This window comes from Vicia villosa, linkage group LG4 (assembly GCF_029867415.1).
Source record: "Vicia villosa cultivar HV-30 ecotype Madison, WI linkage group LG4, Vvil1.0, whole genome shotgun sequence".
NCBI classification, from domain to species: domain Eukaryota; kingdom Viridiplantae; phylum Streptophyta; class Magnoliopsida; order Fabales; family Fabaceae; genus Vicia; species Vicia villosa.
The window spans coordinates 128165741-128237829 of record NC_081183.1 but is presented as its reverse complement, the minus strand read 5'-3'; the positions used below and the strand labels follow the sequence as shown (position 1 = coordinate 128237829).

General features: G+C 33.2%; 5 protein-coding genes across 38 annotated transcripts; 3 read left to right on the top strand and 2 right to left on the bottom strand.

The window, feature by feature from the left end:
* The first annotated feature begins 22125 nt into the window (after nucleotides 1-22125).
* LOC131595194 (mitochondrial thiamine diphosphate carrier 2-like) lies at nucleotides 22126-28779 on the top strand. The gene is made up of 8 exons (XM_058867488.1): nucleotides 22126-22459; nucleotides 22560-22710; nucleotides 24091-24207; nucleotides 24439-24550; nucleotides 26172-26299; nucleotides 27258-27410; nucleotides 28297-28437; nucleotides 28513-28779. The coding sequence occupies exons 2-8, from the start codon at nucleotides 22585-22587 to the stop codon at nucleotides 28729-28731; spliced, it is 996 nt and encodes a 331-aa protein (XP_058723471.1). The 5' UTR covers nucleotides 22126-22459; nucleotides 22560-22584; the 3' UTR covers nucleotides 28732-28779.
* A 465-nt stretch (nucleotides 28780-29244) lies between these two features.
* On the bottom strand, nucleotides 29245-33455 carry LOC131595195 (uncharacterized). The gene is made up of 3 exons (XM_058867489.1): nucleotides 33110-33455; nucleotides 30721-30845; nucleotides 29245-29869 (listed from the first exon to the last, which is right to left on the bottom strand). Exons 1-3 carry the CDS (start codon nucleotides 33279-33281, stop codon nucleotides 29579-29581), a joined length of 588 nt encoding a protein of 195 aa, XP_058723472.1. The 5' UTR covers nucleotides 33282-33455; the 3' UTR covers nucleotides 29245-29578.
* Nucleotides 33456-38722: 5267 nt separating this feature from the next.
* LOC131595192 (uncharacterized) lies at nucleotides 38723-47675 on the top strand. 29 transcript variants are annotated; one of them, XR_009281752.1, is made up of 17 exons: nucleotides 38724-39002; nucleotides 39106-39158; nucleotides 39408-39960; nucleotides 40512-40779; nucleotides 40940-41011; nucleotides 41111-41142; nucleotides 41222-41279; nucleotides 41347-41725; nucleotides 41980-42035; nucleotides 42803-42945; nucleotides 43243-43317; nucleotides 43514-43566; nucleotides 43673-43897; nucleotides 45614-45671; nucleotides 46086-46145; nucleotides 46351-46421; nucleotides 47661-47675. XR_009281752.1 is itself a non-coding variant. In XM_058867486.1 (5 exons), exons 3-5 carry the CDS (start codon nucleotides 39430-39432, stop codon nucleotides 39949-39951), a joined length of 330 nt encoding a protein of 109 aa, XP_058723469.1. In that variant the 5' UTR covers nucleotides 38727-39002; nucleotides 39106-39158; nucleotides 39408-39429; the 3' UTR covers nucleotides 39952-40505. The 29 variants fall into 29 exon arrangements, 1 of the variants encoding a protein (XP_058723469.1); XR_009281751.1 differs by having other exon boundaries at nucleotides 46086-46150; XR_009281750.1 differs by having other exon boundaries at nucleotides 38723-39002; nucleotides 46086-46421.
* A 10394-nt stretch (nucleotides 47676-58069) lies between these two features.
* LOC131599650 (pectin acetylesterase 3-like) lies at nucleotides 58070-61150 on the bottom strand. 6 transcript variants are annotated; one of them, XM_058871936.1, is made up of 8 exons: nucleotides 60948-61150; nucleotides 60798-60869; nucleotides 60116-60189; nucleotides 59891-59977; nucleotides 59641-59765; nucleotides 59282-59335; nucleotides 59114-59191; nucleotides 58070-58231 (listed from the first exon to the last, which is right to left on the bottom strand). In XM_058871936.1, exons 1-8 carry the CDS (start codon nucleotides 60952-60954, stop codon nucleotides 58171-58173), a joined length of 558 nt encoding a protein of 185 aa, XP_058727919.1. In that variant the 5' UTR covers nucleotides 60955-61150; the 3' UTR covers nucleotides 58070-58170. The 6 variants fall into 6 exon arrangements, 2 of the variants coding, with proteins under 2 accessions (XP_058727919.1, XP_058727920.1); XM_058871937.1 differs by lacking the exon at nucleotides 58070-58231 and adding an exon at nucleotides 58248-58620; XR_009282875.1 differs by lacking the exon at nucleotides 58070-58231 and adding an exon at nucleotides 59432-59551 and having other exon boundaries at nucleotides 59109-59191.
* A 5603-nt stretch (nucleotides 61151-66753) lies between these two features.
* On the top strand, nucleotides 66754-69980 carry LOC131595191 (uncharacterized). Its single transcript, XM_058867485.1, has one exon. The coding sequence runs from the start codon at nucleotides 66864-66866 to the stop codon at nucleotides 68010-68012; it is 1149 nt and encodes a 382-aa protein (XP_058723468.1). The 5' UTR covers nucleotides 66754-66863; the 3' UTR covers nucleotides 68013-69980.
* The last annotated feature ends 2109 nt before the right edge of the window (nucleotides 69981-72089 follow it).

Below are 72089 nucleotides of genomic sequence, written 5' to 3'. Positions count from 1 at the left end.
CTCGAGTCATATTCTTTCAGAATATGATTCATGCTAGGAATGGATTTTTCTGTTTCAGAAGGAGATCCACTATCTTTGGATAGATTTAAAACTTTTTCCTTCAGTTCAAAATTTTCCACTTCCAGCTTCTTAGTTTCAAATTCAAACTGCTTTTTCAGCTTTTTGTATTTGATACTAAGATGAGCCTTGAGTTCTAGAAGTTCTGTTAAACTGGAAACTAACTCTTCTCTAGATAGTTCAGAAAATACCTCTTCAGAATCTGATTCTGATGTAGATTCTGATCCATCATCTTCTGTAGCCATCAGCGCAAAGTTGGCTTGCTCTCCTTCAGAGTCTGATTCTGATTCTGATTCAGAATCATCCCATGTTGCCATAAGACCTTTCTTCTTATGAAACTTCTTCTTGGGATTCTCCTTCTGAAGTTTTGGACACTCGTTCTTGTAATGTCCAGGCTCATTCCACTCATAACAGACAGCCTTCTTCTTGTCAGATCTTCTGTCACCAGAAGATTCTCCTCGTTCAAATCTCTTTGAACTTCTGAAGCCTCTGAACTTCCTTTGCTTGCTCTTCCAGAGTTGGTTTACCCTTCTGAAGATCATGGACAGTTCATCTTCTTCTTCAGATTCTGATTCTTCAGGATCTTCTTCTCTAGCCTGAAAAGCGTTAGTACATTTTTTAACATTTGATTTTAACGCAATAGACTTACCTTTCTTCTGAGGCTCGTTTGCATCCAGCTCTATTTCATGGCTTCTCAAGGCACTGATAAGCTCTTCCAAAGAAACTTCATTCAGATTCTTGGCAATCTTGAATGCAGTCACCATTGGACCCCATCTTCTGGGTAAGCTTCTGATAATCTTCTTTACATGATCAGCCTTGGTGTAGCCTTTATCCAGAACTCTCAATCCAGCAATTAGAGTTTGAAATCTTGAGAACATCTTCTCAATATCTTCATCATCCTCCATCTTGAAGGCTTCATATTTCTGGATTAGAGCAAGAGCTTTAGTCTCCTTGACTTGAGCATTTCCCTCATGGGTCATTTTCAATGACTCATATATATCATGGGCCGTTTCCCTGTTAGATATCTTCTCATACTCAGCATGAGAGATAGCATTCAGCAAAATAGTCCTGCATTTGTGATGATTTTTGAATTCTTTCTTTTGATCATCAGTCATTTCGCTTCTTGTGAGCCTTACACCAGTAGCTTTAACAGGATGTTTGTAACCATCCAACAGAAGATCCCATAGATCAGCATCCAGACCAAGAAAGTAACTTTCCAGTTTATCTTTCCAATATTCAAAGTTTTCACCATCGAATACTGGTGGTCTAGTGTAACATTTGTTACCATTGTATTGCTCAGCAGAGCCAGATGTAGATGCAGTTGGATTTGTTTGAACTTCACCAGCCATCTTTTACTGAAGCGTTTTTCTCTTCCTGAATCTTTTCTAAACACGGTTAAGTGCTTGCACCTTAGAACCGGCGCTCTGATGCCAATTGAAGGATAGAAAAACACTTAGAAAGGGGGGGTTTGAATAAGTGTAGTCTAAAAACTTGAACGATAAAAACAATTTGCACAGTTATTTTTATCCTGGTTCGTTGTTAACTAAACTACTCCAGTCCACCCCCACGGAGTGATTTACCTCACCTGAGGATTTAATCCACTAATCGCAACAGATTACAATGGTTTTCCACTTAGTCCGCGACTAAGTCTTCTAGAGTATCCTGATCACAACCTGATCACTCCGGGAACAAATGCTTAGACACAAGCTAAGACTTTCTTAGAGTATTCTGACCACCACGTGATCACTCTAAATTACAACTGCTTAGACACAAGCTAAGACTTCCTAGAGTATCCTGATCAACACTTGATCACTCTAGTTACTTACAAATTAATGTAATCAATTCTAAGAGTATTACAATGCTTCTGAAAAGCTATAATCACAACAGTGATATTTCTCTTAACGTTTAAGCTTAATCTCACTAATATATTACAACAGCAATGTAGTGAGCTTTGATGAAGATGAAGTTTCTGAGCTTTGAATTTGAACAGCGTTTCAGCAAGTTTTTCAGAATAAGTTTATTCAGGATTCGTCAAGAATTTTTTTTTAACCTTGCTTCTCATCAGAACTTCATTTATATAGGCATTTGAGAAGATGACCGTTGGGAGCATTTAATGCTTTGCGTATTCCGTACAGCATTGCATTTAATGTTTCACGCTTTTGTCAACTACCTCGAGCCTTGTTCACGCTGTGTCTACTGACGTTGCCTTTAATAGCTTCCAACGTTCCTTTTGTCAGTCAGCGTAGCCTGCCACCTGTACTTTCTTCTGATCTGATGTTTGTATATATAATATTTGAATATCATCAGAGTCAAACAGCTTGGTGCATAGCATCTTCTTGTCTTCTGACCTTGAAGTGCTTCTGAGCGTGATACCATGAGAACTTCAGTGCTTCTGCTTCTGATCTCAAGTTCTTCTGATGCTTCCATAGACCCATGTTCTGATTCTGCCTTGACCATCTTCTGATGTCTTGCCAGACCATGTTCTGATGTTGCATGCTGAACCTTCTGAGACAAAGCTTCTGAGCGCTGATTTGTGCATACTCTTTATATATTTCCTGAAAGAGAAATTGCAATTTATTAGAGTACCACATTATCTCACACAAAATTCATATCCTTGTTATCATCAAAACTAAGAATATTGATCAGAACAAATCTTGTTCTAACAGATTGAACTTTATTTTTCACGAAGCCAAACGAGATGAGAAATTAGGTTTCAATAGCTCAAAGTGTGGTTGTACACTTAGGAAGACATATGGTCTCCCATGTGCTTGTTTAATTTTAAAGAAGGTGAAACTTGATAACGTAATACAAATGGATGAGGTTTGCACCCACTAGAAAAGGCTTTGATTTGATGTTGATGGTGTGATGAAGGATGATAAATTGAATATCTCTGTCTTGACCGAATGAAAAGTGATACAAGAGACATTTTTGAAAGCCGATGATAACATAAAACTCTACATCAAAGAGAAAATGAGGAGGACAAATAACTTATCAAATAGTTGAAGGCACATAAAGAATCACACACAATGCTACATAAAAAAAAGAATATTTTGATGCAATTCATGAATCTCTTATTCCATATGGTAGAGGTCCGACACCGGAGGAAAAATGGATGCACTTCCCTGAAATGGGTCATCTTATAGCAAGTGAATATAATAAGGAGTATTTTGATCTGACAAGACACGGACTCTTGAAAACATTTTTTCTATTGCAGAGTGCCTCGCCTTAAAATCCAATTGATTTAATTATTTGTATTAGGTGACTTTCTAAAGCACTACATTTTGATCATGTTTATTTGAAACTGGATGCCCTATACCAGTGATATCCCCAGAGTGGATAATTCATTCAACAAAAGAAGCTAAAACTTGTCTGGATCATTTAATGGATATGATGTCAAAATTCACCAAGTTGAGCGAGATTGAAAGAGAATCAAATAAACTAAATTCAAAGGAGAAACCACACATAGATATAGATTTAGGCGGTGACACAAGTTTTTATTCATTTTATTTTTTCTCTAATGATGTATTTAGGCGGTTAGACATGTTTTGTATGTAATGTTGGATTAATGTTAATGATGTCAAATGTATACATTTTCATATATTTAAATGTATTTTTCAGTTTTCCAAAATTTTTAACATTGTCGTGTGTTATAACAAGTTTTGTTTTTAAAACAAGTTTTGTATGAACAGTAATGAGTTAATCCAGAAATACATATCTGGATGCACTCCGATTTATAAAAAACAATAACATGAGTTTATTTGGAATTGTACATTCAGGCCCACCCCATATTGTTTAAAAAAGATAGCAGGGGTTTATTGGAAAATGTATTTTCGGAGTCACCCTAATTTCACTAAACGAAATAGGGTGTATCTGAAAGTACATATCAGGAATATCCTATGAGACATGGTTGGTTCATATTGATCTAAAACTTGTGTAAATATGGGTGCCACTAAACTTGTTAGCACAAACAACTCAAAGAACATACAAAGTGTCTCAGTATGCATATCTCGATTTTGTCCACTTCAACACTGAGAAGCCCCTTCTTTAATTTAGGTTCTCAAAGATCACCTGTCTTGTCGATCTAAAATCAAAACTAGAGAATTTGTATCCAAACGATACAGTTCGGAGAATTTGAGCTGAAGATAGATGAAGATTTAACTGTTATGTGAAGTACATTTCATTGTTACTAAACAAAAGGTTCGATCGAGTTGGGTGCGAAGATTACAAGATCGATCAAAGATATTTTAAAGATGTTGAAATGTCCTACTTGATGATGAAATGTATTGTTCAATTTACGTTAATGATTATCCATGTAATGTTTCATTTTTTATGTATGTCATAACAATTATTGATGTTAATTTATCTTTTTTTTCTGCATTTTTTGTTTCTGCATCTGTTTCTTATACAACTATATTTTCAGAAATACACATCCCAAATTTATACGGAAATGTATTTTTGTATCAATTTTTGGTATAAATTAGGGTCTGGCTCGCTTATGAATGGATTATGTGTGAACTGGGGTTCATCTGAAAGTGCATTTTTTTATTTCTAGGGTAGTTTTGGTTTTTCACTAAGGTAGGAGAATAACTCTTAGGGTGGGAAGAGAAATTCCCTTCATACAAAGACTTCTTCAATATATAAACTAGTCTGCCATGTCCAATGTCACAGATCCCTTCTAGATGTTCCATGTAAACTGGTTCATATATAGACTACAATGAAGAAACATTGTCTTCACATCTATCGGCTCTCAATGCATGTCTAGGCTGACTACCATAACACTACACTGATATAAGTATGTCCGACGACCAATGCACAAGAGCACACCATGGACAACAAGAAGCAAATTCTTAACAAGAAATATTTTTTAACAAACAATGTTACCATGATTTAGATTCCAAGGTCGACCTCACTCATTTCTACATCGAGCATCCTCGCTTCATAGTTGATATCAAGGACTTAAGGGGAGGGGCAACTATTCTATATTGGACAACGGTTTACAAAGACAAATCCAATCCATATAGGCCCAGTTCTCCTCAAAATCTCGTCCATGGTACTACAAAGGTAGATCCAACTCACATAATAATCCATAAGAAGATGCCCCTCCTTTCATCAAAGCCATTGATCTGTATCTAAAAACCACCCGTGCTTCACGTATGACAACCCAAATATGGTTATGTTAGTTCCATGATTTTGGGGTTGGCAACAATTTTGCTAAAACATGGTTCTTGATAGATGCTGAGCAAGATGTCGTAACATCTTGATTATACTTATACATCAGAGTTTGAGTTGATATTGAAGACAAATGTTCTAACAGATGTCGTGACATTTTAAACCAGAACATCAGTACAGGCTGTTTTAAATCTTAACAGATTTGTTTTGACAATGTGATATTTCTTTGAATGTATCACAATAATATTCGCAGGTCAAGAAGATTCAATTTGGAACTATATAATCAAATCAAGTCGGAATTAAAGTTTCCAAAATTGGTTGATTGGACAATTTAGGAAACTTGAAGATTTGTTCCAAGACTATAAGAGATTTCTCTACATACTTATTGTAGTTCTCAACGTGTGCATCAAGTAATATTTAGGCAAAGGTTTCGAATCCCATATACTACTGAAGGCTATTTAAAGAGAATCCTAACCTAATGCAAAACTAACTAACACAATTGTAAAATTAGGGGAAGTATTTGGTCTACAGTTTTGAGAGTCTCTTGTGTGTGTGGAAGTCACCCTTGTATCTTTTGATACTTGTGGTAGATGATATGTTCTCACTCAGAAGCCTTTAGGTAATGAGTTGAGTAGTGTTCTCACTCTTGAAGCTTTTAAGTAAGAGAGTTGAGTATTGTTCTCAATCGAAGCTTTTAAACAAAATCAAGTATTGTTCTTAGTTGAAGTTATGAAGCAAGACTAAGTATTTTGTTCTGAAGAATGATCTTCTTTTATCACTAGGTTATGATTGGTTTCGTCACTAGAATTGTGACCTGTTTTGAAACAGTAACTGTGATTGAGACTGTTTATCACTGCGGTGATTGGAGGTGAGATGTCGATTTCTCATATCTAGATACTGATTTCTAGGTAGAAGTTGCACTGGCTAGGGATTAGGCGAGAAGTTGTAAACTGGGACTGTTTAGGTTTTGAACTAATACTTTTAATAGTAGATTTCCTTCCTGGCTTGGTGCCCCCAGTTTAGGTGTTGTTGCACTGAATTGGGTTAACATGTAGTATTATGTCAGCAAATTACGTTAATCATATCTTTCTGTTTGGTAAATATGTATTATGTCAGCAGATGATGTCAAGGCATCTGTCCTGATATTAGTGTTTGAGTTAAGACATTGATCTTAACTTATGATTTGTGCTGGTTGCCATTCTGTGATTTATCTATTTGCAAAAGTTATAGGTGAATGCTATTATTCTGTATCAGGAGAAGATTCCATAATATCTATATTGATGTCATGTTCTTATGTTAAGATATCAGTAATAACATGAGTTGACCTTGTATCAGAGAATTTCATATTATAATTGTCTCTCCTATATAAGTGTGCCCTCACACCCGTGTATGATTTAACTCTGTTATACGGTGAACTGACTTTTTTATATCGAAATGTTGCGGATAGCAAGAGTCGCCACCGAATTTTATTTTATCCAAATTGGAAAGGCTAAAAGAACAGGAAAGACCTTTGAAAAAGATTTTGAGTTCGGGGGGTAAGTTATACAAAGGGAAGGTGTAAGGCACCCTTTGCATCCATGGTTATCCATGGGCTCTTAATTGCTTAGCTCACTTGTTTGTTTGAATTGTTTTAAAAAAACAGTGTATGAATAGAAATTTTGAATAAGAACTTTAGCTTGTAAATAAGCGTAGTCTTTTTGAATTTGATTTGAAAAAGAGTGAGAAAATAGTTTTTAAATTTAGAGCAAGCAATTAGTAGCAACTACCCTAAGTTTGAAAATTCGTTCTTTTAGCTTTTCGAGGCGAAATGATCTATCCATACCATGAGAGGGCAAGAAGTCTTTCAATTGGATGTGTAAGGGTCATCGAGTTATCATTCGCCATAAGACTGTCTCATGCCATAAAGAGGGCAGGTAGTCTAAGGGAAGGATATAATAGTCATTAATCTTTTTAGGCATCATGCGAGGATACCTTAGCAATAGGACAATCATCCTTATTTTTCCGAGGCAGCATCGAGGGACAACATTGATAATAATGAACTGAGGGCAACATTTGTTTTGCTTTAGGTATCCTCGGAATCGAGGGACTTTTGACTATTTAGTACACTTAAAGGCAACAAGGCAACAAAGGCAACAAAGGCAACCAGAGGGATTACCCTAAAGGTGTGTGGGTGCAACAATCACGTGGTTAACTTCGATTACATTTATCTTGTAGTTAGGTGATCTATGTTCAATTCATGGTTTGCACTCCCTAAATTACTAACCACGCAGTAAAAATAATATCACAATTTAAGTGCCTTCAAGGCCAATCAATACAACCAGTAAACAGTTACATAATAATGGGGAAGGGGACAATGAAACCAGCGGATCCCTTAATAGGGTTTGACATAAGTAATAAAAAGTAAGGTTTAGGGTTACCAACGTCTGTAGCTTTGGCAGTTTGACAAACCTTTGGCTTTGATTGATGAAGGTTGATGGGCAGAGGTTTGCCTTGAGCATGAAACATTGACCCTGACCATTAAGGAAAAAAGAAAACAGTGAGTGCATTGATTGTTCGAACCAAACCTTATTTTTGGGCAAAAAGGCAAAAAATAATGAAATAAAATAAAGGTCAAATTGAATAAGAAAAGACTAAAAACTTAGCTTTTGATCAGTGGAGCGCATGGGCGGAGGCTCCTGACGATAAACCTGAAAAGTTGGGCATAAAGAAAAAGGATGTAGTGAGTGTATGGCTAATTCATTAATTATAGAGGCAAATCTTATTTTAATTTGAAAAGGCAGAAATAAAAATAAATGACTTTAAATAAATGAAAATAAAGTAGTGTTAAATAAAAATAAAACAAGTTGGGAACTTAGCTTTTTGATTGGCATGGCGCGTGGCTGAAAAACCTTTGATTAACCTGAAAATATTAAGAATGAAAAAAGAAAAGGTTAGTGTATTAAAGTCCCCAACACCTACAAGGATACTAAGTTAATGGACAACATCTACCTAACAGTGATTAGTGATCATGAAGAAATCAGGGTTTAAGGCATAAAATAAAATCAGGGTTTAAGAAATTTATTATTGTAAAGGAAATTTGATATTATGAAAAAAACAAGTTTTCGATTAAATAATGGTTATAAAAATATTTTAATTACTGAACAACATATTAAAACTAAATTTATTAAAAAAAAGGGAAAAGAAAAGATAAAGAGAAGAAATATAAATAAGTAGAAAATTAAAAAAATAAATAAATAAAAAACTAAAACAAACTTAGCTGGGCGCGTGATCCAGTGTGAGAAGCATCTGAGGGTCTACCATGGACATCCTTTTCCGGACGCTTGGATTTAAGCTTGTTGAAGATCTGATGGTGACGAGAAGAGATGCACCGTAGGCATGATTTGAAGCGTTGCGCTGGATTGTCAAGGAATGATTTTGAAAAAAATACTTGTCACGCGAGGGATTCGAACCAGGGTTCCTCCAGTCACCATGTTCTCCACTTTACCATCCAGGCTATGCGTTTCAACTGTTAATAAAACAAACCAAACAAATAAAATATATATTAATTGGTGAATACCCAAAAGTCAAAGATCAGATGCGTGGGCCCCCTGTAGTTGCGTGTGACCAATCAGAGTTGGCAAGAGAATCTGGTTCGTTGACCAACCAATAAGGGCGCTCCGTGTATGGTCAAAGAGTCTCCCCTTTACTGTTCATCTCCTTCATCGTTTGAGCACTAGGATTTGCTACGCTTTTGTTGCGATTTAGCCATGGATTCTGCATCAAGTTTTCGTAGCCATTCCTGTAAAATTAAAAAGCTCAAAGAACAACGTTAAACACCAAACCTATGCGCCCAGATCTCATATTCAAGGTCCCACGAGTTCATTAGAGAGATCGTTTTGGATTGAATCCGCTCATAACCTTCAAAACGCGAGCTTGACATAGTCTTGCCCTAACAATGGTGTCTCACCATTCCTACATGAAAGCTTGCGCATAATATATCTAAATGCCTCCAAACATCATCACGAACACGTACAGATACATGAAATCAATTAAAATAGCGTCAGTTAAAAATTTGAATCTTAAAGAAACTTGCAAACCGTGAGTTTGTTGGAGAGGACGATCTGGAACGCTTTGGCTATGGAAATCGATCCAATCTCACTCTATATCAGATCAGGAATACAATGCAAGGCTTGAGATTTCTTGAGGCAGGCTGAAAAGTAAAATTGGAGAGTGCAACTTTGAATGGAATTCTTTAACTTCAAACCCTAATGTTATGGCCTCTTTTTTCCAATTTTCGTCCTCCTTCTGCATGAGAGTGTTTGTGAATATATATATGAATCAATTAGGGTTTTGTGTGGGCTTGGATATCATGCAACTTTGGAGAAAGAATTTTTTTATGAAAATTATGTAATTCTTTTCTATTTTTTGCACAAAATCTTGAATCACCTCTTCCAATCCTATTTATCACGTTTTTGTACTTAAATGGAGAATATTTTGATGATTGGTTTTGATTGGAAAATCAAATCCTTGATTTAAACTAATTTTTCATATTTATAATGATTTATTCTTATTTAAACGAATTAAAAATTCAAATAAATAAGATAATTATTATAACAATAAAATAATCAATTTAAATGTAATTATAAGGCCTATAGAGATGTTTGGAACTCAAAAGTTAGGCCCAATAGTCAAAACAAGCAATTTTGTTCAAGTTGACTTTTGTGCATTTCTCCAAAATTGTCCAACTTCGTCAATGCATAAATCTCTCAATTTTGATCGTGTGAAGGTGTTCTAGGACTGTTTGGAAAGCTTAAGATGTCCTCTAAAACCTCTTTTTGGTTTCATCTCAATTGAGTTTACCATTTGCAAGTTATGAGCTTTGACCCAAAAGATGTTTTTGTTGATCTTTTCGGAGGACTTCTGATCTTTTGACCCATATCTCTTATGTGGAAGCATTTCTTGACCTTGGGCCCAACATCAAAGTTGTAGAGAATTCAATTTCCTTCAAAATGAGCTTTGGATGGGAAATTTTTGATGTTCCATGTGGGAGTTATGGCTGGTCAAAGTTGGGTTGACTTTCTCCTAAGAAACCCTAATTTAGAAACTTCAGGTTTTGTTGATTTCTAAACTTTTCTTGATGAATCATGATCAATACTTGATCAAATGATGAATGGTACTTCATAATGAGGATGTTGACCAAAAATCAGAAGTTTTGACTGTGGTTTGATCATAGTTTGACTTTTAGGTCAAACTAGTCGACCATTGATTATCTGAGCAATCGAGTGAGCAATCTTTTGAATCGGGGTTTGAATCTTGGCATGAGGATCATTTGAATCATATGGGAGGCCATGGAGGTATCAAAACCTGACTTTTATTTGAGAAAGAGAAAACCCTAGTTTGAGGGTTGTTGTTTAGGAGAGTGTACAGTCAATCAAATGTTGAGCTTCTGAGCTTGAGTTTAAAAATGTGGTGGGCAAATTTTGGGGTATGACAAACTCATACTTTCAAATTTTCACCTTAATTTGATACTGACTAGAGCGCTAAAGTGGTGATTTTTTTGCAGATACCTTATCTGATCAGCGAAGAACCACCGCCACCGCACTAAAAGTATCCTCGTGATCTTTATCAATGTATCAACTATTATCTGTTCCTATACAAAATATGAAGAAAAACTCAAAATGGAGATGATAAATGGAGTTAATACATGGGATTTTCAGATTACTTATTTAGTCTTTTCACCTTCAAGATCATATGTGAACTTAACATTTCCTTTTAAAAAGATGGTTGCATATGAAGCTGCAAGAGTGGAGATTACTTAGCTTAAACACAAGATGAGATAAAGAAATTCGGAATGAGACCAAAGTAAAACAAATGCATAGAGAATAAGTTTGGAATTTTTGCAAAAGAAAAACAAATGAAATTATACTTCCCCCTTTTATAAGTAACCATATATTGTCATAAGCAAGACATGTTCAACACATTTAATATAAGAAGCTTGAGAAATTGTGCATTGAATTGTCAAATATGGATATTTGAAATATATCACCATCATTGTATTCCCTACTACAAGTGATTAATGATTAAATCCCTAAGAACGACTTTGAATTACCGATAAAAATATTAATAACACACTTGCATTTGTTGGTTAATATTTTATGACCCCTATTATATTTAAAATTCAAAAAACATCAAAATTAAAAAATATTGTTGAGAATCATGGGATAAGAGGGCCAAAGGTCATACTCATATGAAAGATAGAGAGCATATGAATGCTCATATGATAACAAATTGAATAGATTGAAAATAATATAGTTAAAAGTGTACATGATATTCCTATTTATAGACTCGGTTGTGTAACTAATCAGGTAACTAAATATTAACTAACTAATAACTAATTAACTAATTTCAAGAACTAACTTATAACTAATTAGCCAATTTCAGCAGCCTCCCTCAAGCTGGTGGGGATGTGAATCACAACCAGCTTTAATTACATCAAGCACTCTCTAAAATATACAATAGACCTAAAAGTATTAAAAAAATCAGCACAAAAAATGTGACTTAAATCTTTTGCTTTTACTCTCACAACACTTCAAGACTCTGATGTAAAACACAACACACAACACCACCTAATAGTTAATACGTAATATAGACGTTGCAATAATACTCCTTATGTGAAATATTTATAAATTATGCTTCTCTCCATTAATGCTCTTGATGATCCTTTATGTACCAAGGAAGTCATTCCACGGGACGAATTCCGGGCAAACAACAATATTGTGTTGGCAATTATAAAGCACATATGACATTTGAATTTCTTTGAAGTTAAACTGCATATAGCCTTTGATGGGTAAAGGTCGCAAATTAATTTCTTGATGTACCGCACTCTTTCCATTATATGCATGAACATCAGAAAATCTCTAAACCAAATGCACCATTTGACTCGTCAATAGATCAGAGCCCTTATATAAATGTTACAACTTATAAGAGATGAAATGGTGGATGTATTGAACAAAAAACCAGTGACAAAAAGCCATAGAAAACAAGTAATACATGATGTGCATTATGTTTGTGACAATCGTAACTGATCTGTCGGGGTCAAAAATTAGGATCCAAACACTAGGATGATTGAAGAATCTGATTTGCCTTTTGATGAGGAATGCCAAAACACCACTGGGATCAAACACAATGATGAAGTCACTATGGAGATCCAAATACTCAACAATTTTCAATTGAGAGTGAAAGACTAAATAAATGAGATTTCATTACCTCCAAATCGATGACAAAACCATGACTCACCGATTTGAATGTTGAAGAAATCAAATCTTGTATGATGAAGACGCTTGTGAAACAATCAATAGTAGAAAGAAAATTCTTGAAATGTTGATTCAATGATTTTTCATCCATTTTATGCAATTTCTCTTCTACCTCTGCCTATTGATCCAGTCGATCAAGACTTTCCAACGAATCTGAAGGTTGAGATTCACCAACAACAACATCATAATTTATATTTTGTTTTTTTATTTTCTGCATGTGATTGAAGAAAAATGGTGTAGGATCGTTGTGATCGTTGTTCAGGGAGAAGATACTGTAGTCGTCAATCTTGAAAATCTTGAAAAATGAAGAAAGCTTATACATAGAAGATTTACGATGATAAACAAATCGTACGCTACGTTCTGTTTGGTGAATGTGTATCTAATAATTGTAGTTGAGGCGTCTAGATCTTTGTTTCACGGAGCTTGAATCCATGGCAACAAAAACTTCTTTTTCTTTATCATGAGAAAAATCTTCATCTTTATTTATGATAAAATTATATTCGGAAACAGAATTTTCATGCTCATCCACACGATATCACTCTAATATCATGTTGAAGTTTGGCCTAACTCATCCTTACAAAAGTGACTCGTATGGTGAGGAGTACACCACTTATAAAAACATGTTTAGGCCTTATATTGTCTGATGTGAGACTCTTAACATTAATAAAGTTTAACCTAACTCATCCTAACAAAATCGTTTGTAAGGTGAGGATTACCCTTAGTTATAAATACTGTTAGAACAAGAATTGTTCTGATCAATATTCTTAGTTTTGATGATAACAATGTATATGAATTTTGTATAATACAATGTGGTACTCTAATCCTATGCACTTTCCATTTCAGGAAATATATAAAGAGTATACACAATTCAGCTCAAGAAGCACTGACTCAGAAGGTTCAAGTATGCAACATCAGAACATGCTCTCGCAAGACATCAGAAGATGATCAAGCAGAATCAAAACATGGTCTATTGAAGCATCAGAAGAACTTGAGTTTATAAGCAGAAGCACTGAAGTTCTTATGGTATCACGCTAGAAGCACTTCAAAGTCAGAAGACAAAAAGATGCTCTGCACCAAGCTGTTTGACTCTGATTAATTCAAACGTTGTATCTACAAAGATCAGATCAGAAGCAAGTACAAGATGGCAGGCTACGCTGACTGACAAAAGGAACGTTAGAAGCTATTAAAGGCAAAGTCAGTTAAAGCAGGAAAAGCAAGGCTCGGGGTAGTTGACAAAAGAGTGAAACATTAAATGCAATGCTGTACGGATCACGCAACGCATTAAATGCTCCCAACGGTCATCTTCTCAAAACGCCTATAAATAGTGAAGTTCTGATCAAAAGCAAGGTTACAACACTTTATACGAACAACTCTTGCAAACTTGCTGAAATGCTGTTGAATCAAACTTCATCTTCAACCTCACTTCATTTGTAATATCTTAGTGAGATTTAAGCTTAGAACTTAAGAGAAATATCACAGTTGTGATTATAGCTTATTAAGAAGCATTGTAATACTCTTGTAAGAATTTGTTTACATTAATTTGTAAAAGGTTCCTAGAGTGATCAAGGTGTGACCAGAATACTCTAGAAGACTTAGAAGGTATCTAAGTGGAAAACCATTGTAATCAAGGTTGATTAGTGGATTAAATCCTCAGGTGAGGTAAATCACTCTAAGGGGGTGGACTGGAGTAGTTTCGTTAACAACGAAGCAGGATAAAAATCATTGTGCAATTGTTTTTTATCTTAAGAGTTTTTAAAGTCACACTTATTCAACCCCCCCCCCCCCCCTCCCCTTTCTAAGTGTTTTTCTATCCTTCAATTGGCATCAGAGCGCCGGTTCTAAGGTGCAAGCACTTAACCGTGTTTAGAAAATATTCAGGAAGAGAAAAACACATATCTTAGATGGCTGGTGATACTCCAACACCTACATCTACATCTGGCTCTGCTGAGCAATACAATGGAAATGGTAACAATGGCTACACTAGACCACCAATATTCGATGGTGAAAACTTTGAATATTGGAAAGATAACTCGAAAGTTACTTTCTTGGATTAGATGGTGACTTATGGGATCTTCTGGTGGATGGTTACAAACAACCGGTGAAAGCTAGTGGAGTAAAGCTGACAAGACAAGAAATGAGTGATGATCAAAAGAAGCAATTCAAAAATCATCACAAGTCAAGGACTATTTTGCTGAATGCTATCTCTCACGCTGAATATGAGAAGATATCTAACAGGGAAACTGCCCATGACATATATGAATCATTGAAAATGACTCGTGAAGGAAATGCCCAAGTCAAAGAGACCAAAGCTCTTGCGTTAATCCAGAAATATGAAGCCTTCAAGATGGAGGATGATGAAAACATTGAAACAATGTTCTCAAGATTTCAAACTCTAACTGCTGGATTAAGGGTTCTTGACAAGGGATACACAAAGGCTGATCACGTCAAGAAGATCATCAGAAGCTTGCCAAGAAGATGGGGTCCTATGGTGACTGCATTCAAAATTGCCAAGAACCTGAATGATGTCTCTCTTGAAGAGTTGATCAGTGCTCTGAGGAGTCATGAAATAGAGCTGGATGCTAATGAACCTCAGAAGAAAGGAAAGTCTATTGCGTTAAAATCTAATTATAAAAAATGTACTAACGCATTTCAGGCTGAAGAAGAAGATTCTGAAGAATTAGAATCAGAAGAAGAAGATGAACTGTCCATGATCTCTAGAAGGGTAAACCAACTCTGGAAAAGCAAGCATAGGAGGTTCAAGAATTTCAAAAGTTCTAAGAAGCTTGAAAAAGGAGAATCCTCTGGAAGCAGAAGATATGACAAGAAGAAGGTCACATGCTTTGAGTGCAATGAGCCAGGTCACTACAAGAGTGAGTGTCCAAAGCTTCAAAAGGAGAAGCCCAAGAAGAAGTTTCATAAGAAGAAAGGTCTTATGGCAACTTGGGATGATTCAGAAGAGGTATTTTCTAAACTATCTAGAGAAGAGTTAGTTTCCAGTTTAACAGAACTTCTGGAACTCAAGGCTCATCTTAGTATCAAATACAAAAAGCTGAAAAAGCTATTTGAATTTGAAACTAAGAAGCTGGAAGTAGAAAATTCTGAACTGAAGGAAAAAGTTTTAAAATTATCCAAAGATGTTGGATCTCCTTCTGACTCAGAAAAGTCTATTCCTAGTCTGAACCATATTCTTAAAGAATATGACTTGAGCTTTAGGAAGTTATTATCTAGAGGTATTGGAAGAAGTCAACTTGCCTCTATGATATATGCTGTTAGTGGAAACAAGAGAGTTGACATAGGCTATGAGGGTGACACCCCATAAAAACTTGAACATGTAGATGATATGAAAATCACATACAAGCCATTGTATGATCAGTTCAAGTATGGCCACTCCCATGATATTAGGCTCACATCACATGCTAAAAGCTTTCACATTACACACACTAAGAAGCATGTGACACAACCTAGAAAATATCATGTTGCTCAATCTAAGGAATATCATGATGTACCTCCTGTTAATTATAATGCTAAACCCAAGTTCAATCAGAACTTGAGGAGAACTAACAAGAAAGGACCCAAGAAAATGTGGGTACCTAAGGAGAAGATAATTTTTGTTGCAGATATCCTTGGCAGCAAAGAAGACAAAGCAAAACATGTCATGGTACCTGGACTCTGGGTGCTCGCGGCACATGACGGGAAAAAGGTCTATGTTCCAAGACCTGGTGTTTAAATCTGCTGGAGAAGTTAAGTTTGGAGGAGATCAGAAGGGCGAGATAATTGGCTCAGGAACCATAAGTACTGGTAACTCTCCTTCTATAACTAATGTTCTTCTAGTAGATGGATTAGCTCATAACTTATTGTCCATAAGTTAATTAAGTGACAATGGTTATGACATAATCTTTGATCAAAAGTCTTGTAAGCCTGTAAGTCAGAAGGATGGCTCAATCCTATTTACAGGCAAGAGAAAGAACAACATTTACAAGATTGATCTTCAAGATCTTAAGAATCAGAAGGTAACTTGTCTTATGTCTGTTAGCGAAGAGCAATGGGTTTGGCACAGAAGATTAGGCCATGCTAGTTTGAGAAAGATGTCTCAGATTAACAAACTAAATCTGGTCAGAGGACTCCCTAATCTGAAATACAAATCAGATGCTCTTTGCGAAGCATGTCAGAAAGGGAAGTTTTCCAAACCTGCATTCAAGTCTAAGAATGTTGTCTCTTCCTCTAGGCCGCTAGAACTTCTGCATATTGATCTGTTTGGCCCAATCAAAACAGCATCTGCCAGAGGGAAGAAATATGGATTAGTCATCGTAAATGATTATAGTCGCTGGACATGGGTAAAGTTCTTGAAACACAAGGATGAGTCTCATTTAGTGTTCTTTGAATTCTGCACTCAGATCCAATCTGAGAAAGAGTGTAAAATCATAAAGGTCAGAAGTGATCATGGTGGCGAATTTGAGAACAGATTCTTTGAGGTTTACTTCAAAGAAAATGGTATTGCCCATGATTTCTCTTGCCCTAGAACTCCACAGCAAAATGGAGTTGTAGAGCGAAAGAATAGGACTCTACAAGAAATGGCCAGAACCATGATCAATGAAACCAATATGGCTAAGCATTTATGGGCAAAAGCAATAAACACTGCATGTTATATTCAGAATAGAATCTCTATAAGACCTATTCTTAATAAGACTCCTTATGAATTGTGGAAGAACAAAAAGCCCAACATTTCATATTTTCATCCTTTTGGATGTGTTTGTTTTATTCTGAATACTAAAGATCATCTGAGTAAGTTTGATTCTAAGGCACAGAAGTGTTTCCTTCTTGGATATTCTGAACGCTCTAAAGGCTACAGAGTATACAATACTGAAACATTGATTGTTGAAGAATCAATCAATATCAAATTTGATGATAAGCTTGGTCTTGAAAAGCCAAAGCAGTTTGAGAATTTTGCAGATATAGATATCTCAATTTCAGAAGCTGAAGAACCAAGAAGCAAAGTATCAGAAGCTGAAGAATCCAGAAGCAAAGGATCAGAAGATCAAGTTGCTGCTTCTTTAGAGAATCTCAGAATTTCTGAAGAGCCAACTGTCAGAAGATCTTCTAGACTCAACTCTGCTCACTCAGAAGATGTCATTCTTGGAAAGAAGGATGATCCTATCAGAACAAGATCTTTTCTGAAGAAAATCAGTACGGACTTATGATCAGAATGAGAAGATGAGAAGTTCTAACTCCTTCAGAATCAAAGTTAAAGCAAAACAGCTGTCACCAACTTTTCCAGAAGTTGAACACGTGTTCACTCTATTTGGACAAGCATGCGTGCAACTGTTGAGACGTCGCCCTAGGTAACTGTGCAAATCATTTCAAATTTCACGTTATCCCACCTAACATCATTCATCATTAAATGCATTTGATTTTCTTGATTCTGTAACTGTTCATTCTCATAATTTCATTGCATTCTTTTTCAAATCCGTTTCTATATAAACTCCCCTCATCATATCATTTTCTCCTTTACGCATTCTTTCTCTCTCTCCTGTTTATGCACTTCTACAACCTTTTTGCCCTATTTTCTTACCCTAAAAGAAAGAAACCTAGAAATCTCAGTTGTGTGAAAATGGCTGCTTCTTCATCACATATTGCTGATTCTTCATCTCCTCCTCAACAATATCAACAAGAAGAAGAACAACTATTCTTTCCACCAGTCACTTGCTCGATTCCTCGGGAAGATTTAGAAGTAATTTGTGAGTTGATGGTTGACGTTGATAATCTTGAAGAACATGGGTTTCGTCTCAGAGATAATATGGTCTTTCAAGGATGGTCATCGTTGTTTCTTGAGTTCTGTGGACCAGTCTATCCTGACTTGGTAAAAGAGTTTTGGGTTAATGCTTTCGTCATTCCTAAAGCAATAGTTTCTTTTGTTCATGGAAGATTCTTCTCAATCACTGAAGACCTATTGAGAATGCTGTTTGATTTGAGAGATCTTGTTGGTGCTTTTGAACTATCTCAAAGAGAAAATTGGGATCATGTTCTTGCTGAACTATATCCAGATGTGATGAAAACCAAAAATGTCAAGGATTTGAAGGACATCTACAAAGTCTGGACAAAGATTCTTCTAGGCTGTTTCTATCACAGGAAAGCAACCTGTTCACTCAACTTCGTCAACAAAGACCAACAATACATCATGTATTGTATTGGTACTCAGAAGAAGGTTGATGCGACTTACATCATTTTCAATCATATGTGGACTGCTGTAAGAGATACTAGAGATAAGAACAGAACCAAGAAAGGAAATGTTATTCCTTTTGGAAGAATCATTACCAATCTTCTGGTTCAAACCAAGATGGTTGAAAAACTGGAATCTGCTGGAGTTATCAAGGATCCTGTTACTATCACTAGAAGTATCTTGAATGCCAATACCTTGAGGAAGATGAATCTTATTAAAGTTATTAGAAATTCTCCTCAACCTATTCCAGGAGTTAGAAACAGAAGAGGCCCTGTGCTAGTTGAGTTTGAAATGTTCTTCAGAAATGAACAACCTGATATTAAGGTTCATTATCTGGTTACTGGAAAGATTCAGATGAAAAACAATATGAGTGAAGAAGATAATATTTCATTGATTCAATAAAATATCAACTAGCACAGGGCCTCTTCTGATTGATTCAATAATATGAGTGAAGAAGATGATATTTTATTGAATCAATGAAATATTATCTTCTTCACTCATATTGTTTTTCATCTGAATCTTTTAAATGCTTTTTGATGTTATGACAAAAAGGGGGAGAAACATGATAATTGATTTGGTTTACTATATCAGTTGCTGGGATTAAGTCTCAACATTCCTAACATTATTTGCAAGTTCTATGTCTTTGAGATTTTTTGCAGGATTGAAGATATTCTGAAAAAGCTCAACATGAGAAGCAAATACATGGGGAAAAGCAATTCTATAAAGAAGCATGTTCTTGGAATTGAAGCAAGCTTAGTGCTGTGAAGCTTCAAGATCAGAAGCAAGAAGGAAGAATGTTCTGATATTCTCGTGGAAGAATATGCTCTAACACATTCTTATCCCTCATATGTTCTGATACATATTTCTTTTAAGAACTTATCAAAGTTTGCTCTGATAATTTTTTAGCATTGCTCTGATACATGTTCTTTCTTAAAAGAATGTTCTGATTCATTCATGCTCTGACCTTTGTCGTCTAGTTTGTTCTGAAACATTTCAGGATGTAAAGATGCTCTGATGATGCTCTAATACATTCAAGAATGTTCTGATACAATCAAGCATGCTATGATTCAAGAAAAAATTCAAAGCTCTGAAGCTGTCCTATGGAAGCAAGAAGCAGAAGCTCTGAATGTTCTGAAGTTCTAGGCAAATGTGAACGTCTCAACTAAAATGGAAAATACTCAGGGAAGTATTTTATTTATAAATTCTTCCAGTATTTATTTCAGGGGGAGACATATTCACACACTATGTTTATATGCTTATGCTATAACTGTGTAATTGTCTTTGGTCATCTGATATTCTGATTGCAAATTCATATCAATTATATATGTTTTTGTCATTATCAAAAAGAGGGAGATTGTTAGAACAAGAATTGTTCTGATCAATATTCTTAGTTTTGATGATAACAATGTATATTAATTTTGTATAAGACAATATGGTACTCTAGTCCTATGCACTTTCCATTTCAGGAAATATATAAAGAGTATGCACAATTCAGCGCAGGAAGCACTGACTCAAAAGGTTCAAGTATGCAACATCAGAACATGCTCTCGCAAGACATCAGAAGATGGTCAAGCAGAATCAGAACATGGTCTATTGAAGCATCAGAAGAACTTGAGTTCAGAAGCAGAAGCACTGAAGTTCTTATCGTATCACGCTAGAAGCACTTCAAAGTCAGAATACAAGAAGATGCTCTGCACAAAGCTGTTTGAATCTGATTAATTTAAACGTTGTATCTACAAAGATCAGATCAGAAGCAAGTACAAGATGGCAGGCTACGCTGACTGACAAAAGGAACGTTAGAAGCTATTAAAGGCAAAGTCAGTTAAAGCAGGAAAAGCAAGGCTCGAGGTAGTTGACAAAAGAGTGAAACATTAAATGCAATGTTGTACGGATCACGCAACGCATTAAATGCTCTCAACGGTCATCTTCTCAAAACGCCTATAAATAGTGAAGTTCTGATCAGAAGCAAGGTTACAACACTTTATACGAACAACTCTTGCAAACTTGCTGAAACGCTGTTGAATCAAACTTCATCTTCAACCTCACTTCATTTGTAATATCTTAGTGAGATTTAAGCTTAGAACTTAAGAGAAATATCACAGTTATGATTATAGCTTATTAAGAAGCATTGTAATACTCTTGTAAGAATTTGTTTACATTAATTTGTAAAAGGTTCCTAGAGTGATCAAGGTGTGATCAGAATACTCTAGAAGACTTAGAAGGTATCTAAGTGAAAAACCATTATAATCAAGGTTGATTAGTGGATTAAATCCTCAGGTGAGGTAAATCACTCTAAGGGGGTGGACTGGAGTAGTTTCGTTAACAACGAACCAGGATAAAAATCATTGTGCAATTGTTTTTATCTTAAGAGTTTTTTAAGTCACACTTATTCAAACCCCTCCTTTCTAAGTGTTTTTCTATCCTTCAAATACATGTTCATGTCTTATATTGTTTGGTGTGGAACTCTTAACACACTCCCTCACGCCTAGGAATGGTAATTAGTAGGATTTGGGTAGGGTACTACAGTACCCATCCTCATACCCGCAGTTTAAAAAACTCTCCGTACTCGAGACAATACCCGTGTGAGCACCAACATTTGCACCCGTACCATATGGGTATACCGATACCCGTTTATCCGCATTTCAAATAAAAAACTGTTGATCGATTATAATTTATCATGTTAATTTAAGTTTTAACAACATTTTAAAAATAATCCAATGATGTTATTGTTGAGTTAAGAAATAAACAAACACTTCTATTAAAATGCGTACAAGTGTAACCGTGATGTATTTAATAAAGTTAATAAGCATTCATTTGTATATAATAATAAAAATAAAATATATATAAATATATATTGTGTGGGTATGAGGCAGAGTGAGTACTAAGGTAACCCCCTTATTTTAGTGGGTAATTGTCCGTGTCCAAGCCCTACCCATTATGTGGGTGTTTACCTTACCCGTTGTGAATAATTTTTGCGGGTACCCACTGAAGTTGAGCCCAATTATTATTCCTACGCCTAAGACTGATCATCTGAAGCGTAAAAATAAAGTATGGATAGTTTCATAGCGAAAATCTGATAGTAAATACCCATGCTCAATTGTCTAACTAATTAAATAATTAAATCTTAAGTAACATATAATTAATTAACTAATTTCAACAATTAACTTCTAATTAATTAGCTAATTTCAACAAATATTTCAAAGAAAATATAACAAATTAGCTTTAAAAAAGAGCATAAATATGTATCTATTTATTTATATACTTTTTTAAAAATCTCAATTAATATTAGTCAACAATTAAAAACATGCTTTGGAAAGGCTTATCCAAATGATAAAATTTCCACGTCACTGAAACGACATCATCAACGGAAACCAACACGAAACACAGCAAAAAAGCATAACCTACCTTTCTTAATTCTTTCACCCCTTCGATCACTCTCTCAGACCAAACAACTGTGTCGCCAAAACTCGTATTTTCTTTGTTATATTCTAAAAACAACCACAATTTTTTCAACTTATATTAATTAATATTATTAAATAAATTTTCTTCGCCTGTATTGGACTCTGCTATATTTCCTGCGCCGCAGACGGAGGAGGAGAACTCGCCTCGCCGCCATTAAACCGTCGCAATCAAATAAAGGCGCCAATTGTTTGAACCGTTTCCCTCTCTCTTTATTCAATGTCTTCTCCCTTATCCATTGCCGGTTTCTCCATCTCAGTTTCTGGTACGTATTTCACAGATAACCCTAATTTCGCGTAAGCATTGGTGAATAATTCGTTTTGTGGTTTACGTTATTTGTGTGAATTGTGGATTGTGTGTTGTAGGGTGTAGTTAGAAAAGGGGGTGTCAATGGCAATGAAGGAGGAGACAAGTCAGTGGAAGCAGGCCATGATTAATTCCTCGGCTGGGGCGATTTCTGGTGCTATTTCACGGACAGTGACGTCACCTCTTGATGTTATTAAAATTAGATTCCAGGTCTGTTTCTCCTTTCAGCTTATCACAATTTCATTTTTCTTCTTCTTCATGTTTTTTCTTCTTAGGCTTTGTTTGGATAAGAAAGTTAATTAAGCCAGAAGAATAGCTTGTGCATTTACAGTATGATATAAGTTTTGTTTTATATACAAAAAGATAACATAAAATAAGTATTTAATTAAGGTTAGTTTTCATAAGCTATTTAGGAGATAGGAGAGCTTATGGGAATAAATAGGAGACAAATTATGGACTTATCTAAAGATGTTTCCATAAACTCTCTCAAACAGTCTAATACGTGGTTATGTCAATAGGTAATCTCAAATAGCTTAATCTAAACACATCTTTAATGAAACTGGTTTGAATTGGTGAGTTTGGCAGAATCATCACATTGTCATCAGACCATAGTGATTTTCGCAAAAACTACCCTTTGAAACTTCAGCAAAACTACCCTTGCTGTCAATCCATACATGCGCTCCGCCACTTACAACAACTTCCGGGTTATTTCTTTAAGGGGAAAAGTGGGTTTGTGTGGAATAAAAGACCTAAAAAGTAGACAAGTAGATAAGCAATGGCAGGGAGGTTCAACATATGGTATATGTATTTTTTTCTCATCCCTTTCTTTTTGAAAGGCTTCTTAGTTTGGAAAGCAGTATTGTAGTCATTTACTTAATGGATAACTTACACAAGAATCAACATATCTGGTGCGTAATATATCTTTCTTACTTCATGGATAACACACACAAAAGAATCAACATCATCTCTAGTGCGGCAATATGTCTTTCTCTGAATACTGGCATTTTTATGGTTAGAAGAGCCAATTTTACCTGACATACCGAGGCTGGCTTACAATTTAGTGCAATATGGTAAATTGGAGGGTGAATATCGAGCACTAGCATGGCTGGATTCTTAGATCTTGCAATTTACACAATCCGTTGTGAAATAAATGGATAATGTTGTGCTTTCTATGCCCAAAGTCTAAAAACTAGATGAGAGATTCTGACTTTCAAGCTAATTTTTTCCTTACATGATTCTTGTCAAACAAAAAAACTCCTTTCATTTCCCTGTATTAGAAAATTATATTAAAAAGGGTGTATTGACTAATAAAAATTTGATAGTTGTTCGTCGGTGATCAAAAGATTTTCAATTTGCTTTACATATCAGATATTCTTGTGGTTGACATTATTTTATAGAAAACCGTGGCCTCAGGATGATTGCATCGACATGGGGCTGCATGAAAAGATTTGTGTATGCATGTTATTGTCTGAAAGTTTTGCATGAGATTAAGGTTCTTTGATTCATAACTAATTGGTCATTGTTGCTTGGTCTATTGTCAATGTAAATAGTATTAAGATGTTATAAACTGTTATTCACTTTCATTCACAGGTTCAACTAGAGCCCACTTCCTCTTGGACGTCACTACGCAGGGATTTGTCCAAACCCTCAAAATATACAGGCATGTTTCAAGCAACCAAAGATATTTTTAGAGAAGAAGGCATACGGGTAGAATAATTGAACTTCTATAATTTTTGTTTAGTTTCTCCATATTCTACTTCTCTCCTTCAGTAACCTGCCTCTGTTCCCATATCCATATCCCTTGAAAAGGTTTTGGCTAATGGCAACATTGGCATATGTAGCAATGCTTGAATTGAGAAAAGGATCTCGTGGAAGATTCATATCAGCCTATTTTCTGTGGAAAAATGTGTATAATCCTTTTTATTTGACATATTACAGGGTTTTTGGCGGGGTAATGTACCAGCTTTGCTCATGGTTATGCCATATACAGCTATACAGTTTACTGTTTTGCATACATTGAAGACTTTGGCCTCTGGTTCATCCAAGACAGGTATCCTGTTTTGTATTTCAATTATCGTTCAGTAGTGTAACATGTTGAATTTGTGAGTCTGTAGGTGTAAATCAGACTACAATCACCTCTATCTATAATACAGCTCTATAAGCATATAGAATAAATACAAAAATATTTATTGATATGATTTTCTAAACATTGTCAGTGCCGGTGCGGTTACTGGACATTGATGAAAGTTTCACAATGGGACTCCCAAAAAATAACTAACTTAAGTGGGGCATGTCATTATCAATGATTGGTGCCAACGACTCAACCTTGACTTTGGTGAGGCAAAGTGACAACCCGACACTATTGACAATGATGAAACCAATCATCAACAAACAAACTTGAATAAAAAGACACGCACAACCGGACAACTAATGTGCACTCTCACAAGACATAAACAAATCACAAGAAATGTGCAGAACATTTGTTTAGTGTCTATAATGCCTAAAAACTAGTAACTAATAGTAAACAAGGTGTGAAACAGTAAGCAAGTTGTGAAACGCACCTCCAAAAGGAGATCCAAATGCCTAAACAGTGCTGACATTAAATCAAACTGAAAAATGACAAAGAAGCAATGATCAGTCAATGGATAGAGAAAATGTGTCAAAAAACCAAGAAACAAGAAATATTTGAACAAGAACCGATGAACTCGTGCCCAAATATTAAAAAACTGACGGCATTTTAGAAACCGGGACAGAAAACCGATGCAGAAGATCGAAAAACCTCTTCGTAAGGCCGCCGGAAGCACCTGCACGCACGGCTGTTGATGGAAGTGCGTAGGTGAAAACACAAAGGTTGTTGCGTATGGGATGGTGGTTGAAGGCGGCGCTTCACTGTATGGCCGATCTGACTCTGGAGAATCTAATAGTGGGGTAGCTGTGAAATGTGGGGTCGCGTACGTTGGACAGTTAACATGGCAGCTACGTGTGAGACTGTTATGACTATGGTTTTAAGACCAGATTGTGGTTTTGTTGGATACTCATCGGCCAAACTGAAATAAATTAGGATTAGCCTTGACGGTGGCTAAACTCAAAGACAAAGAGAACTATGATTTCAAACCTTGCTCGGAAAAGAGAACACCATTATTATATTACCAACCATTTTGAGAGTTCTACAGCGTAGTGCCGAGATGGTTCAAATGGTATCAAACCTTAGCCCTAGATACCAAGTTGAATTTGTGATTCTGTATGTCTAAATCAGACTACAATCACTTCTATTTATAGCAGCATAAAGAATAAATACAATAAAAATTTATTGATACAGTTTTCTAATTCTAATCCTACTAATGAATATTAAGATTTGATTCTAACATGACATATTAGCTTGATGAGCAAAGGAAACACCAGGTGTCTGTCTACTAAGTGTTTTTGGTGGTGAATTTGTTTGGATATGTCGAAATGTTATCGCTTTAAATAATTAGGTCCATAAGTTTTTCATGTTCTTTACGGTTTATTGCTAAATTAAAATTTTATTTCAATAATATTTATTTTTGGTACAGTTTATGAATATATTTTTGTGCCAATGTGCACTTTCGAGATATTAGTGATAATTAATTACTACTGGGTTACCTGTTCTAGATTTGTTTTGTTCATTGTTTTATTTTCTGTTGCTGCAGAGAATCACATTAATCTGAGCCCTTATCTATCCTATGTAAGTGGGGCATTAGCTGGGTGTGCAGCTACTGTGGGGTCATATCCATTTGATCTTCTTCGAACTATATTAGCTTCTCAGGGTGAACCAAAGGTACGGGCTCTATAAAATAGGCAAGGTTATTATTAGATGATTTTGCAATAAATTACTACCATACATTGGTGTCTTAAAGATCAGATAAGGAGAATGCCAGCAGCTATCATGATGATCCTACATTCTCAGTCCTACTTCTTTGCATTTCCATGCTTCAAGCCTAAAAATGTACCACAACATGCTTGTTTTAATGGCATTAAAGAATCTGTTTCCCTAGCTCTGATATTCAAATTGTTACATAGAATATGACCCCGCCCCCATATTTGTATGATATTATACTCAGTAATGAGAAGGGTCTTAGCGCAACAAGGAGATACTGATGCCATGCAACTAGGATATCATGGATTTGACTCATGGCATCAGCCATCAGTATCTCGCAATTACTATGTAGAATGCCTATAATAGATCCAAAGGAATTTGAATCTTTCCTAAACCACACAACCCTAGGAGCTTTATTGCACCAATGTACCATCATTATAATCAGTGATGAGCTAAGAGACATGGATACTGCATATTTTTATAATTGTGGGAGACATGACTGTCACATATAACACATGGAATTAGTATCAACTTTCAAATGCATATTTAACGATAAATCTGAAATTCAAAGAAGAAAAAGAAAGACTTATTATAGATATAATGAAATACTAGTTATCTTATTATTATGGTATTCTCATCTTATTTGGTATAGAAGTCAAAATGTAAAAATATGCAAAATATAAGTAGAGTGTCCATAAAGTGTACAGCACAAATATGTATTTGACACAGTTATGACACGACACAACTACTATTTTCTTCATTAGTTACGCGTTTTGTTTATGTTTCACCTTGCAAATTGGTAGGAGGGAAAATCATCTACCCCTGGACAATATAGCTTTGAGTGCATAGTCTGAAGATGTTATGGTTTGGTTGTGTATATTATTTGTTTACATATTATGCTAATATTTCCCTGGCATAGGTTTATTCAAACATGAGGTCAGCATCCATAGATATTCTCCGGACTCGTGGGTTTCGAGGCTTGTATTCCGGATTGTCACCGACACTAGTTGAGATTATACCTTATGCAGGCCTACAATTCGGCACTTATGATACATTCAAACGTTGGGCCATGGTAAAATTTCAGTCCTTACATTTGAGGTGTTATTTATATTTAGTTGTAATAAATATACCCTGCATGTATTGGATGTCATTTGGTTGTTGCGAAACACCGTTATGGTCTCCTTTTTTTTTGTACTATTATTCTAGCCAACTTTTCCTTGTCTTGTACCATCATATTACAATCTTCATTGATGTGAAATGATTCTAGAAGAGCTATAGTGTTACATAACATGTCAATTGGTTATTTGCAATCCCTTTTTGCAATGATAAGTTATTGTTTGTAAGGGTTACTTTATGTGTCATATTTTCGTCGCATGATTGAATCTTACTGCAACCAAAGTCTTTTCTACTTGGTGGGATCGATCACATGGATCAAACAATGGCATAATAGTGTGTCATTCTTTTTATGATAGTTTCCAACTTTTGGTCTTACTCTTCCTCTAACGCAGTTGAATCTTCATTTCAAATTTAGAAACTGCACCACTATGCTATTGAATTTTACCGTACATACTCTTCAGAACTATGTTCAGAAAATATTTCTCACCATTGAGATTCCATACAGTTTTTTTTTCAATTATAGAGGACTCTGATTCCTTCTACTAGCTATTAATTTTGCATTAGCAAAACCTATACAATATTTTGGATTAGTAAATCTGTGTCTGAAGCTCTAAGCCATTAGTCATGTTCATGCCTCAAACCTAGATTAGGACTGCATTTCTGCTTGAATTAAAATATAGCTGAAGAAAGCAAACATTGAACTGTCAACTTTTATTTAGTTTATTTATAAATTGCAACATCTATGCAGATAGAGTTGGATTCTATCACAGGGCTGATGAATGCTCTACTTTTACTTTCTAGCCATCAACTATCTGATCCCTGTTCTTTAATATTGTGAATAGGCGTGGAACCATGCTCAATATTCAAATACTGTTGCAGAAGAGAGCCTCTCTAGCTTTCAGCTTTTCCTGTGTGGGCTAGCAGCAGGAACATGTGCCAAGCTTGTCTGTCATCCACTTGATGTAGTCAAGAAAAGATTTCAGGTATGTTAGTTAACTTGTGTTGACCTTGTGCTTGTTAAATAATAGATATGGATCTTTATACTTTGTGTGACGCAGATTGAAGGTCTACAAAGGCATCCAAGATATGGAGCTCGGCTTGAACATCGCGCATATAAAAATATGTTTGACGGCTTGAAACAGATATTACAGATGGAGGGTTGGGCTGGTTTGTATAAGGGGATAGTTCCATCTACTGTTAAAGCTGCACCAGCTGGTGCTGTAACTTTTGTTGCTTATGAATTGACATCAGATTGGCTGGAGTCTATTTTGACTTGATTTTTTTTATACTTCAAGAGAAGGGAGAGGTTTTCATGATTGTTTCTTTATGTTTTCTCAATTATATCTTGATGGTTCAACTCAAATATACAGCATTATCCGATTGGATTCAATATATTTTAATGTGGAAAACAGGTAAAAATAAAAGTTAAAATGTTGCATAAGTGAGACATTTTTTTTTTACTAAATTGCGTGCCTCAGCTACTGAGATGGTTATTATTCTTTGTTAACATGATTTTGAATTCCAAAACTTATCCTAAATTTCCAAAGCATTCCTTATGAGATTTAGCATATATTGGGTTTTGCAATACTGAAGTCTAGCATGATTAATCTTCCTCTTTTCTAACTTCATAAACAAATGGATTTGGTTTTTGATATCGTGGCTTTCCCAGATGAAACTCAAGCTCAGTATGTCAGGGATATTATCATTACAAGGAAAGAACATGAACATATAGTGTACTATGTTACAAAACAAAATCTCAATTTGCTCCTTTCTAATTAGATATAAGAGACTTCAATAAAGCAGTTTTCTGTGAAACACATAAAAATGAAGACAATTTCAGCCGTTTGGTTACAAACCCTTATTACAACTCCCTCTCAAAAGTTAATTTCCATCACAAGAACAAATTTAATAGTTGATATTACAAAACTCGATCTGCACTAGCACTTCTTAATACAATGATAACAGTTCAATAAAGACCTGAGGCTAGAGTATTTGGCATTCACTTTTCTGTTGAAGACGACTGAGTATACTTTTCATTGGGCAAAACTCAGTGCAAACTACAATTCTATTTAGAGTATCCTTTAATCAGATAGGAAGGAATTATCAATGCTGTGGTAAAGCCATTTATCTTGGTGTTTTATTCTTATCTTCGGTTCTTCCCTCTGGAGGATGAGACAGGAATTGCAAGATTTTCTGAATCTGAACAACCTCAACCCGGAATTTTTCTGCAATCTGGTGAACGTCCATAGGCCCATTGTGATCATCGGCTTTTCCTTCATGTAAGAGCATGATATGGCGCAACTGTGCTACATTTAAAGTGCCTGTAGGAACCGGCCTTTCCTCATATTGACCAGAATTTGGTTTTGTATTTCGCAACTTTGGCATGGGCCTATTCTGCCTTTCAACCACAGATGCCTGTAACAATATCATCAAATAGTAAGACGAGTTTGTCTCAGTAAACTATGCACAAAATAAAAGCAAGCGTTGACATTTGGAACAGTAAGTCATTGGTAAGTGGTAGCCGAGTAATTTTGAAGATAATTTTTTCAATAAAAAGTTTTCAGGAAACTTTTGAAAGGGTCTATTTCGCTCTCTGTAAAATAAGCTTGATCCAAATAAATGCCAAGTGAGCAGCAAAGTGTAGTCTAGTCTGTTATGTTCCTACAGCATGTCCAAGTACCATGAATAAACAATGACAGAAACCATAAACCCATCATTTTCTATCATGAACAGTGGAAAGATTTCTCTAATTTCCAATTGGAATATAATAAACATAATGTATACAACAACAAAGTATTTCAAGCAAATATTAATTAATTCATAACATACAATCAGAGATATGATTACTTGGGCAGATTTCTTTTCATCAGAATTTATCTTTGAACTTGTACATGATAGAGAATTATGGCTTCATCCAATCTATGTAACCAACCCCACAAGGTTTGGTGGTTTATTGTTTTTGTTCCTTCTATCCAATAAAACAAGCCAGTATACAAAAATGGGATTTCCTCAGTCTTAAATACCGATAATACTATCTTCTAGGCTAGCATACAGAGATCAACATGAATACTATTCCATCACAAAAGGGTGAAGAGGAAATAAATTGTACGTATAAAAAACTATACAATGTACGGATAAAAGAAACTATAAAATGGCAGAGTTCAATGGTGTAAACATCAAAATTGGCAAGCATACATTACACACAACATATTTCTGCATCAATTTCAACTACACGAAAGGAGAAAGTGTAACTTTTACAAGCTCACCTCACCCATTTCAGGTTTTCCCCCAGGCTTTGATGTAATCCTACCAAGCATTTGACCAAGCATAGCATCAAATTTGGGATCTCTTTCTTCTAGGATGTTGTCCAAATTAGCTTTAGGACGATCATCTTAAGCCAACAGATGAAAACACAATCAACAACCATGAAATATGAAAGTAGTATTACAAAACCTCAATTAAATTGTAGCCAGGCATATTGCAAACACACAAATAATGATGGCGGCAAGGTGGAAATAGGAATGAAAATGCAATGGGATGGAAGGTTTTGATTTTCATCGGCTGTTGTAAAGACTATAAGTGCTTGATGAAAAGTTAATTCAAACTTGCCCAAAATATATGGTGTTTCGGTTATAACTATTCCACAATTTGATTGAAATTTGAAACAGTATAAATTATAGTTTCAGAAAAAATTTCATCTCCCCAATTTCAGCAAAACCAAGCATGTATCAGTATGGTGCTTCGGTTATAAATATTCCACAATTTGATTGAAATTTGAAACAGTGTAAATTATAGTTTCAGAAAAGATTTCATCTCCCCATTTTCTACTACCAATTTTCAGCATAACCAAGCATGTCCTAGGGCAAGGATATAAATCCTGTCTCTTTTTCTTTAAGCTGGAGAAAAAATGTAGAGCATGTTTGAATTGGCATATTTGAGCTTATCTAAATGTATAAACATTCGTAAGACTGTTAGGACTTTGGAAGAGCTTGTAAAAACAATTTAAGACAAAGTCCATAAGTAGTTTTTGGCTTATTTCTATAAGTTTTCCAAAATAACTTGTAAAAACAGCTATTAGTTTATATGAAAACAATTTGACTCTATTTTATTCTGTCATAGGCATAACATATACATAAACACTTATATGACAAGTTTGTAGGTTCTACAGACTACACTTCTATCTTGTGCTGCCGATTCCATTCCTTTTAAGTATCCCAGCTATCCCAGTTGGTTATAAATTCTACTACGAGATGTGCCACTGGGTTACCGATTGTTGAGAAAATGAAAAGAAAAAAAAAAGGTTATCAGGTATGAAAGGCCACAGTTTATCAATGGGTGGTCGGCGGTGACTTTGATAAATTTTGTGATGACTTTGTTTTTCTTGTCTTTCTTTAAAGCTCCAAAGAGAATTAAGCATACTTTAATCACAGCTTCAGATGTCTTTTCTGTTGAGTAGGAGTCACTAGAAAATTTGTTGGGTTAGTTGAGACAATGTTTGCAAATAAAAAGAGGATGGCGGGTATGGGTATGAGGAACTTAGAAATTTTTACCATAGCTCTTTTAAGCAAATGGAAGTGGCGATTTCTACAAAGGTACGAATATGATTTGGTAAGACCTCATGTCCCACATGTATGATTATCTCCCTTCTAACATTTTATACCATGTTACTGGTTCTTGCTCAAAGAATTCATTATGATGGAGAGATTTATTGTGTATTGGGAATAAATATGATGATGTTTCAGCTAGGTATCCTAAAAATATTTTCATCAAGCTTGGTAATAGGGAATGTGTTGATTTTTGGAGAGACAGGTGGTTTGGGATCAGCTCCAATAAAGATGTTTCCGCTGCTGTTTGATGCTTCTAGTGTTCAAGAAGGTTTGGTTGCTGAAGCAGGGTTGTGGTTGTAGTGTGTGGCATTGGAATTTTGGGTTGGATGGTCTTGTGAAGATTGATATTACATTGCAAGAGGAATGCTAATGGGTTTTCAGCCAGATGCTAATATGTTGGATTCTTGGAAGCGGATTCCTGATTGTTTCAATGGTTTCAGTGTCTATAAGATATTTTATTAGGAATCGGCCTATATTTTGTTTGATCCGGTTCTGAAGAAGGCGTTATATGCGATGTGAAATGAAACAATAGTGTACTATAAATATGCAGGTTTTGGGATGGCGTCTATTACTGTAATGTTTACCAACTATGTGCTACATACAAGAGGAATTATAGATGGCTACAGAAGGCAAGAAATCTAATTTGGATTGCAATAACTTGGAGCTTATGGTAGATGCGAAGTAATGTCTTATTTAGAGGCGAGGTTCCTGATGTTGGTAAGGTTCTGAACTTTATTAAAACCATTTCTTAGACTTAGTTCATTGGCAAATCTGTAGAAATTCTTTGTTGGTTTTTTTCACTTGGTGTTCTAATCCTTAACATATTGAATATGGGTGGGAGAATCACTTATATTCTCCATAATTCACTGTATGATAATTGATATACAATAAAGCTATAAACTTTCAGCTGAGTAGAGATATTCACAAATCACCTCATTGATCAGCGACATACAAACACTTTCGAGTTTCTGACAACAGAATTACTTTTGCAAATGGCATAATCCGAACCAACCAACCAAAAACCCAAAGAAAAGAATGAGAGACTAACCGTCGTTCAATGAGTCTAGTTTAGCAGCGTTGGAGCTCTCCACCGCCTTGTCGGCGGCAATCTTGGACGGCGGTCGGTGGTCGATGGTGATCTTAGGTTTGGACAATGATGACGTGTCAGTTTCAGATGCGGAACGGATTCTTCCAGATGCTCGACGAAATGCCTGACCCATTATTAAACTGAGGCTTGTCGTCGCTGTGGTTATTTTTCTTAGCGGCAAACTTGGGTTGATTAATTAATTGAAATTGTTGCTGCAAACACTAATTTGAAAAGAGGGGAAGTTTGTAGTAATAGAATTTTGCGGCTTGTTGTTGTTGTAACTTGTATGCAACCGAGAGTGACGTGGTCAGCCAAGAACCGAAGTTTCATAAACACTAAATTAACATTAATAAAGAATAGGTTTAATTACAGTTTTATTTATCTATTTTTTCTATTTCTTGATTAACTATTTTAAATTTAAATATTTTTAATTTCTTTTTATATATATATATATATATATATATATATATATATATATATATATATATATATATATATATATATATATATATATATATATATATATATATATGAGGAGGGTTATATTGACTCCAAGAGTAAGTTATAATAACTTACTACACATCTTGACCATTAATTCTTTTCAATTTAATGGTTAAAAATAATAAGGAACAGTTTTCTCTTTCCACATTTAATGACTTATTATTTTTAACCATTAGATTGAAAAGAATTAATGGTCAAGATCTCCCTCCGTTCCACAATGAGTGACCCATTTGGAATAAAATTAAGTCCCAAAATGAATGACCCATTTCAATTTCCAATGCACTTTTTCTAATTCTACCCTCCAATTATTAAAAAGTTCACCATTCTCAATACATTATAAGGGCACTATAGTAAAAATAATATTATCTCTCTTACTTTTTTACACTTTTCTTAATATGTGTGAAATGGTGTGTTGGGTCACTCATTGTGGGACGGAGGGAGTATAACTTACTTTTGGAGTCAATATAACCCTCCTATATATATATATATATATATATATATATATATATATATATATATATATATATATATATATATATATATATATATATATATATATATATATATATATATATATATATATATATATATATATATATATATATATATGTTATTGTGGTAATTTCAAGGTGAAGACAATCAAGAAATGATATAGATATTTATTTAACCCTATTGATTGAATATTTTAGAGTTTTATGGGAGAAAGGTATTGATGTTGATCATACAAATTCAGATGAAAATTTTAAGATGTGTGTTATGTTATTTTCCTCAATCAACGACTTTCTTACATATGATAATTTTTCTGGATATAACGTCATGGGACATGAAGCGTGTCTTATATGTGAATCTAATCCACGCTCCCAACAACTGCATAATATAAAAAGACTATTTATCTTGTGTATCAGAAACTTTGAAGACTCAATCATCCATATTATAAATTGCGAAAAGCTTTTTAATGGAGAGCAGGGGTTTGATATTACTCATGAGTCCTTAACCGGGGAGGAAACTTATAAATTACAGCAACACATTAATTTTGTATTTAGAAAGAACCAAACAGGGTCCGCGGGAAAAATATATGAAAAATAGCTTAGTGTTCTTTGACCTTCCATATTGGTCTAGTCTCAGTACAAGATATTGTTTTGATGTGGAGAAAAATGTGTGTGATGGTTTGATTGGAATAATTCTCAATATTAAAGGAAAAACAAAAGATGGTAAGAGTTACTGCCTAGATATTGTTGTGATTGGTATACGACAAGAGTTAACCCCAAAAGAAATAGGAAAAATAACATATTTACTCCCAACATGTGACACTCTATCTAGTAAAAAAGTTTTTACAGGTGTCTACTTGGTATCAAAGTTCTCCAAGGGTACTCATCAAATGTTCATTAATTTGTATCAATGAAAGATCTCAAGTTAATTGGCTTAAGTCTCATGATTGTCATGTCTTGATGCAATAAATTCTACACGTGACATCTTACTAAAACATGTACGAGTAACTATAATCAAATTGTGTTTATTTTTCAATGCTATATATAATACAGTCTTTGATCCATTAAAATTAGATGAGTTGGAACATAAGGCTGCAATTATCTTGTGTCAATTGGAGGCGTATTTTCCTCCATCATTTTTTGACACTATGATTCACTTAACTGTTCTTTTAGTCAGGGAAATCAAACTTTATGATCCATTTTATTTAAGGTTGATGTATCTAGTAGAGTGGTACATAAATATATTTAGAGGGTATACAAAGATCATCACCGCCCGAAAGCTTCAATTGTTGAAAGGTACATCACAAAAGAAGCTATTCAGTTTTGTTCAAACTATTTGTCAGAAGCATACTTTATATGAATTCTCAAGTCTCGTCCTGATGGAAGATACGAAGGTAGTGGTACTTAAGGTTTAAATATTAAGTTAATGGCTCAAGATGTAGTTCTACAAATATATTTGTATATATTGAATAATGTTAATGAATTTTAACCTTACTTATCCACTTACAAAAGGCTTATCAATGAAAAGTTCCTCCAGATGAGTGACAAGTTGTTGTTGACAAAGCATAACAAGAGTTTCATAAATTGGTTTAATGAAAGGATTTATAATGTTGGGAGTACATGCGAGACAATCAAACAAATGTCATACATGCCTAAATTTAATGTAATAACTTGGACTGCATACATCATTAGTAAATCTTCCTTTTGTACAGATTAAAGGATGATTGTAGTACCATACAAAATATTGGGGTTATAGTTGAGGCTTAATCCATGTACTTGTCTAGTTCCAAAGATAAGAATCATATAATGGTATCTAGATTGTATTTTGGGGTTATTGAGGAGATTTGGGAGATTGATTGTGTTGTATTCAAAGTTCCTTTATTTAAATGCAAGTGAATTCACAAGAACAATAATGTACAAATCGATGAGTCAGGACTCACACGGGTTGAATCATTCATCATGGCATCCCAGGCAAAACAAGTGTTTTATGTCAATGATCCTTATGACAACAGATGGTTAATTATTCTCCAAGGAAAACATTCCTCTTAATTATGAAAATCAAGATTTAACTCTTGATATTACTGAGACTCATTCTTTTGTAACACTTATGTGTACTTTGTAGGAAGAAAATGATTTAGATGATGTGCATGTTATTCATTATGATTTTCAAAAACAGATATGGGAAAATTAACAAGCAAGAGCCTGTTTGAATTACTTTTCAAAAACGGTATTTTAGTTTATAAAATTTGAAAAACGAAAGTGTTCTGGACTGGGCCAAGCAGACCCTGCTCCCCTGGCTAGCCGAGCAGGCCCAATTTACTTGGGCTCATTTCCAGTTACCGTTACGAACTAGTCCACGCGAAGGTCACGTGGACAACGCTTCAGCGAAGGATTCAGTCAACCGCCTCTAAATCCTATGCCACGCTCACCCAGAACGTGAGTGACCTGCTGACTCAGCCCTAGAAGAGGGTGTTCTAGAAGTTTCCTAGCACGTGGGCCTCCAATTGGATTTGGTCCAAATAGGAAATCTTGGCCCAGCGCTGGGGGCTATAAATACCCTCTTTCACTAGAGGGTCAGGTATTCATTCTCCACTTCTTAAACCCTTGCTCTTTCTCTGATTGCTACTTACTTTGGCATCGGAGAACCTTGCAGGTACCCCCTTCTTTGTTTAACAAGCCAGATCCAGCCGTCGTGACGATCCACTCTGATCAGGTTAGATAAAAAAGTTTGTTTGAATTTACTATTTTACAGACTACAAGAAATACACGATTTACCTGCGGAATTTCCTGAGAAATAATTAAATAAGGTAAAGTTTCCTGCAGATCAATATTTCGCAGAAAATTCCGCAGGAATACCTGCGGATTTTGCTGCGGAAAATATATTTTGAATAAAAACGAATCTACATTAAGGGATCCGCAGGTAACTTCGCAGGAAACTTTTCTGCGGATTTCTGTATTGAAAAAACCAGACTAAATTACATAATCCGCAGGTAATTCCGCAGGAAAAGTTTTTGCGGATTTATGTTTATATTATGTTTTATGATTTTGTAAATTATAAAATAATGTAAAATATTTTTATTTTAAAATAAAATGTTTTTTTTCAAACAATTTTAATATATTTAAATGTTTTCAAAAAATATTAGTAATATTTTTTAAATTTGATAAAAGATATTTTTTAAAATTTAGTAAAAGGTAGTTTTTAAATTTAATGTATTTCTTCCAAGAATGTATTTTAATAAAAAGTATGAAAATTTAAAAAATATTGTATGACCAAAATTCTAATGGTGTAAATATATTCAATTAATATTTAAATAAAAGATATGAAAATATTTTATGACCAAAACTTAAATGGTGTAAATATTTTTTAAAACAAATTCGGACAAAATGTAAAATGTGGGTGTCTAACTCCAATTTTAGTACATATTTGTATTTATAAATCTACTTTAAATAATAACTTATTTATGTTTTATAAGTAGCAATTGAACCCAAAACCTTCTAATTACTTTAATGATTATTCATTTTATAAATGCTTTCATTTTCATGTATAACACTAAAACATATAAAAACAATATTAACTAATCCCAAAGAGCCTTATCACACACTAAAACACATACTTCAACTCAACCCTAACCTAAAACGAAACCGAAATTGAAATACAACCTTCGCTAATACCTATCTTAGGGTCCGTTTGGTTGGGGGATTTTGGAAGGAAGGGAAGGGGAGGGGAGAGTATATTTAAAGTTAATTATGTTTGGTTCAATTTTTTATGAGGGAAGGGAAGGGGATTGGAGGTAATCAGATTCCCTCTTGGAGCAATTTTGTGTTTCCTCCAAATTGGAGGGATTTGGAGGGGAGGGGAGGGAGAAGAGTTATTATAAAATTTATTTTTGTTATATTGACAAAATTATCCTCACTTTTTAATTAAAATTCTAAATTGTTTTTGATATATATTATACGTTAATTTTTGTTGCCTTATTAAAATTTCTCCATTTTTTACGACAATTCTATTATTTTTTCTTTATTATTTTTATTTTTTTATTAATATGCTAACTTAACTTTCTTTATTTTTTCACATGTTTTATTGTATTCATTTTTATTTATTATTTTGTTTTTAAGAACTTAATTGTTTTAGAATTTATGTGTTGTATTATATATCTATATATAATTATAGTATATGAGCTATATATATTATCTATAATCTAATTTTATAAATATTTTATGGATTAGATGAATCATCAAAATGATAAAATAATTCACATATATTATTATTATTTTATGAAATTTATCAATATTTTATTTATCATTTAATATATTTTAAAGTATTTCAAATATTAAATATTTTGTGTTAGATTATCTATGTTTGTCGACAATTTTTTTTTAAATATCACATTGTTTTTATTTAATTTAGCATGAGTGTTATAATATTTTAAGGGTTAAAAAGTAAATTAATTTTAAAATCCCTCCCCTCTCCTCCCCCTGAACCAAACATATTTCTGATTAAAAATACTTCCTCCCCTTCCCTCCTCTCTTTTGAACCAAACATACTTTTAATTAAAATACCTCCCCTCCCCTCCCCCTCCCTTTATTAAAACCCGTCCCTCCGTTGAACCAAACGGACCCTTAGAAAATCGATCTTGAGAGAAATTGAAAACGAAACTTCATAAAATCGCTTGAGAGAAATTGAAAACGAAACCGCAGAGAATCGCTCTTGAGCAAGGTCTCATGAATCTCGTCATTTCCTCTTTCAACTCAGGGAATTACCCTAACTCTATATTCTAATTCTCTCACAACGATCTGAACTCTCGCAATTGCAACCACCAATCGAATCTCCGAACCCTAGCTTGTATTTCCCCCTTTCAACTCAGGTAAATTCATCTTTTGATCTTCCTAGTTTTGGTATGAAGTTTTCGATTTCTATTTCTATTATCCAACTCGGTAGGGTTTTCACTGATTTTGTTATTGATGTAGTTAAACTTGTGGGATTTTAATCAGTTGTTAGGAAAACGCTTACAAATAGGAAGGTATGAATGACTTTATTTCTTGACTCTTGTTCATGTTTCTATTTGGGGATATCCTTGCCATTTTCCTCTGTTGTGAATGTTACCATAGATTCTGTTGTGAATGTTTTTCCTATTCGCGTGGCAAAATTTGAACAAATTGCTATTATCTGCGATCTGCATTTAACAAAACTCGATAATGATGATAATATGTTGAGGTTAATTTGTGAAATAAAGTAGTATTGTACAATGATTAGTGTTATTGTTCTGCAGGGCGCAGTTAGGTTAGTTCTTAATGGCTGCTACATCTGGGATAGCTGAAGAGGAAACACAAGTGTCTTCTAGTGACGAGATCGATCCAAGGCTGGATGTCTATGTGTGGGACATGGATGAGACCTTTATACTACTCAATTCCTTGCTGAAATCATCCTATGCCGAGGCTTGGGAGGATGTGGGAAAATCTCTTTCTGCAAGTGTGATGATAATTTCTTCTATGACCAAGTAAAGTTTCGATTTCTGTACCGAATATTTTCCGTGGTTTGTTTTTAGTTGTGGGGTTTCTGCGTTGCAGATTGAGAATTACAATAAGCCGATTCTTGATGTTATGTCCAAATATGATGATGGGAAGGACCTATCTGATTATGGACTGGTTTGGTAAATACTTAGTTACATTATCTTATAATCTATGAAGCACGGGTACTAGAATCTAGAAACACGACACTGACGGCTACACAGTTGTGATTATGTTCTTTTCATTTTTTCAAATTATATTCCAGTTGATGTGCTGAATGTTGGAGGCGCTGGGTTGAAGTGTTGAGCCACCAAAGTATGCAACAGTTGAACCGAAATATCTCAAGTACATTCTGAATTGGTAGTTAGAGAAAGGGGTCTTATATTTTGATGCATTAAACAAATACTGAACATATCTATGTTACATTCAAAAACTACTTGATATTAGTAGCCTTTTCCAAGGACACGTTTTTGATAAGTATCTATTAGTGATATGTCTTTTTCAAATGTGCTAAATATTGCATTACTGTGAGTTCTTTCATTGTATTTCTCCACAATATTTTGTTACATTTATTTGTAAATCTTCCTGAATTGAAACTTTATAATGCCATCACTTGTGAAATTTTCTTGATGTAGATCTAGCATTCTGATTGCTCTAGATCTGATTGTTTGCCTTTTCAATTGAGCTTAGCTTTGTGTTCAACATTGTGTTTAGTGTTAGATTCACTTATTTGGAGTGACACGAACATAAATAAAAGCAAAAACGTACATGTATTCGCATATTCGGTCCAAATTTACGTCTAGAGGGAGTATATAGTATTTCTACTCTTGAACCTTTTGCTAATATGGATGTTGATGCTTTTATAGTTACTGAGAATGGTGCAAATTGGAGCATGGGTCAGAGGCATTTGGTTTGCCTTGGTAGGTTTCCGCTTAAGAAGAGCTAAACTTTGGTGCTTGATGAAGCCACTGCATCAGTTGATACAGCTACGCGGATAATTTGATTCAACATACTCTTGGGAAGCATTTCGCTTATTTTACCGTCATTACCATCGCACATCGAATAACTACTGTTCTTGACAGTGATATCGTTCTACTTCTTGATCAAGATTAGGATGAAAATCTGTTATTTTTGGTATCTTTTTTTCTTTGTTGTTTCGGCTTCTGATGTTGCTGTGTGTTTGTGTAGGACTTAATTGTTTAGTTATTTCATGTCTAATTTTTTCATAATAAGAACCGATTATAAGGTCTACCCATGTTTTCACCATTGCCTTTTCATTTGTCTTATCATGCAGTTGTTATACTGGTTCCAACACGAGAATTGGCTTTACAAACATCTCAAGTATGTAAAGAGCTTGGAAAGCTAGGTATATATAATTGAAGAGATTTTAAAATGGTTTTTGAATCAATTGAGCTTGCTGATTTCATTTCAAATTTAAACTATAATTATATTTCTTCTTTTGTAGGTATTATTCACTTACATGAGTGTTTTTTTGAGGTAAGTTACTTAAAAAAAATTGCACTTATGTATAGATGTTTTATAATTGGTTGTGGCTAAATCTGTCTCATGGCAGCAGCGTCGCGGATGTCTTATGTCAGTATGCTGTTCGAGGAGAGATTGTTACACTTGCTCAGGTACTGTGATTTTCATTTATACTGTGTTGGTGAAATCAGGTTTCATTGAAAAGGTATTTCTGTTTAGTTGCAGTGGAGCTGTTTGAAATAGAATCACCGTGCCGGTTTCCCTCAGGCCACCGCGAGCTTCATCTCCTCAGGGTGAGTATTATTTTTCCCTAATCAATCAGTTTAACTCTTGATCTAAAAATCCCTGAATTCTCATGACGGCCGTCATTATTGCAAGTTTAATTTCACTGAGGAGTTTCGGAGAATTCGAACCTCATTATGGTCCAGTGGTGCAAACATCTAAAAATACTATGGAACTACGAGGTATGCGAATGGAAGAAGCTGCTATCCATATTGGCAATTAACGCAAGTCAGCCATATTCAGTTCTCTTTGTAATACATGGGATGGGCACCAGTGCTATTAAAGATTCCACCAGCTGATACACTATAGGACAGAGGTATGTTAATAGTTATGAATAGTTTTATGCTATCTAATACATCAAGTTTCTGGTTATATGCATTTATTTTAATCATTTATCTTGATTTAGATTCTTGGGGATTTATAACTTAACTGTAACATGGCTGATCGTGTATTATTTTATTTTTCTGTATATACTTATCAGTATCATCATGTTATTTAACCGACATTTTGTTGATTGATTTATGCCTTTTGAACTTACAAACTACTTTAACTATTCATACTGTGTCCAAGGATTCAGGAGATGTCAATGGCATTTACCAGAAATTGTGTTCTCTCTTTCAGCCAAGGTTAGTAATAAGTATGACCCACTTACACCTAACAACTAGGTTGGTTATTCCTTGTTTTATTAATACATACGTATCTAAACCAATCAAATGCGGCTGTAGCTTACATAATTTAACATGAGATTTGGAATGTTTAAATTACAAAAATTAACCTTTGCGTGATTTGCTGAGGGGAAATGGATCCATGTGGTCAAGGTTTTGATGCATTTACTCCTTCAATTTATTGAGTATACAAATTGGTTCAGCTCATACCCCATATTTTGGTGCTGCATACTAATGAATACACTTACTTCACATTTGTCAACATCTAATCTAATAAAGGTTGCCTGCTATGACAAAACTGGCCAGCTTTTAAGGGTCCATGGAATCTCATCAAACTCAATATTTTAATCTTAAAATTATTAAAAAAAATAGTACAAATAAAAGAAGGTTTTGGTGACAAAAATAATCAAATTAATTGTTAACGAGCATTTAAGTTCATTCCCCTCTATAAGTACTTTATTTTCATCATTTAAGTGGACTCTTTATAACAAGAAAGGGTGAGTAGTGACCAACATTTTTTTTATAATAACAAACAAAACCTTCCATGCTTTATTTTTAATAGCTTTCAACTAAAAGTGCTTTCCGACCAATCATTAATCTCCCCCCTTAACAAGATAATGCTTTTATTTAAATGTTTATATGAACTGGCAGCATCTTTGCTTGAGTTTCAAGGTTCTATTAAAGTCACATTTTTTCAATCTCATTACACTTGTGATTTTTTCAACTAGATTCTAGAAAATGGGAAGACAACCATGTTGTGATAAGGTTGGTTTGAAGAGAGGACCATGGACTATTGAGGAAGATCATAAGCTTGTGAGTTTTATCCTTAATAATGGGATTCATTGTTGGAGAGTGGTTCCTAAACTTGCAGGTAAATTTTTTGATTAAAGTTGTTTTTCACATACTCTTGGTTGATTGATAGTTAAGTTTTTGTTTTTAAGTTGGTGTATTTTTGTGAAGATCTTTTAAGATGTGGATAGTTTTTACTAGGCGCATCTTCATGTTTCCTCTTAGTAGACTGCCAATTCTAAGCTCTCACATAATGTTGTTTTAGAATTAAGCTATGTGGCACCGACACCTCTGAAATAGGTGTGTCCGGGATTTTGAATTAAGCTATTTTGACATCTGGGATTATAAGTATTTTTTTTTTTTGCTTCTGTGATTTCAGATTGATGAGAATGTGGCAAGAGAGATTATCAACCACAGGTCTCTTCGGCACCCGAATATAATTCGCTTTAAGGAGGTAAGGACTATATTTGTTTGTTTATCTGTTGGATTTGGATCAGCTTGTATTGAGGATAGTGTTAATTGATTGAGAGTTGTTAACTGTTATTACTTCAATTGGATCAGTTTGGATCAGTTTTCAATGTGATTTCAGAATTTTCGGCTTTATTTCATAGTTTTTTATGTCTCATTTGTTTTCTTCTTTGATTATTCAGGCTAGGTATTTTTTCAGCCGCTGATATCTGGTGTCCATTACTGTCATGCTATGGTTGGTATTATTATCATGCTCAGTTTTTGAAAAAATTATTTAGGACTTTACGTATTCGAAAATGTACAAAGTGAGAAGAATCTAAGGTTTTACTCTCCTTTTGCAGCAAATATGTCATAGAGATTTGAAGCTGGAAATTACACTGTTAGATGTATGTGTTTTTTTGTAGTACAGGAAAGTTTATATTCTGTTTTGTATTTATTGTATCTAGCTATTTTCCAGGATTTACCTGCCGAAATTATTACCCACGAAGGTTTTAGCTGGGGACGAATAACCGCAGGAAAATCCGCAGGTAACATGTTTCCTGCGGGAATTTAGCTAAAATTCGCAGGTAAATCCGCAGGAAATTTGAGTATTTCTAGTAGTGACAATACTCTTTCTAAAAACTATTTTTAGATTTACCATTCTTAAAAGCAAAAAAGTATAAGTAATACATGTTTTCGTTATCTACTTTTTCACTTTTCAAACTGAAATTGAGAACCAAAATACATTAAAAGGTTGCTATTTTCATTGATGGCAATCTCGTAATTTTTTGCAACTCATTTACAACACGTCAAAAAATTAAATACTAAAGAATGTACCACAACAACTAATTTAGAGTTAAAAGGTAGTGCAGTGACAGTGTAAAATAACTTTACACTGTCATCCAATAGAAAATCATAAAGGTGCCCTTTCATTAAGTTTTTTTTAAATAAAAAAATGGTTTAATTGGATACATGGGTGGTGATTGATTGACAGTGTAAAAATATTTTACACTCTCAGTGCATCACCCCTTTTCTCATTAATTTAAGAGAAAAGGGGTGATGCACTGACAGTGTAAAATATTTTTACATTGTCAACCAATCACCACCCATGTATCTAATTAAACCACTTTTTTATTTAAAAAAAATTAATGACATGGAACATTTATGATTTTCTATTGGATGACAGTGTAAAACTATTTATTTTATACTGTCAGCACTACCTTTTAACTCTTAATTTAAGTTTTAAATATTTGATAAATTAAAATATCACTCGACTTTTTTATAAGAAAATAAATAAAATCAATCCAATTAGTATCAATAATTTCATTTAATTATTACTTAATACATAATTTCTTACTTGTAAGTATGTAACATTAATAATTGAGTTTAACATTAAGTTTCCATTCTATCTACTATTTATTATTATTATTAGGGTCATGCTAACGAGTGCCCCCGGGGCACTCTTTAAGGTTTCCAAATAAATAAAATATTGTCTAAATAAATTAATCATTTCAATTTTCAATTCATTAAATACAAATATTTTCAATAAAACATAAATTTTGTTACTTAAAAGAAGTCAATTATTTCTATTTTTAATGCAATAAATACAAGTATTAATAACAAAACATACTATTTTTATACTCTTAACTAGTGCCCCTGGGGCATTCGTTAGCATTGCCCTTATTATTATTACCCATTACTAAGCAATTGACCAAACTATCAATAGTGCCCCTTCCTCAAAAATAAATTACACTATAAAAAGGATATTTTAGTAATTAACAAATTAACACTACAACTTTTCTACTTTCCAATAACTATTTGACACTTGGCAATTAAAATTCTATCTCCATTTCAAATGAATGGACACATTTTTACACTCTTTTCTCTCTCCCATTTTAAATCTCTTTTTTCATTTTTCTCTCGTCTCTCTGTTTCTCTCCTTCCCTCTTCTCTCTCCTCAAACCCTAAAAATATCTAGAAAAAAAACAACAGAATCCCATCCCTGCCGTCGCAAAACCCAGATTACGTCGAGACTCCCCTTTCCCGTTGGCCACTCGGTTTCCCACACTTTCTCTATGTCACTTTCATTCTCTCTCACATTTTGAATTTAGGGTTAACAAGAGAGAAAACCCATTTTCTCCTTCTATTCCTTTTCCTCTTCTATCAATCTTCTTTTATTCGCTTTACTTTCTTTTCTCTAAATCTGATTTCATCCTCTTTTTTCTTTTTCATTTTCAATTCACAACTGATTTTCTCTATTTCTTCTCTTCCATCCATTCACTTTTTCATGTTTTTCCTTTCAGATCTGATCAACCTTGATCTTTCAAGAACCACCAAGCAACTCATTGATGAATACATAAGGTTAGTTACTCACTTTCTTGGCTCTTTTTCTCACTTTTTCTCTCACACGCAAATTAACAAACACATAAAACACACATTCTTTAATCTCTACAATGTTATTTTTGCTTCTTCTATACTTACAGAAAAACACTAATTTTTCCATATTGTTTGCGTGATCTATAATCTATGATGATTTTCTCTGTTTTTGTAGTGAATGAGTTTAATTTTAGTATGTTTTCTTTTAGAAAAATTACCCTGGTAATTTGTTTCTGATTAAATTTGAAATAAAGCGTAAAAGATTTTTTTTTCATTTGTCTATTTGTTTGTTGCCTATCAAAATTAAAAATTTCCCTATTTGATTAATTACATAAATTTTATTTTCATTTTGACTGGATTTGTGGTTCTGATTTTGAAATGAATTTTTTTGTTTCCCAGATCAGACAGTTACTTACCCTTCAGACCTCCCAGATGGAATTATGATCAAGCGACAAGAAAGTGAAGTTGTTTTATACTCTGATTTTCTTTAATGATAATATTGTGTTCAATGTTTTTTTATGGAATTTTTGAAATTTACTTATTTGATTTTTTATTGAAAACAGCCCACAATTTTCTTTAAATGATGTTTATAATATTTTTATTGTTATTTTTTTTTGACCTACTTAAGTTTCTATTTTGATAATTTTTTTCCTTCCTCTGAAAGTCAGGAAATTGCTCGATGTTTATGAAAAATTTAAGGTTTCTGACTTTGGCTTGACTGCATTGACTAAGCAGGTAAGAATGTGTTCTACTTACATAAGAAGATGACAATAATCTATATTTTCTTAAGCAAAAGATGTATTGGTTTAGTTTGTAACAGAATAATAGCTTCTTGATTTTCACCTATTCAACTTAAATTGTATTGTGAATTATGTATTGGTCTTATGCTGATGTTACACAACATAAGCCTGTTTTAAAAAATATGAAAGTTGTTTTAACATTCCTGCTCTACTTATTGGTGTTATGTTGTTACCAAAGTTTAAACTATCTTAGTTTTAGTTGATTTGAATCTAAGTTTTGTTACCAAAGTTGTTTAAACTATCTTAGTTTTAGTTGATTTGAATCTAAGATGCATAGATCAAGGTTGAGGCAGAAAACTCTAGAGCAACATAAAAGTGAAAAAGTGTCCAAACTGTTGTGCAATAAGAATCAAAATGAATTTTCCTTACCTCTTTTATCAATCTTTAATTGTTGTCTAACTAATCCTATTTGCAGAGTAACTAGGTAAGCAATAACAATTTGTTTGTATCATTATACTTTGCAGGAATTTACATTACATTTTATTATTATTTATTAATCATTATAACGATCATTACTTGGGAAATAGCATATTAATTATATTGATGACTATTCATTATACTTTTTACTATTTATTATATTTGAATAATACATCAATAATTATATTAATCTTCGCCATTTATTACATTTTCATTATTCAAATATTATATTATTATTATAATAACTATTCATTATATTTTTATTATTCATTTCTATTGCAAAAATAGTTTGCTGCATAAATACAAAAAATTTTGCATGACGCCGGTTATTGCATTGATAAATAATGCACAATAGAGAAAACTATTGTCTCAGACTCTATTTTCTCTTTTTTTTTTTGTTGAGAAAGTATATGTGCTTCATATTAATAGAAGCCCTTAAAATGCTTTTATAATAAATAGCAATTAACATCCGAATTTTTATGACTTTGTTATGATGACTTATTCTCTCTAATATACATGGTTGTTAATTCAATTGAACCTCTTTGCGCATGTTCCCATTTTGCAGAAACATTGCTCTTATAACAAATGAGGCGGGTAAAATATTAATTGTTGATTATTGTTTTTGTTTGACTTTTTAATGAAATAATGTTCTTAAAGCTTTTATTGTTGTTTCATGTTGAGATTTTAAACTGTATACCAATTTTCTCTCCTTTTTAGAATCTATTTAAATATCTTAACTCTCTTATTGTTGTATCAGGTTGATATTTAAATTTAAATGTGACAATATACCACCACTTGCAGCTATATATTATATTTGGGGAGTTTGTCACGTGGATGCACATCAAATATATATATTTACGGGCTATTTTTTATGATTATTTAATAGAATTGAATTTGTATTATCATTATTTAATTTATAATTAAATAATTCATTTCAAATTATATATATTTAAATAAAATTTATACCATATTAAATAAATTTACCTATGTGTTGGGTATTTTGCATGCTTTCCAGTGATTCGATAAAATTCGTTGTCTCTATACTCTCTCTCCATCCTAAATTTGTCATAACATGTAATAAAATTGGTATCTAAAAATTTATGATATGAATTGTTAAAATTCGTTGTCTCTATACTCTCTCCATCCTAAATTTGTCATTACATGTAATAAAATAGTTGATGAGATTAGTGTTTGCCAACTCCGATAAATTTTATCATTAAAATTCAATATTTTCACGGGTCACTATCACCACAATATCGTTTTTATAACAAAATATTTGTAAACATTTATAAAATTCAATATTTTCACAGGTCACTATCACCACAATATCGTTTTTATAACAAAATATTTGTAAACATTTATAGATATTAGACACATTAGATTTATTGTATTGATGATTTGTTACATATTTATTTTTAAATCTTTTTAATAATTAGTGATTTTATAATAACAATTATATAAGAAACAATTAAGCCTTATCAAAAGATTTAAGATATGAATAAATTCACCCGTGCGGGAGCACGGGTATCTTACTAGTTATTTATTAAATTAATAAATTCAAATGTATTTTCATTTTTCTACTCAATTTTTAATAATAATATCAATTTTTAATAATAATAAGTTTCCAAACAAATTTAATCGTGCGCTTAGATATATGTTTTAAATTATAACTGTACATTTGAGGACTGTTCATCTTGAAAAAAAAAGCTACTCCCTCCGTTCCTTTTTAAGTGCCGTTTTAGAAGAATTTTTTTGTTTCTATTTAAGTGTCGTTTTATAATTTGATGTTATAATTTGTCAATTATACCCTTATTTTCTTAATAACTCTACCTCACATTTTTCAATTAGTTATTGAAAAAAGAGAGTGTATGAATGAATTTATTTGGAAAGAGAAAAATAAAGAAGATTATGATAGGAAAAGTAACTCTAATAATCCACCACCTTGAAGTATAAAGTATAGTTTCTGGACCAGACACGCGACTCTTGGTTTTCCACTACGGAAACAAACATGTCATTAGTCTTTCTATTTATAAATATTGTAATTAAATTTTTATGTATATTAAATTTTTATTTATTAAAATATGCAATTATTACAATTTTATTTAATACATTTGTAAACTAAATTATAAAAAAACTCTGTTTATTTACACTTTAATGGTATAACATAGAATTTTAATATGGTTTTGTATAGAAATGTTTAATTTCTTTTATATAAATCTATTTAGTTTTTATGTATCATATAGAAAAAAAAATTCAGATTAACAAAAATATATTTTAAAAACAAAACTATCAAAAAGTTTTTTATTTTCTCATATCTAAAACCGTTTTCAAAAGTTAAATTATCAAACAGATTTTATTTTTTTTATTATTCCTTTTTTAAAAGCATTTTTTAAAACTATTTTGTACTACAAAATTTAAAAACTAATAACTAAAAGGGTTTCAAACAGGCTCTAAATATTTTTAATTGTTATTATAATTTATTCTTTGTTATTATTTCTAAGTGTTTTTATATGTCTGCCAAAATATGTTATACTAACAAATGTTATTATTTCAACTTATAAGTATTTAACGATCAAACACCAAAAGAAATCTATTCACGTTATGCATCTTGCCTCCTTTAGATTTATGAGTCAAGTGTTCATTAATTTTGTCGATTGATTGTTTTCTTATTTGATGTAATAATGTATAAAATGTGTGTAATTTTGGTTTAGATGTAATAATATATAGTTTTAGTTCATAATGTGAGTCATTTTTGTTTTGGTTCACAAATTGTATGTTTTGTTTAATAAAAATACATGTTATAATGAAAATTAAGTAAAATTAAAAAATATATATTTTAAAAGAGCAAAGTATTTTGTCACGATTGGATCTTCCAACCGTGGGGAAATGATCCCCTCAACCTATCCCCTTAGGTTAAAGTCACAATTGTAGTGGAAAATTAAGCTTTTCACCTCAATTGGTGCTTCAACCGTGGGGAAAACTAGTCAAACACGCTGTTTTGAATATGGCAAAGTTTTGTTGATGAGATTCAAAGTCATGACCGAACCACTTTTCACCATGGTTGGTAGACCCAATTGTGGAAAAAGTGGCACGCTATCTAGTTTTTCACCTCGAACATTAGTTCGAGATAAAAAATACCCCCACTTTCTATCACACACTTTATTATCACAGACAATCAACCCTGGTGAAACTCTTTTTCCAATCGAGTTGATAGTTATTTTTTATAGTAGTGAAGATAGATTTGTTGAACTATTATAGCATGCATTATTTATTATTCTATTTTTTATCAACCATCATTTTAAAGTTTTACACATATTATATCTTATAAGAGTATTTTTTTTATATTACAAAATTTGTCTTTACATTCTCTTTTTTAATCTACATTTTTTTTATCATTCTTATATTATATCATTTTCAAATTTTTTTTGTATTGAAATTAATTTAATTCATTTTACTAATAACGTATCATGATTATACAACTCACAATAATTATATTTTTTGTGAGCTTAACCATAACTATTCAACAACAACAATAACTAAGTCTTATCCCACTAGATAGAATCGGCTACATGGATCAACTTTGTCATAATGTTCTATCAAGGATCATGCTTCTATTCCTAGGTTAGATTTGATATACATAATCGACCCCAAGTCTAGATAAAAGGAGAAGGTTGTGTTAGACACTCGACATCGACAGGGTCAGCTCAAACAATTTGGAGGCCCCGTACGACTTTTAAAATTGAACTAATAATAAATAAAAATAATTTTCTTAAAATTTTGATACGTATTGTTCTTATATATTTGAAATTAAAGTGTTTTTTTCTTCCTTCGTTGGATTTATTTAATCTCATAATTTATAATTTTGTTAAGAGGTTTGTGAGTTTCATTTTATATATGTCTGTAAAAAAACAAAAAGAACTTTGTGTCCAGTCTATAGAAAAGACTAATTATTTATTTTTTAATTATGTTTGGATTTAAAAATATATGAGAAAAGAGAACATGTACATTGAAAGCAAGGGGAATTCATTTCATGTGTTTTGTGTATCTCTGACTCTCTCTCTCTCTCTCTTTGGCCATTGTTTTTCATTTCTCTCTATCTCAATTCAAGGAAATTTATTAAACTTATATTCTACAATGTCTTGCATTTTCATATTTTAACTAACATGAAATCAAGTTTTGTATTATATTAAATTTTCATTTTCATCTTTTTATTCGTATCAAGTAAAAGGGTTAAATATATTTTTGGTCATATAAATATCTTAAGTTTTGACTTTTAGTCTCTATAAAAAAATAGTTTTAGTTTTTATAAAATTGTTTTTGCATAACGTTTTAATCCTTCTATAGGGACTAAAACTACGTGCATAAATAATTTTACAGAGACTAAAACATGACTCTTTTTATAAAACTAAAACATGACTTTTTTTATAAGGATTAAAACTCAAAATTGATAATTTTTTAGAGACAAAAATATATTTAACCCTAAGTAAAATGATAAACAAATGAAATGAAAGACCATAACCACATTTATTTTATTTTACCTAAACTATCATAAATATGAGGTATATTAACATAGAAATTATTAAGGCCCATATCGATTGGTAAACATTAAAGATAAAGTTTTAATAGTGCAAAACAATTATAATAGATGTACATACAGCTCTGCAATGACACGTTTCCCAGTAGCCAGAGTCACTAACAAATTTGTTTATTACTAGTAGAGTAGATTATAGTATTGGTAGTTCATAATATTTAGAGGCCCTAGAAAATATGAGGCCCTGTGCTGTGGCACATGTTGCACAACCACAGGACCGGGCCTTAACATCGAAGATAAAACTTTGTCGAATCTCTATGACATTGATCAACTACGAAATAATATGAGAGCTTACCATAACTATGAATTATTCATATTATAATACAATTTTAATAATTTTGTTAAAATAAACAAAGGTAACTATGATACATATAAAATATAATATAATATATCAAAGTAGATATATAAAAAGGATGTCAATACAAAATTAGAACATAATACACAACGAAAACATAAACTAGATGACAAGGTCTTCAATTCTTTTAGGTCATCTCTCCTTTTCCTTTGTCCAGCACTGAACTGCCTGAAATTTTAAACATGAGGTGTGATACAACTATTTTAGTGGAGTTCTAACTACAACATAAATCCATTAGACCAATGGTTTCAGACAATATCCTCATGTCACTACTACTATACTCACGTATTAGATAAACAAAACAAGAGGAACAGAGTTATTTTAGCTTCACACTACACATGTATATCAATCTCCTAGCTTTGCGATCCATATACAACTCAGGATGTGGTTGGCAAGAACATCCATAACAACTACTAATCATGTCCACTAAGGCGAGATTTTACGGAATTACCTTCCTCCATTTTCCTGGATTATACCCACTAAGGCGCGACTTTATGGGATTACCTTCCTCTCTTTGCCTAGATCATGTCCACTAAGGCGAGGTTTTGTAGAATTACCCTCCTAAAAATGAGCTACATTCACAACAAGCCTTAGGAGTTTCGATATTTACTATACTCATATATTAAATTACCTTTTCGGGATCACATTATGATGTTTACCAAAAATTGAAGTGCCATTACACTTCCACATTTTTACTTACCAACAGATTTCCCATACAATTTTAGGTATAAATAATATCGGTACTTACCAAACTCGAAGTACCATTTACACTTCCATGTATTTTTTCACTGTTGGATTCTAACACGATCCTAAGGTGTTCTCACTTTAATTTGGTTATTTCTATTAGGCAGTTCATATACACATCAATAGGATTCACACTACACATGTATATCTATCTCTTAGCTTCATGAGCCATGTAGAACTCAGGAGCTGGTTAGCAAGAACGTCTGTAATGACTACTAATCATGTCCACTAAGGCAAGGTTTTATGGAACTACCATCCTCCGTTTGCCTGGATTGTGCCCACTAAGGCAAGGTTTTACGGGACTACCTTCCTCCTTTTACTTGGATCATGTCCACTAAGGAAAGGTTTCAGAGAATTACATTTCTCCCTTTTCATGGGTCTTATCCTCTTAATAATGATATACATTAACGACAAGTCTTGGGAGTTTCACTATTTACTATACTCATATATTATATTTCTTTTCTAGGATCACACTATCGATATTTACCAAAAAGTAAAGTTCCATCACACTTCCACATTTTTACTTACCATCGGATTTCCTATACAACCATATGTATCAATATTATCGATACTTACCGAATTCGAAATGCCATTTACACTTCAGAGGATTTTCTCATTGTTGTACCCTAACACGATCCTAGGGTGTTCTCAAATATACACAAAAGTATGCTATTTTAATTTCTTTCACATAGAATTACACAAGGTAAATAAGAGAAGAATCAAAGTTGTAGAGGGTGTAACCGGTTACACAAAACCTATGATTGGTTACAAGCCTCAATATAATGGTATTTCTCAAAATTGCAAGGGTGGTTATCGGTTACACAAAACTATAACCGGTTACATGACCAAACATAATGCCAATTTTCCAAGTTTTAAGGGTGGTAATCGGTTACACAAAACCTATAACTGGGTTCACCCTTCGAAAATGCCAAAAAAAAATTAAATTTTGAACATGTAACCATTTACAGACAGAGTGTAATTGGTTACCGACCAACAATTTCTCATAATTTCCATGGGTCTAACACATTTTCTCTAGTCCAAATCACGTTCAAAAATATTCTAGCATGTTCAAACATGGTGTAAGGACTAGAACTAGGGGTGGCAAAACGGGTTTCCCGCCCCGTCTTAAACCCGCCAAAAAACGAGCAGGGCGGGACAAGTCAGCCAAGTGAAATAGGCATAAAAATCATGCTCTCCCCTCCAAGATGGCGGACTTACCCACCTATTTTTTTATTTATTTTTCATTTTTTTAATAGACTAATAGCCTTTTTTACCTTTCAATTAAAATTTTCACTTATATTTTAAAACATTTTTTTATAAAAGCATCTTTTTAACAAATTTTACTTAAAAAAATATTACAAATAAATGTATGAAATAAAACCATCAACAATTGGAATTACTAGAATTAACTAAAAAATGGCGGACTTAAGGCGAAACGGACTGAACGAATAGGCGAGACGAGTTATGGCGGACGCCGAACTTTACGGGGCAAGCTTTGGCGGGTCAGACTTTGGTGAGAGGCGGGTCCAAAACCTCAACCTAACCAGTCAATTTTTAGCGGGATCGCGGGTTAGCCTAACTCAAATTGGTCTTAATTATTTCTCAAGGAACTCCAATATCACACATGCAGTGAATTCCACTTAGATCAATCTCTCTCTCTCTCTCTCTCTCTCTCTCTCTCTCTCTCTCTCTCTCTCTCTCTCTCTCTCTCTCTCTCTCTCTCTCTCTCTCTCTCTCTCTCTCTCTCTTCGGGTTTTTCTTTCAAATTCTAGTTTTTGGTTAAGGGAGATGGAATGAATGAAATGACTTTTATATTTTCCCTAGGAAATTAAAAAAATTTCCCTTTCCATTGTTATCCAAGTTACTAACAACGGACTTGATATATTAAAGCTTTCTCTTATACATATATATTTGTTATGCTAAAATTAAAATAAAATTAAGCTTATTCATTAAATAAAAACAACATTATGTCAATATATTCTAAATTACTTTTTTAAACAAGGGTTAATATCACTTTACCCCTGTAATATAGGCGAGATTTAGTTTGTCCCCTATAAAAAAAATATGTATCTCCTCTTTAAATGTGAAAATTTTATGTCTTTGGCCCCATAATGTCACAAGTTACCCCCTGTAATTTATTTTTTTATCTACCCCCCAAATTCAGTGTTAAAATTCTGCGATTAGGAGGGTGGAATTAAAAAAAATATTATAGAGGGGAAATCAAAATTTTTTTACAGGGGAAAATCAAAACTCGCTACAATGACAAGGGTATCATATATTTAACCCTTTAAACAACAATAACTATCAATATTAATTTATTAAAATTCACCTGTACGTGGCACATGTAGAGGTCTAATTTGAGTATAAATCTCTACACCTAAGAAAACATGAGGAAAATAAAATGAATTTTTCCTGATATCTTATGTAAATAAAATCTATTAATATTACTAGCTATATTTGTTATTCAACTTTTTAGATATGTGTTTGGAATTGAGAAAGATGATAAGTGGTAGATTTTTTCTCGAACGAGTTGGAAAACATAATTGTCACATTGGTTAGAGAATTATTTTGAATTTCAACCATATTCTATTAGTTCATTTTATTAAAACTTAAAAGCTCATATCTTTAAATCTCTTTTTTTTAATGTAATGAATTTTATAAATATTAATCGGACTTCAAGCTACAACACACGCAACAACAACAATGTGTGTCGCAACACCCAAAATGGCCTCAATTTTAACACCTACAATAACCACAATGTGTGTCACAACAATCACAATGACCGCAATTATAACCTCTACCACATCTGATATGTGTGTTGCAACAATTGGAATGATCACAGTTGCAACACCAATACAACTCGCAATGAGTGTTGTAACCAACATTGATTACAATATTCACAAGTGCAATTTAAAACAAATATGTATTGAGTCAAGAGGGAAACATTCACATTCCCTCCAAAAAAAGATTATCAAGATACAATTCTATGGTCATTGAGACTCACTTTGTCACTTATCAGAAAAACTTTTGACACAAAGAATCATCGCAGACATCACATTTTCACCTAAAATTTTAAGATATTGGTTTAAAATTTTGATCTGTAACACCAATTGTATATGCAATATTATTGTTGCAGATTCTTTCCACTAAAAGTAAAAAAATTCAGAATCCCACATCAGAGTCTTAGTTCAATCTAGTGAAAAATATTTTTTAATAGTTCTCAACATTTTATTTCAAATTTTTCTCAATTAGTATTCGCGCTACAACAGCTGTAATACGTGTCACATCAATCATAATGACTACAATTGTAACACATGCAACATCCGCAATGTGTGTCACAACAACCAAAAGGATGACAGTTGCAACACTCGCAATGCGTGTCACAACAATGGCAATGATTAGAATTGCAACCCATACAATAGCTGCAATGCATGTTGCAACAACCATAATGATCATAGTTGCAACACTTACAACAACCGTAATATGTGTCGCTAACTCACCGTAATGACAAAAATTGTAACACCTATAAAAACCACAATGCATATCACATCAACCACAATAACCGCCATTGCAACACTTACAAGAGCTGCAACTCGTGTCACTATAATTACAATTGCAATTTCCGCAATGTGTGTCGCGATAATTGCAATGACCCCAATTACAACACCTGCCACATCTGCAATATGTGTCACAAAATCTCAATAACCATAAGTATAACACATGCAACACCTACAATGTGTATCATAACAATTGCAATTGCAACACCTACAATAGTCATAATGCGTGTCACAACAATCACAATAAACATAATTACAATACTTGCAACAACTGCAATACGTGTCGTAGATGCACTACAACCACAATTACAATTCCTGCAATTGCCGCAATGTTTGTCGCAAGACCTACATTTGCGACCATATCTGCAATGTAAAACCAATGTGGATATTTTTACTTATATATCATTGTACCTACATTTTCACCTTTAATATGAAATTTCTTACTCAAACTTGTACTAGATAGTAGGAGAAAAGGAGTTGTATAAATTATAATTCCTCACACAAGCATAAATCAGACAATCTTATCTAAGTACACATGCATAAATCAAACAATCTTACCCTAGTACAAAGCATGATCCATTGACAAAATTAACAATGAGATAAATAGATAATCATATGGATATTTTTTAATCATAACGATAATATAGAATTTTATCATCTTGGTGTCTGCATGGTGAAATCTACCTTCGCATCCTCTTGCTACATGTCTCATCTTCCATCTTATCAGCAATAACTTCTAGTGCTTTCATTGATGGTTTTGTGTTTCTTTTACTCTTCCTTACAGTTTCTACAACCTGATTCTTGAAGAGATCCTCTGAGGCTGAAACCCTAACAACATTAGGATCATCATATTTCATCCCAAACACTCCATTCTCCATAACAGTTTCTTTCGCAAGATCTTTGATTAAGTCAGGATGTGAAGCAACTACAGCAAGTAGATCTTTAATAGAATCAAAATAATGAGTTCCCTTCACTAGTTTCCTTGAAAATTCTTTAACTCCAGGGACACCGAAAATCTTACTCCTACCTTTTGAAATTTTACTCCAACCTTTTTCAAGTAAGCGAGGCCAAACACCTCCCCAAAAAAGACCACTCTCTCGATTTTTACTTACTCGAATATCACATGTAAGAAAAAGTATTATTTCTATGCGTGTAAGCTTTGAGTAATCTTTCCCTGCTAGAATTTCATAAATAGACTTCATAGATTTTGCACTGAGACTTGTGAGATCGTTTTCTTTTCCAATTCCAACTGCATCTATAAGAGCTTCAACTCCAACTAAATCCATCAAAGCAAAAGCATACTCTTCTAGTTTCAAATTTCCCCCATGAAACACTAGTGCAGAAAGTACTTTTTACATCGGGCGAAAAGTACTTTTTACATCGGGCCTGGGCCCGATGTAAAGCCAGGCGATGTAATAAGTCAGAGACATTTTACATCGGGGCAAGGCCCGATGTGAAAAATTAATATACCACATCGGTTGAATTCAGACGTCTGATGTGAAAAATAATGCAATTTTTTAATAAAAAAAATAAATGCCATATATTACATCGGTTGAACATTTAGCCCGATGTAATAGATGATGTTTACATCGGTTTTCCACTTTGCCCGATGTAATAGATAAGTTATTACATCGGTTTTCCATTTCGCCCGATGTAATATGTTTTCTGTTTTTAAACATATAATAATGATTTTTCCTATTAACCTGTAATTTTTTGGTCGCTATTTTGCACAACACACAGACCACATTTATGTCACTATTTTCATATTTTTCTAACCAGTGAAAGATATAATTTCATTGCACCAAATAGCTAAGATGCATATATATATATATATATATATATATATATATATATATATATATATATATATATATATATATATATATATATATATATATATATATATATTCTTCAAAATTTACAAAAGTATTAATCTAGGATACACAAGTGTACAAAATTATAAGAAAGTTTGCACACGGTGGACTATTACAAATTAACAAAACAACAAATATCCAACCATTTAAGTCCATTCACGCACTTGAAATACCAACATGAATCCACGAAAAGATGAGTTGTAGCTGCTGAAGACAACAACAAAATTACATTTGCTGAGAATAAACAATAACACTAATTAACATCAGCAAACAACACCAAAGTCAAGAAACTAGTTCGAATCAGAAATATAGACAATTTCATCAAAAAAATACAATAAAATAGTCTAAACTTCTGACAATAATTGGCATAACAAAATGTAACATTATTTTCAAAGTCACTTGCCATCCTAAGTTCTTCTCTTCATCATCTATCTCATCATTATCATTACCAAACTCGTCATAATCTTCATCGACATTTTCGTTCTCATTTCCTCAAATTCATGTATTCTAAACCACTTGGTTGACGAGGAACATAAGCTATGGTAATTCGGGCTTAGATTCCATTCCAAGAGTATATATTCTTCCTTTTCTTATTCCTACAACATCACACCACACATGTAACTCAGTCAATAGGATAGTTCCTCACATGTAACTCAGTCAATAAGATAGTTCCTCGTTGATATTTCTTGGATCAATTTTTCATATCTATATACTTTTTTTTTAAGAAAATAAAGCTAATTAATATTTTAAGCAATAAAATAAAATGAAACTAAACAAAAATAATAATAGAGAAAATAAAAATATATTAGCAATATTTTAAAAATACAAATGAGACACATTTTAGTTCATAGAATGATGTAACATAAAAAGTATATCATCATACCAAAAAAATCACCCCTACAACTACACATCAAATATACCATGGCTTCCTTATGAGGTTGCAGAATTAGAAAATGGTGCATAGTTTGTTAATCTATCATATCAATACCTAATACAAAATAACATCAAAATCATCTACAGTAGAACTAATTAAACACAAATCCTAATAATTAGAATATACTAATCAGATATAGCATTAATCCATGTTACCTGCCACACATCATAAGCCACGTTGAGTAGAAACAATGGCGTCTCAATATGTTCAACCAAATTCTGAGGAAAGAAGCACTGAAAAACAAGGCTACGAATATTAAAAATTTGGTTGTTTAGAGTAATTTTAGAAGTTGCGAATAGCATGACATCTAGAGTAAGAATTACCGAAGTTCGGTCCAGTTTGTTGAGACAATTTTTTGGCAAATTTTTTTGTACTTCCTACAATATCAAAACAAAAGCGATATATGAAATGTTTGTACAGATTTTCTTCAACTTGCATCAGAAAACAAAACAACTAATGGAAGCTACATTTACCAATACTATTTTCTACAATATAGTTCTTTAGATTAGTCCAAAGCTACATTAAATGTTACTTGTAACTAAACTACGCCTCCAAACAGATTTCTCAATGAGCGTCCTCCAGATACATCAATTCTACACAATTGAACATATCATCAATAATATCTAACTTTCGTGTTGATAGAACGAGATATAAGTAATTTAAATAAAAACAAAGAACATACGCATCAAGAAAAAATTCGGCATCACTAAAACACTTCACTTTGGAAGATTTTGGTAACAAGCTCTGGAACTCATCGTAATGTATTATTGATACAAGACCGCCCGCAGAGCATCCAAAGAGAAGGGCCTGATACACATTTATCCAATATTAGAATTCATGCATATTAAGATCGAATAACAATATAAAGCAAAAGGATTCAAATTTGCTGCAGTTGTCAAATCACGCATTCATGCACTGAAACGATTGGAAACCTGTTCGGCATTATCCATTCCTTGAGACATCAATTCCTCTATTGCAGCTAGCCATATTTTTTGTCCTCGAAATTGAAGCCGTGCAGCCTGTAAAAAGAATCAAATTCATACACATTCCACATATCAATCTTTCAATAACAGTTTTCCATAGGAATGCTAAACGCTTAGGGCTTTTGTTAGGAATTAAGAAGATAAGAGGTTGAAAAAACTGATTCTTTCACTAACCTCATTTTCACTATCTCCAGTAAAAGATGCTCCATCACAATACCTTAATTTGACTCTATTCCAGTTAAAGAAATCTGTCCATAAAATTTACAACCACAAGCCACAAAACATTAACAAAAGTAACAAGAGAAGGATTTTGACAAAGAAAATAAACCAACATTCATAATCTACCTAAGCTTTGGTACTTAGGTCAAGAATTTTCTTCAATATTGGTAGAGTATGACCGTAGTCATAAGGAGAAGTAGTTTCATGCACTACACTAAACATAGTATTCTCATCCATACTATCAGAGGCTTCATTCAAATTCAATTGTTCTGTTGAATTATCCAATCACATACAAAAATTACACAAAAAAATAAAATTAATAAAAATCTTATTCCAAAAGTTACATAATTAAACAAACAAACAAACAAACAAACAAAATATTGTGTTGAATCATGTGAGAATCAATCTTTTACTTTCTTTTTATGACTATAACTGAATCAGTTAATACAAATCTTATTCCCAAATCATTTGCAAGTTTAACGCTACGAATAGAACATCTAAAACAAACAAAATTAATAAAAAAAATAAACAAAACAACATTCAATGATTAACACATACATGAATTTCTTTAATTAGGATAATAGAAGAACTAGAAATGAAGGTAAATTATGAAAATAAATGAAAGAGAATCCGAAACCTGTTGAGGAATTCAAATTGCAGTCAATAACAAAGCGATTCAACTTTTCAATAAGCATATCAATTAGTTTATCTGCAAGACGAACGCGATTAGTTAAATTAGATCAAAAAAAGAAAACGAAATGACGTTAGGGAAAGAGCGAGAGAGTACCTTCCATGGCTGCTTGGAGAATGTAGATCTTGAATTCACAGAGTAGTTCTTCGAGCTAGATCGAGAGATTTAGAGAGAAAACGAAAGAAAAAGATTGGAGCTAGTTTGAGAGATCGAAATCGAAAGAACGAAAGAGGTTCGGCGCCGCACTCGAAGAAGAAGAAGAAATAAAAGATTTGATGCAGTACTAAAGTAGAGATAGGGTTTTTGGAAGTATTACATTTAACTTTTCCCAACGGTTGAATGTTGGACCGATATAAAGGCCCAAAGACCATTAGCTTTTCCCATCGGTTGAATATTAGATCAATATAAAGGCCCACTTTTCTATCGGTTAATATATAAAACCGATGTAAAAGCCATTATAAACGAATTTAGTTTTAATTACAATTCTGTCACCGCCTATTTTTTTTTAATTTTATTTATTTCTCCCATCGGTTAATATTTATAACTGATGTAAAATCCCTTATAAAAAATTCTTCTTATTTACAATTCTGCCACCACCTGTTTTTTTATATATTTTTTATATCATTGGAAATAAATACCTGATGTAATATTATTTTACAAATATTTTTCCCATCATATATTTTAATACCTGATGTAAAATCTTTTAAGCAAATGTCATATTTTTAGTAGTGAAAATTCTTAATCACCTACAAGTTTTAGCAAACAGCATAGTTGAATGTGAATCCATGTTATGAAATGATGAAATGAATGCGCACAAAGTTATGACTAATATAGTTAAGTAAATACCTCAAGTAATTTACTGCAGCAATGTTCCACAGATTCATTATGGAGTAAACGAGATAAAAAGTGTTGATGTGTTGCTCTTGTGAAAAGTTTTTGCATATTAAAACCTCTTATAGTTTTTCTTGCTTCCCTATATACATGCCATCTTTTATGATCCTCTGATTGATAGAATTTTGTATAGTAGAAATGGTTTAACTCACCAATGCTCTTGGTACCAATAAATCTTTTCACTTTAACAAAGTCTTTCCCAAATATATACAAGCCAAGTATTAAACTTGCTTCTTCTACTTTATTCAAATTATTATTTGAATATATGTATACTGGTTGTGCCTTTTTAAGGTTATATGAACTCTCTAGAGAGATCTTGTAGTCAATCTTTGACATCAAATTTGGAATTTCAGCTCGTTTTTTGATATCAACATCTTTTTTCTTTTTCTTAACTTCCTGAAATGAAAAAAAGTTAAATAACTTAAAAGAATACATTTGTTCCGCAGTTGAACAATATCGTGTATTTATTTTATGTGATTTATGAAATGGAAATGTGAGTCGCGTGATTGAGATCACATAGAATGACAAATATGTGATACAAATATTTATTAACGAAAATAATAAATGTATTTGATTTTTGATTTTAACAATTCTAATGCTACTAAAGAGAACTTTAATTCTTACACTTTATTGGTCCCTATTGGTATCAATTTACACAGATGAGTATCAATTTATAACGCTCTTATCCACCTCTTAGATTAGTCAATCTCAAAAAGATAGATCTAAGTTTTCAAGAAAAAACTTCTCATCATCTTTACAGATAAGATGCGGGGAGGAGACAAAAGGCCTAAAAATCGAACTCCACCCTAAAAACATGAATTAGAGTGTGGTAGGGTTTGTACCCTTTATGTTAACACATAACATGTATGTTTTTTCTAAAACAACCCAACATCTCAAGAACGATTAAATTCACGCACAATTTATCTTTATGATGAATCAATTCACATACACAATGAATCAATAAAGGATAATAATATAATATCTAAGGTATATCTACTACATTAAATTGTACGACGCCATTCAAAGCATGAAAGACTAAGCTATAAATTAAACCAACAAAAGAAATAAGACATTTAAAAAAGCAAAAGAACAAACTATGTGATTCACAGTTTTACCTTCATAGTAGACGATTTATGATTAGAATACCAGTCAATCTGAAGATTCTAGCTTGCAAAAGGAGGAGCTATTGTTACACGCCTATTGAATAACAAACAAAAAAATTTATCAGGACACACACATATACAACCAAGTATAAAAAGGAAGAGAGAAAAAGTAATACGTACCTAGGTGCGTTAAAGAAGCTAGGGTTTCATAGATACGCTAGAGATAGAGTTGAAGAGGGATGGGGATATGTGAGGATAGAATAAAAAATTATATATATATATATATATATATATATATATATATATATATATATATATATATATATATATATATATATATATATATATATATATATATATATATATATATTGTTTACAACTTTTTCCCAAAAGTTTTTTGCATCATTTATCTCTTGATCACGAGTTTGACCATCTCATAAAGAGATATTTTTTCCTAGAAATCCATTTTGTTAAGGAGTTCTACAAACACATTTTCAAAAGGTTTGATTTTAAATTCCCTACAATGACCAATTCTAATATTTATAATTTTAAAATCTTCTTCAACTTACATTTGTGTTCTTACCTCCTGGTTCAAGCCCAATATCACGACCCAGAAATGGATGAGGCCAAAAATATGAATCCCAATAAAACTAGAGATATTTATGAAGGTATTCTATAAATAATGTCAGACTAATGATGTCGGAGGACGAAATATCACTCTCACAACTACAATTCAAAAGGATATTCTAGGGCCTCGGGAAAAAATGCATGGACCCGCCTTAAAAAAAACCAGGCCGAAGCAAATGATTCGAAAAAGATCGTTAGATAACATAATGAATTATACTCTAACATCTATCTATCTAGACAAAGATTATCCGACCAACGGTTTTAGACCTCTAGAGACCCTAAAGAATCCATATATAAAGGAGAACATACGTCAAATAAATATAAACACTAATTTTCTAATCTTTATACCTTTTACATCTGATAGAATTTGACTTAGGCATCAGAGTGTTTGGAGTAACCACCCGCAATCCGTTCAGAGTAATTAACCACAAAGGATGATCAATATTGAAGCTTATTAGACCTAGCCAACTTTATCATCAAGTAAACACTTACTCTTTAAAAGGACCATCGACACTGTCTACGGTAACAAATAATAACGTTTAGCCACATAATCAAACATCAAAATGGATAACCGAGGGGAAAAAGTGACTTGTAACTCTAACTGCCTATAATTAGTGGCTACCAAAAATCATGAGAAAAATGATTGAACAAGCTATTACAAACACGATAAGGGGTTAATTTTAATATTTGGTTTTCAAAAACTTTTTGAAAAAAAATTGATTTTAAGTGGATAAATTTTAAGAAGAGTGTAGAAACATAGATTAGCCAGCGAAAAAGATAAAAGACAGAAAAATAAAGAGATATGACACCAAAGATTATCCTAATTCATGATTAAACCACATGGCATACTCCAGTCTCCAAGAGTTTCCTCTTAAGATTTCCACCATCAACAACTTGAGATTTTACATAGGTTCAACTCAATAACCTTACACCAAGCTTTTTATAGGTTTAACTTGCAACATTTAAGTCTATTACAACAACACAAGATGAGTATGCTCTTGAACATACAAATTAAGCAGAATAATAGAAAAATAGAACTCTCATATGAAGTTTTTCACTCTCCCATCACTAAAGCAATTTCTAGTGAGTAAGACTAATAAAATAATGAGAATGGGTGAGATAGAAGTGTAGATAATTCAGAAAATTCATGGTTTAGAAGTGAGAAAATCACTCCTTTATATAGGAAAAAAATAGCCACAAAGGCAACAACCATTGGGCTTGGATGTTATCTATTCAATTAGAAATGACAACTTAATCGATTAAATTTAGCTAGAAAAAGAAACTTTAATCTGTTGCGTAGCTTAATTGATTAACTAGCTTTCTAATTGATTATGAGGAAAAATATGTCTTAATCGACTAGATAAATAGTATAATCACTTATACACTGACTTTAGCTTTCCTAATTGATTATAATTGCATATTAATAGTTTAAGTAATTGCCCGAGATTAGTTTTAAGAATTTTTTAGAGAAAGATTGAAAGTTTTAGTATGTCTGTGCACCACCTTAGTATTGCAAGACTTACTCTTAATTAATTTACATTCATCTTGTTAATTATTTGATAAAAACTCTAAGCACATGAACGAGTGAGCTTTAAAATCTTTAGTTCCTTTTGTTTGACTGATTTCATTCTTTTCAGCTCTTCAAAGAGGAACTTGAATACCTTTGTTTGTGCTTGCTTATTATATGATGATACTTGTGATTTAGCTTTTCCTTATTCTGTTGTCATCGTTAAAAACTTTAGAAGACTTTAAATTGAACAACATATATAGCTACATAAATCATAACTTGGAAGTAGGGCTCACAACTTCCAAAATTTCCAAAAGTATTGAAATTTGGGCCCCTAAAACCTTTAACAGCCTGCTTGCAAGGGCCGAGAAGTATATACAATACAAAGAAAAGCTAGTCGCAAGCAAGAAAATTTATCACATAGGGTTCGAGAAAGTAAAGACAAGTAAAATGGGAGTTGAAGAGCTCAAACAAGGAAACTTTAAAAGGGACGAAACTAAGAAATACTCTAGGCCCAGTCGAGTAAGGAGCACCATCATTTAGATAGAAAGACTACACTTCCTCTTAATGCATCGAGAGAGCATGTCTTACAAAAATGCATCAACGTAAAGATTCGAGAAGAGTAAGTTGAAACACCAAAACCTATCAAGGAGCATTCCATAATGGACAAATCCACACATTGTTGTTTCCATATGTGTAATGTCACAACACAGAAGAATGCGTATAATTGAAATACACTATTGGAAATTTAATCAAGAAGGGAAGGTCATCCACATTTTTCCACCAGGACAAAATCATATCCAAGGAGAAGAGATCATAAGAAGAAAGTATGCAAATTAGAAAAAAGTGAAAGAACTCATGTTGCTTAAAAAAGAGAAACATTTCAATAATTAAGAAGAAAATAAACTATTATTTGCATACTTCGTCGTGGGCGGAACATTCAGTGAATGTGAAAGATTTCTCATTCTAATGAATGTTGAAGAAAAACTACTACACAAATATGAAACATTCCTTATCAACATCCGAGCAAACCTATACGACATAAAAAATTAATAGTAAAAACGATCGACCATATGAAATCTCATTGGAGCAGGCTATGTTGGCCATAACGTTGGTAGTTTTAGGAGGGTTCTCGCATTCTGATGGAGCCTCATGCAGCTGAATAAAAAGAAAACTAAGAGAAATGATGTTGCAAACATTATTTTAAAAACTAGATTGGACTAACCGATCAAACTGGTTGAATTGGGAACCAGATGGATCGCCGGTTTGGTCTGATTGTTGGATTGGGTAAACTATTGAATCAGTGGGAACCGGTCAGTATAGGCCAAAATCGACAAAAACCGACGAATTGGAGGTTTAAATGTTCGTTTTTTTCTCAAACAAAACGACATCGTTTTGATAATTTTTTAAAAAATAAAATTAAAATATAAGTAGACTTTGTTCAAAAAGTTATTTGGAACAACTTTCTTTTTTTGGAATTAAATTTATTAGGCACTACATTAATTTTTGGAATAACTATGTTTAAAATTTAAATTTAAAAAATAAAATTATAAAATTATGATATTTTAAAATTTTGTAAGTGTTGCCATTTTTTTAGAGACAGAGTCATTCGATTTGGTTTAGTTAATAATAATATAGTGTTGTTATAGAGATGAATTTATTCAACTAATTTATTTAATTTAATCATGCGATTGGTTCAGTGACCAATTAATTCAATAAATAAACTAATAAGAGTTTGATGACAGAGTCTGACTTTTAAAACAATTGCGAAAAAAATAACAAAAGAACCATTCAAAAGAGACAAACCACTCAAATATCCAACCCGACACAAACCCAAACAAAGTTGTGAAATCGATAGCAGAAAAAAAAAAACTGAATTCTCAAATGTTGAAATCACTGACCTTCAAACCCATCTTTCTCAACCTCACAACAACAACACTCTTTCCAATCTTTAAATTCAATTCTCGTTACTCTTCAACCACTTCACATCAAAACCAATTCACCGTCTCATATCTCGTTACCAATTTCGGTTTCTCCTCAGAAACCGCTAGAAAAGCTTCAAAACACTTTCATTTCGACACTTCCGAAAAGCCCGATTCAGTAATCACCATCTTCAGAAACTACGGTTTCTCTGATTCCCAGATAAACAACCTTGTTAGACAGGCACCCAACATTCTTAAATGTGACCCCCACAAAAGGGTTTTGCCAAAGTTTCAATTTTTACTCTCAAAGGGTGCTTCAAATTCTGACATTGTGGAGATTGTGGTCAGAAGCCCTAGGATTCTCTATTCAAGTCTTGACAATTGCATACTCCCTACTTTTGAATTGGTAAGAAGGTTCCTTCCATCTAACGAGAAAGTTATTGAACGAATACTTCAATGTAAGTTTTTCTTTGGTCATTATCATGTTATTAGGAATGTGAAGTTGTTGCTTGATTATGGAGTCACTGACTCAAATATAAGACACTTGTTACTTAAAAGACCGTCTATATTGTTGTCTTATGACATGAGGGGTGCTTTGGATATGGTTAAGGAATTGGGGTTTAATGATCCTTCCAATGTGAATTTTTGTATAGCATTGTTAGCCAAAAGGGCCATGTCGGAATCTAGGTGGGATGAGAAAGTTGTTGCCTTTAAGAAATGGGGTTGGTCTGATGAAATGGTTCTCGAAGCGTTTAGGAAGCGACCGTTGTGTATGCTATCATCCACAGAGAAAATTAATAAGGTCATGAGATTTTGGGTGAATGAGTTGGGTTGGAACTCGTTGGCTCTTGTCAAAAGGCCGGATATTTTTTCATATAGTTTGGAGAATAGGATCATTCCGAGGGCTTGTGTTGTTTCATATCTGATCTCGAAAGGTTTGATGGAAAATAATGTTGAATTGTCTACCCCTTTTGCTGTTAATGAAAAGGTGTTTCTTGAAAAGTATGTGCAATGTTTTGAAGAGGAAAGACATAATTTGTTAAAGCTATACCACGAGAAAATGAATGGTAAGAAGATCAAGGAAAATGGTGAAGTGCCTGTAAGCTATTGAATTGGCGAAGATATCATAAACCTTTGTGGAATTTGAAATATAAGGATGTTCATATTTCACAAATTCCTTGCTGTTTGAATGTTAAGCAAAGACAAAGTCGGAATGATTTAAATGTTGATTTTTGTAGATTTAGATGTTAAGCTGGGAAATGTATTGGGTGACTGCTGCAGATTCTTTTTATGGAATCATTTCTTGTAGTAATTTTTTTGTTTAGATAAGTGTATCTAAGAAGTACTACTAGCTAAGGATTAGTAGCTTATTTCTTGATTCGGTTTTGAAGTTCCTTCACCTTGTTTGATGAAAGAAAATATGGATGAGGGCAAGAATTTGTAATAGACTTTGGAGATGAAACAAACTCATTTTTTCAGATTATGCCAATACAATTTGAGAAGTGCTTTTAATTGAAAAGGATATGGCAAAATAATAATTGATATGTTTCATTTGATATATAGAAAATAACACTAAAATGTTTGGAATTACTTCTACTTAGTTATTTGATTTGTTGAACTTATCCTTTTGTGTTTTTTACTATTCCAATTATCATTATGGTGCATACAGTGGTACCGTGATGACTAGCTGTGATTTATCAAACTCACTGTGATACCAAAGAAGCACTAAAACTAACAGAAGCTTTACATGCTTTTCTGTCAAAGACTCCTGCATTAGATTTGTAAGTAATTCTTTTAAGTACTTTTCCTGTCAAAGGCTCTCTACACCCCTATGCAGATTACATTTTGTAGGAGACACTAGAAGAGGCGCGAGGTGCATTACCATGTTGGGTGACCGCAATGTTCGACACCATCTCTGAAGCAATCTTGCAATGTTTGAATCTCTTACTCCATTCTCAATCAGCAATCTGATGTTAGATGGCACAAGAGTGTCACACAAGAAAAAAGGATTGTGAAATGTCCAAGCAATAGTGTCCTTGTCAGATTGAAAGAATCTATACGTCAATTCATAGATTGGGACTATTTGATTCTTCAGGCTTAGTAAGAGGCAACTCTGGGGAAAAAAATTGAAACTTTGTTGACACCCTTTTGGATATTTTGCAGGAAATAAGATACAGTCCCTTTACAATTAAATCACACTGTTGGGATTTGAGAGACCATGGTTTATAAAGACGTTGAGAACTGAATCAGGTTTTTGGGCGGTCTTGAAACGACAATTATAAGTGGACTAAAGTTTTGAAGCAAATTGTGGGGAGAAACCAAAGTTATGGATAAGGTAGAAGACTGGAAATGAGGTTGAATCAGAAGTGTTGGTGCAGAGAAAATGGTGATAAATTTGGAAATGTTGATGTTTGCGGGGAAGTTAAGCCCTTGAGATAGATTATTAGGGTTCTGTGGCGCCATGTTTTGAATTTTAACATGATGATAGAAAGAAATGGAACGTTTATTTAGGAAAATAAAGAATGATGATAAGTAAGTAAATAGATAGTTCGCCGATTATATAATTTCATATGGAACAATATTTTCACAAATTTAACAAACTTGTGGAGGATGATGGTTCTGTCAAGCCAGTTAAGATTATCACAAATAGACCAGCCAAATAGCAGCAAAACCACAATACAGTAAACATGACAGTAAAAATTACCATTGTGACTGTACCGCAAAAACAAGCTCAGCAGGAACGTGATTAAGCAGAATCGTAAAAACCATAATATTACGCACGAAGTAGTATCCCACAAAGCAGATTCGCACACAACCAGAAACGCAGCGGGTTGAATACGATAATGAAGATATACTAGTATTTAACCAGTATTGCAGAATAAGAAACAGAATGTAACAATGCAGAAACGACTGATACAGAAGCGTAAAGCTTAAGCCTTTCTTAGAAAATTGTGTGAACTTGCAATGGGTTTATAGTGGGAATAGTAAGACATAAGAGAGATTATTTCAATGAATCAAATGATGTAGCCATGGTAATTTATTTAAGTTTAAAACTTATTTTGGTTAAATCAAATACAACGTATAAATTCTTATTTTCTTTATTCTTCCCTATCCTTTTCAATCAAAAGCACTCCCACATCTTAATTTCAATATTCGAAAAATGATTATGTTGCATGGAAGAACCAAAATTTTCTTCATATTGCTTCAATCAACAAAGTTTCTTCCGTTATAGATGAGAGAGATTCGTGAGCACATTTTTTTTATTCAGAGTATACAAAATATAGTAACAAACAAAATAAGAGGTAACCTATTGCTTTGCTTCTTATTTAGTAACAAGTTCAGAGGTTAAATTCCAATTACATGCATCAAGAAATTCTGATTAGTAACATGTCCTCGTCACAAGACTTATTACTAAAGTAATTAAGAAAAAAAACTTATATAGTCTCAAAATCTTGTAACTTAATTTAAGTTTTTACTTTCGTCTTTTATCTAATAAACATTGCTTTTTATTCTCCAAGAAATTATTATTGTTAGCCAATTTAGTCGATTCAGTTAACTTTTAACTTTAAATGTTTTAGGCTGTTCCGTTTAAGAACCAGAAATGATCAGTGTAAGGGTGGGATGGGATCTTAAATCAGTGGAGCAATTTTTTGGTATGGCAGAGAGGGGCTTGATCTGCTAGGTTAACACTTCAACGCTCAAGTCAATGAGAGAATGAGGAGTAAAGTGAGAGTGAGAATGAATTTGAATATCTGAAATGACACGCTTTCTTCCTTATATAGTGTGAGTAGTTGAAAGCGTCCACGTGAAGAAGACGTGTTATGAGGATGGCTGCTGGATCTAATCAGACGATGATCGATGCATCTGAAGGGTGAAATATTATGCCCTTTTTGAATGAAGGATCTCCTATTCCATGTACTTCTTTGCTTAGTGCCACTCTTGGGTCTCTTTCTATGGGCTTGTGAACGGCCCATAACGATTGGCCCACAAGTCCTTATCTCTGCTTTGTAGGGTGAGAGTTTGCCGCATTCGTTCCTAGGTGGGCTGCTGGTAGGAGCAAGTTAAGATTATAGATGAGATGTTACTATCGTTGAAAACATGCACATTAAATGTCTTTCTTGTAATGAATAAAGTTTCGTAGGGAGTTTTTGACATGTGTCTCTACGCTAGTTAGTAATGATGCCTCATCTATCTTAGGATATTTGAATACTCTGAACAATCTTTGATGAAATCTTTTCCCTTTCTATGTCTAAACAGAACCTTTACAATGGAATGTGTCCAACATGAAATTCGTAAGACGATAGGTGATAACTCTTTGGTGTGGACATACTAAGAGACATTGAATTTTGCCTTTGTTTTTGCTATCGAAGGTGGCTTGGACTGTGCCTTTACGGCGGTGGGATCCTTTGATGATTAGGGGTGATTCTCCCCAAGGTGGACAAAAGGATCTGGGGTAAATTCTACCAACGCGTAATTTCTCTCCACAAATGCATATTGTCTTTCATAGGTTTCTGCCCATTTCAACAATTTCGAGGTCGGCGTGCTTAATCATTTACTGATTGCCCCTTCACAACTGCATCCGGTGAGTTAGGCCTACATCAAAGTTTTCTTGGCCTGGTGTGAATACAAGAATGTTGTGTAAATATTTGATGCTTTATAAATGATTGAAGCAGAGGTACATATTCTTAAACAACTAATACTTATTGGTAACCTTGCTGAATATTCATGTTGTTGTGGAATTTGAAATATAGGAATGTTCATATTTCACAAATTCCTTGTGTTTGAGTGATAAGCAAAGACAAAGTTGGAATGACTTAAATGTTGATTTTTGTAGATTTAGATGTTTAGCTAGCAAATGTATTGGATGACTGACTGATCCGCTGTCGCACACGGATCAAAAACGAGTGTTTTGTAAAAAACGCAGTATAGCGACAATGGCTCGAGTCGTATCGCAAGGATTCTTGTATTATATTAACTAATCAAAATTGATTTAGGCGGTTTGGTTTAGGATCGATTTAATAATAACAGAGTGAAAAAGTGATTAAAATAAGTGATTATGTAAATAAGCTAAAACGACAATTCTACTGACTCGGTTACCGACTTATCACTGGTTTAATAAACTTCAATCCCCTAAGCGGATTCTATTCCCCTACCGATTACAACACCAATTAACAAGCGAAATTGACAT

What these genes read in the sequence shown, in the direction of transcription:
- LOC131595194 (XM_058867488.1), top strand. Translation starts at nt 22,585, where the DNA reads ATGGCAATGAAGGAGGAGACAAGTCAGTGGAAGCAGGCCATGATTAAT. An exon ending in CTTCTCAGGGTGAACCAAAG is followed by an intron (nt 26,300 to 27,257) that starts GTACGGGCTCTA and finishes TCCCTGGCATAG; the next exon opens with GTTTATTCAAACATGAGGTC. An exon ending in CATTCAAACGTTGGGCCATG is followed by an intron (nt 27,411 to 28,296) that starts GTAAAATTTCAG and finishes TATTGTGAATAG; the next exon opens with GCGTGGAACCATGCTCAATA.
- LOC131595195 (XM_058867489.1), bottom strand. Translation starts at nt 33,281, where the DNA reads ATGGGTCAGGCATTTCGTCGAGCATCTGGAAGAATCCGTTCCGCATCT. An exon ending in ACTAGACTCATTGAACGACG is followed by an intron (nt 30,846 to 33,109) that starts GTTAGTCTCTCA and finishes TGTTGGCTTAAG; the next exon opens with ATGATCGTCCTAAAGCTAAT. An exon ending in GAAAACCTGAAATGGGTGAG is followed by an intron (nt 29,870 to 30,720) that starts GTGAGCTTGTAA and finishes ATATTGTTACAG; the next exon opens with GCATCTGTGGTTGAAAGGCA.
- LOC131595192 (XM_058867486.1), top strand. Translation starts at nt 39,430, where the DNA reads ATGGCTGCTACATCTGGGATAGCTGAAGAGGAAACACAAGTGTCTTCT. An exon ending in ATAATTTCTTCTATGACCAA is followed by an intron (nt 39,636 to 39,705) that starts GTAAAGTTTCGA and finishes TCTGCGTTGCAG; the next exon opens with ATTGAGAATTACAATAAGCC. An exon ending in TCTGATTATGGACTGGTTTG is followed by an intron (nt 39,789 to 39,910) that starts GTAAATACTTAG and finishes ATTATATTCCAG; the next exon opens with TTGATGTGCTGAATGTTGGA.
- LOC131599650 (XM_058871936.1), bottom strand. An exon ending in CTGGAGATAGTGAAAATGAG is followed by an intron (nt 59,978 to 60,115) that starts GTTAGTGAAAGA and finishes TTCTTTTTACAG; the next exon opens with GCTGCACGGCTTCAATTTCG. An exon ending in GCCGAATTTTTTCTTGATGC is followed by an intron (nt 59,336 to 59,640) that starts GTATGTTCTTTG and finishes TTGATATTGTAG; the next exon opens with GAAGTACAAAAAAATTTGCC.
- LOC131595191 (XM_058867485.1), top strand. Translation starts at nt 66,864, where the DNA reads ATGTTGAAATCACTGACCTTCAAACCCATCTTTCTCAACCTCACAACA.